Below are 72,089 nucleotides of genomic sequence, written 5' to 3' on the forward strand. Positions count from 1 at the left end.
CCTGCAAATAATTTCACAACTCGTGATTCTTGTTCCCAGTCTGTGCACGATCTCGTATCTCAACCTGGTATTTTTGCAATGCTTTTGAATCTCAAAACAAAAGCAACTCCTGGGCCTGACGAAATACCTAATTCATTTTTACATCGTTATGCTGAGATGGTTTCGCACTTTCTTGCTATCATTTTTCGTGCTTCTCTTTTGTCTTCAAGTCTACCACCCGATTAGAGGGTGGCCCGTGTCGTTCCCATACACAAAGCAGGTGATGCCGCATTGTTTAACAATTACCGTCCCATATCGCTGACCTCTTCATGCTGCAAACTTCTTGAACATATCGTAGCCAATTACATTAAAACATTTCTTGATGACAACAACAAATTATCAGCTTTCCAGCATGGTTTTCGCAAAGGCTTTTCTACGGTCAGCCAACTTACATCCGTAATTCACAATTTCGCTCAAGTTAATGGACCTTTTTCACGTTGGGAGAGCGCCCCTAGCGGCGGCCGCCGAAGCACAACTGGTGGCTCGGTCGGGTCGCTCGCGTCGCGCAGTATCCGCAGTCAGTTTGTTGTTCCGTCCGTGCTTGTTGATGCAGTTTTCGTGCTCATCCGACCATCGGCTTTTGCCATTATATATTGCTGTGAACATTTTCTTTCTGTTGAGCTGAGAATGTTTTCGGCGATGGATTTTGCGCAGTTTTTTGACGCGAGCGAGCAGTGGACCAACGATTTGACATCTGTGCCTCCGATCAGTGATAGTGTGATTGACAGGCACTTTTGCGCATCGAACCGGCAACTGCTGAGAGGATGGGCGTTCAAAGAAGAAAAATACATCCACCGCATTGAATGTTGCGTTCATCAGCACTCGCCCGACGGCGAGCTGCTGATACTGAGAAGCATCTGCCTTTGCTCAATGAAACCCGGACATTATAGACAAGTCGCAGCACTACGTGATGACGGACAAACAAAGGTAGCGCAAGCATACTGCGACTGCGTTGCTGGGTTAGTACACATTCCTTTGAATATTGAAAGGTGCGCTCATATGTACTGCCCTGCCATTCGCTTAGTCTTGAATAAATCTGTCGACACGGCGATATAACCAGTGGTGTGATGTATACTGTTCTCGCAATCCCGGGCGTTTATTTATGACGCCTTCTTAAGTCGTGGATACTTTAAGGGTAGGAAGGCCTGTTTCATAGACTTACTTAACGCTGGAGTTTTTTAAGTACACGGCTCCAGAGATCGGTTATGTACATGTGTTACTTTGGTTCCCGTATGATCGTCTTGACCGCCCTGTTAATAAACAGAATAGACTTTTAACTGTGTAACTGCTGGGTTTTAAACATGCACTAAGAATGGTAATAGGTGCCTGCCAAAGCAGCATGCAGAAGTGCGTATATAGAAGTCGTTTGCATGCATTCCAACAAAGGATGTTTTTGCAACTCTTTTCAATGCGTTCTTTTGCAGACTGAGCCAGAGGTGCCAGCACATCGCTGCCCTCCTTTTTGCTGTCCGCAGCATTCAGACACCTTCATGTACCGATATGCCATGCCGATGGATGGCACCAACACAAGGCAAGGCTATTTTACATTTCACTCAACATTTTAAGTGCATTGACTTATGTGTTATGACACCTGCTTTTACATGGATTAAAAGCATTTTGGGCATGGTAGCTGATATACATGCAATGTTGTTGTGCAGTCACACAACAGAAAAAGGACACACACAGCATGGAGATAAATATTTATTATTTTTGTCTTTGGTTGGTTCCTTGCATGTTTCTTGCCCATCATTTGGTTGTGCTGCTTAAAAAGTCAGACTTAAGGGTATCCAGCAGATTGTTACTGCTGTATTCAAAGAGCATCTTCAATCCAGCTTTGCATTTTGCCTCGAACAGCTGTACTTTATTTGTTGAACTCATTGCTTATGCAGCTTTGAAATGATCGAACCTCGTGTGTGGAGTTGCAGAGAAAGATCATAAGGGACAAAGATACATTTTTTCATTAAGTGGACTGCCTTGACCAGATTAATGCCAAGCAGTTCAAATGCACGTAACGGTAGTGTTTTCTACAAGTGGTCATTTTTTCACTTGCAGGTCACAACCGTCTGCTGACAAAGCCACTGGTGGATATAACCTTCAAGAAACATGTCATCAACAAAACAGTGCCAGCAAAGCGGAAGCGACGACTGCCACCAGATTATTCGTCGGCCAACCAATCTAACTACGCAGCCTTTGCGAAGAAAATTGCTGATGATGCACCGCACTTAGTGTGGAACAGGTACTCGACCAGCAAGCCAGCACCACCCTGCCACGCGAGTGACATTTCAGACACTGAAGATTTGCATTCTGAGAAGTGTTTAGCAAAAAAAAGGGACCACTTTGAGCAGCTTGTCCCGCTAACAACAGCTGAGCGAGAGGAGATCTGCGTGAAAACAGTAGGTCAAGATGAAAATGCATTATGGGCTGCTGAAAGGACTGGTCGGCTAACGGCATCGAATTTCAGAAGAATTCTCTGCTGCAGAAAGCCTGAAGGAGTTGTTAAAGATATTCTGTATCCAAGAAGAAAAACACTCAGACATGATGACCCAAGAATGTATGGACTGCAAAATGAAGAAGCAGCCGTACTGCAATACATTCAAATAATGCAGCTGTACGACAAAGACATCGAAGTGAGCAAGACGGGCCTCCATGTCCATGAAAAATATTCTTTCATCGCTGCATCTCCAGACCGTCTTGTGATGGATGGAGGCATAGGTGGACTTCTCGAGGTGAAATGCCCTTCATCAAAAGCCGGGCAAAAAGTGCTCGATGCATGCACTGACAAAGCATTCTGTGCTCAAGTTGTTGAGGGGGAAATGCACCTAAAGCGTTCACATGCATACTTTTATCAAATACAGGGACAACTTGGTGTCACCAGCAAACCTTGGTGCGACTTTGCGCTGTGGACTGGCCACCCTGAACTGGAGCACTCCATATCAGTTCAGAGGATTTATTTCGATCGCCAAGTGTGGGATGAAATTCTGCAAGGGCTACTTTATTTTTACAGGGCTGCAGTGATACCAGAGCTAATCACACGCCGTGTGAAACGCCTGGGATTTTTGTACACAACAGGCGCTGGATATGTACCATTTCAAAAGTTCAGGGAGGGGTTTTACGTTGTTGATGAACAGAACGAGCCACTGAAGCTGAAACTTCGAAAGCTTAAATAAATATTTTTGCTGCCTTCATCGTGCGGTGCTAAATGCAACATTTCCAAGTGTACTGAATTTTATTCGCCACCTATACTTTCAAATATTACATTTGCAATAGACATGACATTACAAAAAGTGCACAATCATATTTTACTTATAAAGTGCATTTAAACTGCTTCTTGATAGCAAATCTTCACACACAAATGACTCGCTTCATTGAACAAGGCCAACATAGGGAAGTGATATCAGAGGTTGCATATTTCATGCGCTGTCTTAAAACCATCAACATGAACACAAGCATTATGTAACCATCAAAATGAAAAGTTAAATTGATGAAGAGCCTATAGGGTACTGGTGATCTACTCAGAGTCTGACTGTTCATCCCTTTTGTTATTCAACAATGGTCCTCGGAAGTTTGACAGCCGAGCACAGGTGGCAAAAATTTGGTCTGCTATATCCAGCATGTTGATGGGGAATGGTTTGTCTAGTACGTGATACTCCTTTATTCTCCGTATTACTCTCTCAATGTGCACTCTTGCACTTGCCACTTGTTTTGTTTCTCGAACATCACTGGCACTCATCTGAGGCTTCCCAGGGATGCGAAATGGGGGCATATAGAGGTCAACATGAGGAGGAAGCAGGTCAGTAATTTTAAACCCTTTGTCAGCCATTACCCCATCACCTGGCTCTAACAGATCTAGGACGCCACTCTCCTCAACGATAGATCTGTCACTCGTACCTCCACCAAATAGGGGTGACACAAAGCTGATATAACAGTCTGGTGTGGCCCCCACCAAACACTTCATAGTGTTCGCAAATTTCTAGTTCGAAAAGGTATATCTTTGTGCATTTAAACCCGACGGCTTCTGGATGCACACTTCAATTGTATCCAGAATAATCCGTGTGTTCGGATACTGCCTGAAATGGGGTGGCATATGTCGCTGCACCTCGGCAAGTGATGGAAAGGTTGTTATAGCAGCCAGATCTTTGTCCAGCACGAGTATCAATTCTGTGAAAATGCGACTAAAGGTAGGCATGGAAACCGCAAAATTTCGTGAAATTTCCTTTGTTGCCATGCCTGTTCGCAGACGTACTAGAACCATAAACATTTGTTCTTCCAGAGAACGCAAATTTTGGTTTTCACTTCTGGCAAGCTTTGGGCTTCTTTCTACCACAAAATTGAGAATATGATTAAAAACAGATACAGATGGCAGCCCAGTATAATAGAGCATGTCCTGTGGTGTTTTCATGTTCTCAAGGCACAACATTCTTGACTTCAGTTCATAATAACATGTCTGCCACTGACCAATACTTTCTTCTGCTGTTTTCAGCTGTGAATGAAGTTTACCGTTTTTCTCTTTTTCTTTAGCTAAAAGCGATTCAAGTTCTTCAATTTGTTGAAGCAGATGTTCATTCTGGCCCTTCTCTGCTGAGGAATCATCAGTCATGAGAGCGTCTGTTGTGTTATCTCCAGTGACGCCGTCTTGAGCCATAGCTTGCGTCTGGTCGCTGTCGTGCAGTGGAGTGCTCAGTGAATGAGCCCCATCACTCAGCCCACAACTCGCGGTTGTGGTGTTTCTTTTCTTCGACCTTTCGAAGCGGGCGACAGCACCGACGCGGCTACCATTCTTGTGTTTGAAGAGTGATGGCACGTAATCGGGATGGCCCACGAAACGAGAAGGCACCCCTGCAAAAAATATTAAACGTAAGGGAAATAAATGCACGTCAACCTGACCTTTTTCTGAACTGTGCACTCTCGTTGCTCAAATCTCTGCCTGCAGTTTCGGGAATAACAAATGGGAAGCAAATCGATTGAAAGCCCGATCGGGGTACCTAGTCAAGCGTGCTCGTTATTTGATAACAAGCTGTGCCAGGGCTGTTGATCTCGCAACGTGACACAGCGCTGGGGAAGCGCTTACTATTCGGCTGGCTCGCGAGCGCACGAGAGTTCCGCTGAGGAAGCCTTCGCGCAGTCAACTCCATATTGCGATGGTCTGAAAGGGGCACAATCCACTGCAGAAAAAGATGTCGAGGCGCCTGCTTTCGCAGAGGAGTTGCTCCAAAGCGGAAGGTATCCGGCGTTCTGGAGCCATCGTCGTCGTTGCGGCGAACGCTCTCGCCGCGGCCGCGCCCTACCGTCGAGACAGGCTATGCCACGGCGCGCACACATTCCCGCTGGCGCACTACATTCTTTTTACTTTCACTCTATCTTTTAGGCTCACTTCTTTTCAAATGCGGCACTGATATTACAGTTTCAAAGAAAGATCTGCGCGAACGAGTCACGGACGGCGAACAGGCAAAGACGCACACAAACGCGGCTCAGTCTCTGCCTCTTCGCCGTCCGTTCTTCGTTCGCGCAGTTCTTTGCGTCTATACTATCCAACTAGAACGATAGAACGACAAATAAGTTATCCCCGGTGTGCTAGCAGACAGGCTCGCGCAGTTTCCGCTTATTTTTTTCATACGGCTACTTCTGCTACACTAGCATATAAACAACAGAGACGTCGCACCCTGTGTTTCGCGCTCAGCTTCTTAGAAAACTGAGTGCAAGAAACAAGAAAGGGAGCTTTTACCTGTCAAAAAGTGGTCGCTGCAGACACGCGAGTTGGCTGTTGGCTGCCACGGCGATCCATCGACGTTCACACGGCACATTGCCTGCACCCACTTTGCCCATTTGCCTGCATGCAGTGATGCCGCAGGGAACCTAAAGAATCGTACATTTCCCGGCTTTTTGCTTGAATTAAAACATCCCACGGCGGCGCATCGCTGAGGCATCTCGCCAGCGGTTTCGGCAGGCACGCAAAGCGCAGAGTTCGCGACAGCTACGCAGCAGCGAAGACGCGACCGCCCGCACCGCTCAGCTAGCTCAACTGGCCGACGAACCACCAAAAAACATGGCAGACGCACACTTCCCGCAATGCATTGCGCGCGCATGCGCAGAGTGCCACCATGAAAAAGGTCCATTCCGGCCAAATAGACGTCATATTTCTAGGTTTTAAGAAAGCTTTTGATTTAGTTCCGCACAATAAACTTATCCATAAACTTGAAACTATAGGTCTTCCTTCTTTTATTGTTAATTGGGTTGCGGCTTATTTATCTAACCGATTTCAATATGTTAGTATCGATGGTCATTGTTCTAACAAACTTCCAGTCACTTCTGGTGTCCCGCAAGGCAGTGTCCTTGGGCCATTACTGTTTCTTATCTATATTAATGACATTACCGACATCATCTCTCATCCTGTTCAAATTAGGTTGTTTGCCGACGATTGTATTTTGTTTAATGAAGTTAAAGCTCAAGGCGACCAAATTTTACTTAATCATAACCTACAGAATGTTAGTGAATGGTGCGTTAAATGGGGGATGGAACTAAACGCTGACAAGACAGTATTTATGCGGATCACTAATAAAAGAAACAGTCATTCCTTTTCATATAATCTTCCCACTCGACACCTTTCAGAAGTCAAAGAATACAAGTACCTAGGAGTAACACTAACGAATAATCTTAGTTCCCCCTTTGTTCCCCTCCCCAAGTGTAGGGTAGCCAACTGGGCATCGCCTGGTTAACCTCCCCGCCTTTCCGGTCTTTTCTTTCTCTCCCTCTCTCTAGTTGGAATGAACATATTGAAACCGTATGCTATTCTTCGTTTCGCAATCTCTGTTTTCTTAGGCACTAGTTAAAACAAGCTCCCCCTAACGTTAAGCAATTGGCATATTACACCATGATTAGACCAAAACTTGAGTATGCATGCGCTGTTTGGGATCCTCACACAAAGACTAACATTAATGCCCTTGAAAGAATTCAGCGCAAAGCAGTTCGGTTTATATTTTCTAAATATCGTACCACTGACTGACCATCTGATCTGTTGCTTCAACATAATATACAGTCCCTTGAAACTCGGCGTAGAATACTAAGGTTAAGATTTCTCTTTCTATTGAAAAATAACAAACTGTCAATGGCTCCCGATTTGTATCTCCAACCGATAACGTCCAGGTCAACAAGAAACAGGCACACTGAATCGTTAAAACCTTACTTTGCCAGAACTAACATATTCAAATTTTCTTTTTTTCCCCGCACCATTACCGAGTGGAATCAGTTACCACCATCATCAACAGTTGATATTGATGCCATTGAACAGGCCGTTCATTGACTTTTTGACTTGCCTTGTACTTTTGTTTTGTGCTTTTTGTATTGTGTTTATTGTGCCCCTCCTGCCAGGGCCCTTCACTGGGCCTGCAGTATGCCAAAAATAAATATATAAATAAATAAATAAAATCTAAAACAATTCCAAGTTTTCCGTGCTACGCCTGGACTAGCCGACACCGAGAATGCACGCGTACAGCGCAGTGTTTCTGCGGCTTTTGATTATCACCCTGCTTGCGGCTCGTCGATGCTGTCGCCGCTAGCTTGCGCAGGCGATCGCGTTCAAGCTGATCGGCCGTTTTAGTGGAAGCTTCCGGGCATTAGCTCGCCCATGCGAAGCGTACTTTCTCCAGCCCACTCAATTACTTCGCAGAGAGAGCGGCCCAGCTTAACCTTCGGCGTCGAGTCTCGGTCCTTCCTCGAGCGCCGGGAGAAGTCAGCCCCAAACCATTGTGTTCGCCTTTACACAGCCATAGATACAGCCAGGCGATTTTCTGATCTTCTCGACAGGGCGGCGCAGGGGAAGCTCCGCCTGTTGATAGCGCCGACGCCAGCGTTCTGGCCTCTCACCTCGCCCTTGAAGCAGCCGTCATACATCACAGAGGCCACAAAGGGCTTCGAAATAGGTAAGTAGAAGACAAGGAAGATGAAGCAGGGTGAAGCAATTCTTAACAAGAAGAAGAAGAAGTATTAATGTGCCATGTTTACTGAGGTAAACAACAACAACAGTTGATGTAGCTCTGCTAGGAGCAGGGGCACAAAAAGAAAAGAAAATTCGGCAGATGGACTATACTGCTTGCGCCGAAAGCGTTACTGTCGCTCGGTGCATTGGTTACGCGTTATGTTTGTACATGCATTAAAGTTCTTTTCTACGAGTTTATGTGTATCATACCACCCCGAATGCTGTACGGTAGATGGTTGCATCAATTTTGATATGAAAGTCAGGAAAGGCATACTATTGAAAGTGCTTATGTCGCTGGTTCTAATCCCTGTCGCAAGTTACCCTGCAACTTAACTAGCACTAGCACATGTAAGCTATATGCGATGAGCAATCGTATGACGCGACTCGGAACGCTGTACAACAAACGGTTTCGTCAAAGTTTTGGCACGAATGTCATCACATGAATGGTATGAGCACATGGAGGTCGGCCAGTCGGGTGTATACCGGGTGTTTCTTTTACAAGGTCGAAAATTTAAAAAGAAAGGTAAATTGGTTTAGGTTTATTTTAGCACTGGGCTATACTGGAAGCTACGGCGGGCGCCAGGCAAGGGAAAAACTGCTTTAATTAGTTCGTTGATGAACTAAATATGTTAATAAACTTTTCTCATTTTTATTTTAGGGGGTAAGTTGTATTCGCATATTGGAGATCGTCCTCCAAATAGTCCAACCGAGAAAAAACAATTTTAATTAAAAAATTTTCACGTACGTTACGAGGCGCGACAAAGTCACCCTGGTAGGCATCTTCACACCGTAAATCAGCGGCGGTGAGCGCCTCTGAAGTAGTTCGCTCCGCCCTGCGCTTCGCGTCACACGGCTGACGTCACCTGAAGCCCGGACGGGCGGCCTGCGCTATCGCTGCTTGTTTCGCTTTGCTCCGCGGCCTCACGGAATGCCGCGTTGGAACAAAAACGCACTGTCATTGCGCTTGCGATCCGACCTCAGGGTGATTGCGTGAACGTTGTCGCTGGTGGAACCGGCCAAAATAAAGGCTTGAGACACTTGCAACTGCTGAGTGCGCGAAGCGAACAGCTGCGGCAAAGCTTTTTTTCGCTAACTCTCCCGAAGCGCCTTAGATGTATTATCTGCCCTGATTGTAAACACCTTCCGCGTGAAGCCCCCTTTGCGAAGAACTGTTGCAAACCGTGGTTGGCCACATTTCCGGGCGGATTTAATTTCATTTTCTCTTCAAGGCACTTGTTCCGATCGAAGCAGAATACGAAGTCTCTCGATAATTGAGCTGTCACTCAATCTTAACGTTCTAGATGGTGCTCAAAGTGACGCTTTGGTGCCTCACAATTAACTTGCTGACAGCACATGCAGCGTGCAGTTCCTGATAAATTTCACTACTGAAATAAGTATTGCTAATCGGTCTCCACAGTGAACTTGCCTGTTTGTAAAACCTACTTAACCCAAGCGAACGTTCATATCCTGGTTGATCGGCAGCAATCTTCTGGCATTGAAAACAGAACTCTGAAGTTGAACAGACAGAACAAGATATTGAATGGTTACTGTCCAGCAGTTAAGCAACATGTCCAGATTTAACGAAAACACTTTACTGAAGTATTGCATTAGTGGAAAAATTAGTCTGTGGACTCGCGTGTAAACTGGGAAGCGGTTCTAGAAGCGCACAGAACCTTTACAAGAAATGCTCGAAATGATGTCCCTCGGCAGCAACACGCATCATGTATCGCTCGCGTACAGAATCAAGTACCCGCATCAGCATTGCAGGCTCAACTGCAGCGCATGCTGTGATGATCGTCGTCTTAAGCTCTTCTACACTGGCAGGCTCATCTATGAAAACTTGGTTTTTTATGTACCCCCCAGAGGAAGAAGTCTAAGGGGGTCAAGTCTGGAGACCTTGGGGGCCACGGAATGGGGCCGTTACATCCTATCCATTGCAGTGCAAACCTTGCATCGAGAATCTTCACAGCACGTCCAGAAGAATGCGCCGGAGCTCCATCGTGCTGATACCAAGCTTCCTTGAGCACTTTGAGAGGCAGGTCTTCAATGAAATCTTCCATCTCTCCTTCGAGAATTTCTGCGCAGTACTTTTTCCCAGTCAGTGAATCTTCATAAAGGTATGGGCCGATGATTTATCCATTGAAAATGCCGCACCAAACGTTCAGTGCCCACCTCTGTTGGTGTTTGTGGGCTCGAAGCCAGTGAGGGTTCACATCAGCCCAGTAATGGGCATTGTGCAGGTTCACAGACGAATTGCGACAGAAATATGCTTCATCCAACCAGATCACCTTGTGTAAAAAGCAAGGATCTCTGTTTAACTGAATCAGGGCCCAGTTGCAGTAATCCTGGCTTCGTTCAAAGTGTGTCGTACTCAGCTGCTGGTGAAGACTCACATGAAAAGGATGCATACAGTGCTTGACAAGGACTCTCCATTCTGACGTCATGCTTGAACCTGCGCACTGGGCTATCTGTCGAATGCTGACTTCTGGCTTCGCTCTTACGAACGCAAGCACACCGATTTCAAACTCTTCATCCACAACATACGTTTTAGACCTCCTTGCTGATGACACACAGAACCTGTTCAAGCAAATTTGTTGAAAATCCTCTTAAATGGTGTCTCTGCTGGAATGCGGCGCCCCGGGTGCTTGGAAGCATAGAACTTCGCCGCCAGACGATTGTTCTTGGCCGTTGTTAAAGATGCGACAACCATGTCTACTTTCTCTTCCGTGGATAACCTTCCCTCACTCCGCGATGGCATTTCGAGGCCGATGCTGTCACACGCCACAAGCGTAAATGACTCGAGTCTTTATTTTTGCCGCTTCCGCATACGGAACGGCCCGCTGCCCCTCTGAGGTCGGATCGCAAGCGCAATGACATTGCGTTTTGTGTTCCCACGCCGCATTCCGTAAGGCCGCTGAGCGAAGCGAAACGAGCAGCGATACCGCCAGCCGCCCATCTGTGGTTCAGGCGACGTCAACCGTGTGACACAAAGCGCAGGCCGGAGCGAACTACGCCACAGGCGCCTGCAGACGCTGTGTTACAGTGTGAAGCTGCCTACCAGGGTGACTTTTTCTCGCTTCGTAACGCGCGCAAAGTTTTTCTTCATGATTTTTTTTCTTTGCTGGACTGTTTGGAAGACGATCTCCAATTCTGCTAATACAACATATCCCCTAAAATAAAAATTCTAAAAGTTAATTTACGTATTCAGTTAATCAGCGAACTAATTAAAGTAGTTTGCCTCTTACCTGGCGTCCGCCGTAGCCCCCAGTATAGCCCCAGGGTTAAAATAAATCTAAAGGAATTTACCTTTCTTTAAAAATTTTGGACCTTCTAAAAAAACACCACGTATATAGACTAATGACGAGTATAGGCTTCTCTTAAGTGGCGGTGCTCGGCTTGCTGTGTGCGTCATACAGCTGCTAGATGACGTCTCCCTATTTTTCTTTCCATCGCTGAGTCTTTCTGTACTTTCTGCGAGTACACACACACTTGCCGCCGGCTTTTCTCGCAGATGGACTAGAAATTATTTAACATTAAGACAATTTTTGAATTGTGGCAGATGTTTACCGTGTAGAAATGAAGGCAGATGAAAATTGGTTTTTGATGAAAGCAAAGGCGCAGTAACTGTTTCACCTCTCGGCGCATCCCTCAACCAAGCCGTGAGAGAAAGGAGGAAGGTGGGCGTGAAATACAAATATCACAAGTTTGTGTATTGGACGGCTTAGGAATAAATTTCACTCGGCAGCGTTAAGGCTTCAGTTCAGCGAAAAACCCGGCGTCGACCGGGCGGCGTTGTGTCGAGGAACGAACGTCATGCGTGTATGTCTGAAAGGAAAATGTAATGAATTGAAAAGACGACTTGTAATGTGAATTAAAGGTCGGCGCCTGTCTCAAACGAGTTAGTTGTATAAAGTAATTCATTGTACTTAAGTAAACATTTCCACAGCTTTTAGCAGGGATTCGAAACCAGGAGCCTTGGGCTGCCAGCTTTTCACGTTTACGGCTAGCTTTTGCGGGAATGTATCCTTCAGCAGATATGCTGCATTCCTAGCAGCTGACGATTTCATCTCGCTTTGACAAAAAACTTAGACCGTGCCTGTAATTTTGTTAGCAACTGATGTAACTCTGTGAGTAGAAATGTAAATTTGAAGAACACATCACGAGCTAGTTGGTTTTCCATCACACGAAAAAACAACGCCCTTTATGTGTCCTTCGTGAAGTTTGCGCTGTTTTCATGAAATGTAAATTATACACATTTTTCGCAATGTGTATGAAAAGTGATGCGACAGCCGTGGTAGGGACAGCGTTTCAAGTATGGCGTCTCGCATCCGGTGTATTTGCATTCTCAGGCAGTGCTTTGCTTCTGAAGTTGGTGATTTTACTCCGGCTCGACATACGAAACGAAAACCCCGAACAACGACTAGGAAGCCTGCTTTGTTTCGGCTTGGGTGTAGCTATGGGAAACTGGGGCGTCCTGTTTTCCAAACAGGGCGTCCCGTGTTCTGCCCGCACAGAACCCGAGGAGGAGGTAAACTTTGTTGAAGAAGAGGTTTTACGCATGGTTTCGGGGGGCGTTCCTCACCCCGCGGTGGGTTCCTCTTATGGCCGGACGCCAAGTGATCGCCCGACGATGACGTTCGGCGACCTCTTCGACCCGCTTCGTGATTCGGAGTCTCGGAGTTGAACCCCCGGGTGCAAGCTGAGCAGTGTAGCCCGCACTGCGATTGGGTAGAGAGCTGCAGACTCATTGATGACTTGCCTTGATTATATCGGTATAGGATGTGTGGTGTGTCTGCCTTCTGGCACCCGCAGAGAGAACAGATGCGGGTGAACTGCTCTGGGAACCATTTGGAGTACATGTGCGGATTAGCAAGGTGACCGTTCGGAGCTGCCGCCAACTGACTTGTTGCGCGGTGACGCCTGAGATCTGAGAAGTTGCTTTCAATTTTGCCGGCATCACCCACTTCATTGTTTTCGCCGCGTCTCATTCGTGGCACGATCGTATTCGGGTACGTACACGAATTCTGTGTTTGAGAGCTCCGCTGTCGCTGCGGGGAAGCGCATTTTCAGGAGGGATTTTTTTCAGATTTCACGTGTACTTTTTAACCCCCCAAAAAGCTAATGTACGTATATGACAAATAGAGATAAAAACGGATGAATTGGACGCACCTTGGCATGCTCTAGAATTTGGCACAAGAAATTTCGCCAGAAGCTAAATAGGTAAGAAGATTTTTTCAATTGATTTAATTACTTACTCCAAATAAATATATACAGCTGTCCACAACGTGGTTCAAGTCGCCTCACCTACCTTCCCTAACGTTAGCTGGGCAACTGGTATGCTTATTCTTTCGCCTGACAACGCTGTTATTTTCCACAGCCTTCGCAAACCAGCTATACTATGTTTCATACATAGCAGGCAACGCTGTAGAAGCTGTGGAAGTATTCAGTCCGCGAAACCATATTACTCCGCCACGTGTAATTTGTTCTTCTCAAAACCTCGGCGAGTGCTCGAACAAAAACAAAGAGCGGTATAAAAAGAAGTGGCAGCACTGAACACCACTGTCAAAGTTGTGAGGCGCTCAGTGTTCGGGTCCAAGTATGCACTACTTTTTAGGCGCGGATGGGGTGAGAGCGATACTCCATTCGAACCGCGTATCATACCTCCACATTTCATTTTTACGTCCAGAAGTCTCGATGAGTCGCAGAACGAAAATATGGCAAGAGGTAAAACGAAGTTCAGGAGGTTGTCATTCACGGTACTGAGACTTGCCGCACGAAATATGTCTGTGGTCACCGTGGTTGTACGGTGAAATACTTTCTGGCGCGGACTCAACCTGCGCGAACAGGCGCGCCAGCTTTGGCACTGTTGCCTGCTGTGTATGAAAAGGAGTATAGTTTTAGTAAAGCGCACCAAACAAGCGCCGCGAATTCCCCGCCGCTAAAATTGCGAGTCAAGAATTTTTCCCTCTCTCGTCGATGTTGTTGTTATCCAGACGTTGACGTGCAGTAGTAGAGGGCGGGTCTCATGAGTGACCTTGGGGACGTACTTCGCGACTGGTGAGTTCAGATAGGTGTGCAGGTCTTCTGATGGTGAGGCATTTGGAAGGCTTTCCTCAAGAAGGTATTTATTACAGTATGTATACAAGCGGTTTACATATGCCGAAAGATTTCGGCCTTTCCGCTTTAACTAAAAATAAAACCTCAAACTTCCACGACTCCGGACCACCACCGGCCACCACACGGCCAACCCGTCCGGCCACCGCTCAAGAAACTCGAGTCTCCAAATCTACGCTCGGCCCCGGGACCACCACCGGCCGCACACGACCGATCTGTCCGGCTGCCACACACCAACCTCCGGCGCTCTCCTTCGCGCACACCTATCTCGTTGCATTCCCGCTAAAATTCCATCCTCAGCCAATAGATAATCCTGCCGCCAAAACTTACTCTTCAGCCATAAGCAACCGTGGCTAACTAGAAGATACTACAACGAGAAGAGACAAACACAATTTAAAGCACATGCGTCACTGTTAGCCGCTCTGGCTAGCTAGAAAGAACGAAAACAAGCACAGCGCCAGTCCACCCGAGCCGTTCTGTCGTCGTCTCGTGTTTCGAACCGACTTCGGGAAAGAAACCATTCCTCGCTCGCTCAGGCCGAGAAACCCGAAACTTGCACCAGCCGCGACCACCTTATCCCCGCAAAGTTCTTAATATCAACCGCCCAACTAACTTTCATTCATCATCTGCTACACTTCCCTTCTTTTGGAAACCAGTCTGTTGCTCTTAACGACCATCGGTTATCTTGCCTTCGTGTCACAAGACCTGTAAAAATCCATCTCTTTTTTTGTGGGCACATGACTATTTGCATGCTCTGTCGTGGGCATTCAAGCACGGAACGCAATGTATTGATTTCAGCCAGGCAGTTCCACTCTGCGATAAGCGTGCTGAATACGATATTGGCTATGCCACCATACAATATAGGGATATTTTAGGGAATCAGCCCACAATTAACGACAGTGAAGCAGCAGTTTTGAATCACGCCTTAAGACGGAGTATCTGTGAGGGGATTTTTTTAGGCGGCTTAAGGAAAATACTAGGTGTCGGAGAGCGCTTTCATATCGTTGCCATAAGTTTCGCTTCAGCGAAATCGGCCTCCGGGATTATGTAGTTGACATGCCCCACATACGGCGTAACTGGAGTTTGGCTTTATGGTGGTTTAACGTCCCAAAGTGACTTAGACTATGAGGGCGCCGTAGTGAATGGCTCCGGAAATATCGAGTGAGAGGCTTGTTGAACCACGAAGAATGGCACAGGGATGCGAATAGCAGAAAGAGAATCACTTTCATTTCACGCGAAATTTAACGCCAAACAAGGCTTCGGCCTGTCGCACCAGGGCTACTTGGTCAACTAACTGATCTCACCCCAGCCAGACACGCTAGGTTGAAAGTAAGGGATGAGAGAAGTACGGGGAGTACTGACCAACGAGCCACTGGAGCAGGCAATGCTCTAAGTTATGATGACAGTAGGGGCATGTGGATGGGACTGACCAGAGTCTAGTCCGAGCACTGGTGTCCAAGCGCTCTTCTACAAGAAAGCGATCATGCAGCAACTCTCTTATGTGGGTGCATCCCTGCAGACACTTATCTCGCTTAATCCGAATCTCTCAATTGCTAACACTCATATCCTTCAAAGAATTAAGTTCAATAAACTCTACTGTCAGAAGGATAAAGCAGAAGCAGCAGTGTTTGCAGTAAAGAGAAAGAAGCTTGTTTTCTGCTTTATGCTTCTGCAGGTATAATAATCATGTTTATTTTCGTCACTTTGTACTAATGAGCGAAAAGAGGGGAGTGGAGAAAAAGCCCGTCTTCTGAGTTTGGCAACGCTCTAGGCACCTTTCCATCAGCAGCAACGACAATGGCAAGAAAGCATACACCAGTGTCCTATTTTTTTTCTCCCAAAGAGGCCCTTTGCAAAAGCCCATCAGGATTTAACAACATGAGGAAAGCAATCAAGGTTACATCACAATAGAATGCACGTACGGAACACTCAGGAAACCACAGTAAAAAAACTGAAAGGAATATAAAAAATGGCGGGTTATTCACCATTGTTAAGCATGAAATGTGCGAAAGCATAGTAGTAGTAGTAGTAGTAGCACTGTAGTGTGCGCCGAAATGTTGACGATCGGTTCGTTTATTCCGAACTGTTCGCAGCTCGAGTAAGGCAATCGACGTATCTACATAAAAGGTATACCGGGGGAGAGCATGCGTTCTGCCACGTCATTTAGCAGTGGAAAATCGGCAGGTATCGGCGGATACTTGTAGCCGTTGCTCACGCTATACAGCGGCATCTTTTCTTCACGTAGCTAACCTTGACATGTTTTCCACACCTCCACGTTGGCTACGTCTATCTCTGGGAAAGTAAGCAGCAATGTCGGAGGCATGGCTTCGCTTACCGTGTCCAGATCTCTCAGGTGCCGGAATTGATCACACAAGTGGCACAGATAGCCGAACGGTTTTTGCATAAACTCTCGCTGAAACTGGGTGGTAGCAAATGCGGCAATGGTCAACTGCATTTAAGAGTTTAGCTGGCGTTTGTTCAATTCCGCGGCACGGCGTTGGTGCTGCTGTTCACGCAGTAACTCTTGTCTTGCTCGTTTTCGATTTCGCTGTCGTCTTTCGGCCGCTATTGCGGTCTGATGCACTGCCACTTATTCGCAATTTCGTCTTTGCGCTTAGTCACGCCCTCGGGACCTGTAGACTCCCACTGACGCCACCTTCTTTGTAGCGGGGCATCCATGCGCCGCAGTCGATGTAACTCCGCGTCCGATCAGTTATACGGCCCGGCTCGCTTTCAACAACGGGGGTGCTTTGCTTTCCTTGATCTATTTTGACAAGGTAAGTTGCTGGGCGAGTTGGCTCCGATATTCCATGACTACAGAGCGACGAACGGGACAAGAAGAAGGACACAGGCAGGATGTGTCCCTGCCTGTGTCCTTCTACTTGTCCCGTTAGTTACGCTGTAGTCATGATCTATTTTGTTCGTAGTGCGGTGCGAAGCGTGAGAGGGGTCAAGCTTCACACAAACTCGATGAGCCAGTTGGACCTCGTGAAGTAGTGTTTTCGCATCAAAATTAAAGGAATATGGTTGTCACACAAAAAATGTTCGATATGTGCCTATGCGATATTGTACATCCATGTGTTTGAGGCCTAGATCATTCAAAATGGACTGGTAACAAATGCTCAATCTTTTTCAGCTCTATAGAAAAAGGAAAAATCCATGGCGGCTGGTACAGCAAAGTGTACGTTTTTGTACTTATTAAAGGTTGGCTAAACTTGAAACACTTTCTGATCTTCTTTGTACTCTTTTCCTGTAGGCACACATCAGTTTGTAAGTGTAAACATTATCCGCTGTTATAAGCTTGCGTCTTCGGAAAAATTGTGTATGTTGCACGGAACAACTTTTAATGGCACGGACGGCTATGGCACGAGCGGCTTTCTGTGGTAGCAATACAAGTTGTTAATGCTGGTTGCAGAATTGGTTGACCATATTAAGGTGCAGTAGTAAATTTGTGAAGTAAACAGGGGGCGGTACAAAAGTTTCTTATCATTAACATGAATTATTCGGCGGCTACGGTTCAACGTGCCTACATCTCTGCTTAGTTTGGATGAAAGTATTTTTTTATGTTCATTCCTTGACATGTTTTTAGTAAAAAAAAACTCGCAGTATTTTGGCATGTTTTACTGCTTTTATGGAACAGCGACCTGGGTGAATCTTACCAGGAAGTGCAACTGGAGTTCCCGGTTGCCGTATGAAGACACAGCGTTTTACTTTCATTCAGGATGACTCTATTTATTCGGCACAATTCCTAAGAACCATGGCAGCAAATGCATTGTATTTCTTTTATCTGTGATAGGCCCTCACCAGAAACCAGAACTGTGCAGTCACCCGCATAGTATAAACACCAGCAGGTTCCAGAAATTTTTCAATACCATATATACAGAAAAGGAAAAGGATGAAGCCAAGAATACAGTGCTGTGGAACAGCGTATTTGATTGCTTTTACGCTCAATTTAAGCTGATATAATCCACAGTTTTTGTGACGTCCCTGAAGCTGGGATTAAATTACTAGTTTTGAAATTCCGCCGAAACCACAGCGTTGCAATTTATTGAGAAGTATAGAAGGATTAACGGGATGAAATCCTTTACTCAAAATCTATATCTATATTCCTAGTGTAGCCGATTTATTTTAACTTTTCTAAAACTGCTTCTTTATGGAGCAAGAGAGTGTCTTCTGTAGAGCTAAACTTCCTAAGTCCACATTTACGTTCGGTTATCAAATTGTACTTCTCTGCGAAATGGAGAAAACAAATTATAGACCTATTCTAGTACTTTTGAGAACACTGGCACTAGAGACAAGGGACGATAATGGTGAATACCTTTTTATGCCTTGATTTGTGCATTATTATTATTTTTATTCTAGCAATATGCATCTTAAGTGGAAATTGTCCGATTGAGAGTGAAACCTTGTAAACATGCGTTAAAACGAACGCTAGTTCATGTATTACATGCTTGATCAGATTAATTTTTATATCATCGGCATCATGAGCCCTACTCTTTTTACGATCTTGAAGGAGCCTTGCTACCTCAGCTACACAAGTGGGGCGGGAAAATAGCGCTTTTGCATGTCCGCATTATTTCCGGCGGTTTCAGAGTAGAGTGTACTTTTGCCAAGCTCTACAAAAAGTCATTGGATTTATTAGCCATATCCATTCCTCTTATTCTTATACCATGAATAACAAGGCTACCGATCATCGTCACTCGTTTATTTTTATCTGCAATGTCATTTAACTTTTCCCATACTACCTCGCATTTTCGTGGCCAGTTGCCCTGAAAAATGCTCAAATAGTAGTCGTCCTTTGCCTCCTTTAAACTCTTATTTATTGCGTTTATGAACGATTTGAGTTCATCTCATTTTGTCGCGTCGCGAGACTGAACAAGGAAGTGATGGCATTTGTTTTCTGTTTAATAAGGATGACATTATAACGCCTGACCCAAGCTTTACGTGACTATTTATGTTGCCGACCTGGCTTGATTTGGAACGAGGTATAGTAAGGGTATTGAAAATTTCCATAAATTTTTCATAAGCCGCGTTTTGCGTCATTAAGCGCGAAAATGTCGCTCCAGTCAGTCTGAATGATTGCGATTGATAACTGAATGATTGTGTCCGGTGCTCTTTTATGATATGTTGCTACGTTTGAATTAACGGATTCGGAAGCATCAGCGCTCATGATAATGAAAAAAATTAATTGGCAAATGGTCCCTAATGTCACTGCCCGGCCTTCTAGATATAACGTCTTCAGCAGTGTGGTTTGGAATAAACAAGTAAATAATAGCCATTTATCACACACAACTGCTGAAATACTTTGCCCGGGTTCAATCCTTTGGTTACAAAATGCTCAAAAGAAAAGGAAAAGAAACTTATATAGCTCAGTTGGTTTAGAATTCTGTGGATTCTTTGGACGCTGTAAGGGATGCGGCCTAAACACTGAATGGGAGTCTTACAGCCACTCGCGCGCATTTACCGGCTTTGGCTGCGTGAACCTGGGTGCGGCATCTGGCGGCTACTGTCAGTACAGCGTTCACATGGACGTGCTGAAATTGCGTGCTGCTCTGGTGGACATTTCAAGCTCTGCAGGCTATGCTCAAAACAAGAACAACTGTTCGCAAGAATGCATGCATTGCAAAACTTTCGACATTTCTGTGCTTTTTCTTTTTACCGTCTACAGGTTATTAGACCTCCTTGTCTATATCCTCTTCCGCAAAACTAGGTCAATTTTGTTCAGTTCATCATTTGTGAAGTTACGCTGAAATAAACTGCCACAGACAAGTGCCAACAATGCTATTTCGCTTGCATTCCAAAACCGTGTGCAACCTTGGACGATTATGAGCTGGACACCCCACTACAACTGTAGTGTACATGGTGTCGTGCGCGCGTGCTCTTATTCCACTTTGATTATGGACATCACACGCGCCCGACCTGTGCATATCTTACAGTGTAAACGGACTACTTGTATACTGTACCTCTCCCCCTCCCCCCATCTTTTCGGGCTGTCCCCTCACCTCGTCCACTTCATTTCTAAAGATGGTTTGGTTTGGTTCATGGGGTTTAACGTCCCAAAGCGTCCTGCTATCCCTTTATTTGCGCTGACCCAGCTCAGGTGCTTCCCGTAGCGATGGGAGACGCCGGGACTAGCAAAAATCTTTTCCTTCCGTTTATTATTATTTTTAAATAAACCACTACTGCTTGTAATTCCGAAAACATGAACCAGTTTTAATGGAACCCCTACGTCTTGTTAAACATTATGCATTATTATGACAGTGAAATACTCACGTTCTGTCACCGGAACTTCATAGTAGTTGGGATCCGGCAATCCATCTTGAGCTATGAAAAGATAAAAATATCTCTCAACTAGCGAAACACTGTCTGTGATGGATTGAGCGCTATTTTACACTACTCTCATATCTCATCTCAAAAATTTGCTGACGTATTAAGATAGAATATCAACTAATAATCTGCATCAAGTGCGTGAGCAGGAGATTGTATCGAGTGAAGTGTATATAGAACTCTACGCAAGGACAAATGGTTATGGCGTGCAGAACTCGCACAGCACTAATCTCAATCTGCGCTGCGCCGCCTTCATGTTTTTGAGTGTAGCGCAGAAGCACACCTGTATTTTTTTAAAAGGCATGGAATTTACTGTCTTTCTCGCGATCTTCTGATCACATTAAAAGTGCTGCAAACGAAAACAACTTAGGTTTCCTTTGATACTAAGCGATGGAGCCTCAGAAAGTTACTCCAGCGCGGTTCGCGGAGAGTTGTAAGAAGTAACCGGTGTGGGATCGTCATCACCCGAGTGACGGTGTGTTAATTAGGTGGCACTTCGCATACATATCACGGGTTCGGGCCAAAGCAAGCTGAGGGCACTGCCAGTGTTTGGTGCGCGCCTGCGCTCTCGCTCCGAAGGAAGGAAGGCGCAGTTATTTGAGAGCACAAATGTTTATTACACAGAAAGCTGCATTACATAACACTGCACTAATCCACAGACATCGGTGCAACCAATGGCCCCGCAGCAGCACCCAAAAGCGGGCCCGCGGAGCCACGCGCGCAAAGCGAAGACTACATACGCGCGTGACGGCACAGCTAAGGGCGATCGCATCCCGCGCGGCCAACCAAAGGGTTAATAGAACGTTAAGTTGGGCGAGTTGGTATAGGTTCATGGTTGAAAAACAGCGCACAAAAGACTAGACACAAGAGTAAAGGCGACGACACCTTTCGTCGCCTTTACTCTTGTGTCTAGTCTTTTGTGCGCTGTTTTTCAACCATGAACAAAGAGTTAAATCGCGCGCAACGCAACACGAGGGAGGATGGGGTATACGCGGAGCGCATCTTGACGACGCAGGTCGCACATTGATAGCTCATCGCGCGTCGTCACCGGCAATGGTCCGGCGATGACGGAGAACCAGCCAAATCAGACCTCCCCCCCCCCCCCCCCCCCCTCCCCGAATCCGGAGCGCGTCGGCGCCGCACAGGGCCGCACAGGCGGACTACACGACTCCGGAGGTTCGGTCCTAGACTCGAGCATACCTACTAGATGCGCACGTTAAAGCACCCGCGCTCTTGGGCCCCCGGCAAAGGCCGAGGCACCCGGGAGCCAAACTCTACGCACCTTTCTGCTGCCAGAGTCGGTGGCGATCTGTCCGTTCATTTCCCGCTCGGGGCCTCTCGCCGAAGCAACACCCCCAACTGTCACTCGGGGTGACCCAATGGGGACTCGAGGTCGAAGCGGGAAGAACGGAAGGGAGGGTGATTTACTGCGGTTCTCGAAAGAGCTTCCCTTGCAAGGGAGCAACAAGCAGCGTGGCTGCCCACATTCCGCTCGCGGACACCCCACGGGGAGTCTCTCTAACGAACGAAACGGCGGAAGCAGGCGCACACTCGGGTAGCCCAAGAAGCTCAATCCCCACACCGGATAGCGTTGCCCGAGCTCGAAGTGAGATGAAAAAGCTCCAAGGAAGCTCTCGAGCTGGTCGCTGCAGCGGCTTTTTCTTTAGCGGGTGGGAATGCCTTGTACTGTCTCGGTGCCTGGCTCAGGCCTTAACGCGAAGTTTGTAGACCGCACCCGGGTTACAGCGTTCGAGTCACCAAATCGTGTCAAAGCTGAAGGCAAGATGAACTAGCCCTGCGTAGCATACTGCACATAAAGTTTAAAATTTTCCCTTATTAAGTAACTGGAGAGTCCACAATGACCCAGTAAAAAACTGGGTTATTTGTAAACATAAATACCTCCGAAAGCAGAAGGTTTGACAGCCGTCGCCGTAGCTCAGCGGTAGAGCACCGGACGCGTAATTCAAAGGTCGTGGGTTCGGATCCCACCGGTGGCATGTGGTTGTTTTTTCTTCTGCTTTTCTAATCAATTAGCTTTAAGCGATAGCATATTCAGTAATATAAATATATCAACACCAAAAAATAAATAAATAAATTAAAGATCCCCTGTGCCCCTTGGTTTCTGTGGCTGTTGGCTTCTCTCATAGCCATTTAAATGTTAGTTGAACTGCACTCGCAATAATCTGCCTACGGCTTGATTATGCTGATCATTGGTGTTCAAGGTACAAAGTTAAAGCATTGCTTATAGAATATAGTACTGGATTGCTGAATTATTGCTGCAAGGCGCAAAAAAAAATCGTCGCAGACAAGCAGGAGTTCATTAATTGGAAGTAATCACTTCAAAGGATTGCATTGGCCCTTCCTTTCTATCGTTCGCATAATAGAGTCACTTCAAGTGACAGAACTTTGAAGTTTATCTACTTCGTTAGTACCACTATCAGAGTGTGTACATGGTGCCAAAATTGCTGTAAAAACTGTAATTAATAACAACTTACCACCAAGACTTGTGTCAGCTTTCATAGCCACTATGCAAGCATAAGCACTGATTTCGGGTTCGGATCAGGTTGGAGTATCAGTATAACATGTGTTTGTGCTGAATTGCAATACCGTCTTCACAACCATGTTCTTACTGGCTCCTTCCAGAGTGCTGATAGAGGCCCCTTGCGCGAATCTTTGGCACGCGTCGTAAGAAAATGTTATTCCAAGGTTTTCACCAGAACATGTACACATGTTGTTTGCTTCGGGGATGTTTAGCGGGGCATTCTTTTAGATTTATTCCTTACGTTTCAGAAATCTTTAAAAAAAAGACATGGAGGCCACTTCATTGTCTTTAACCAAACAAATAACTTAACGTTCTGGAAAAAGGCTGCTGAGTTCGGCAAATAAACTTCTAAAACTCGTGATAAAGCTGAAAACGAAATGCGACGGCTAATTTGTATGGAAACTGGTTACAAGTAGTCATTAGACAATCAATTTGTTCTCATGTAATGATGTACTGAGCAAACTTGGTAGGAAACCTGGAGTGACCAGGCGGCGTTTAAGTTATTCCCCTGCACATATAAAAGCTGTCGTCGTCAGCCGCTTCGGCCGCGAGAAACGCGAAGCCACATTCTGGACGGTTACAGCGGCGCATTTAGCTTGCAACATTCCTTGACTAGGTATTCCCGATGCACTCCAGTCAGTTCACAAACGCCCGACGTGTTTTCGACGCAGCGCGGCAGCACAGCTCATGGCTCTATAAGCGCAAGCAAGTGGCGTGGGAATGAACCACAGGGGCGTCTAAGAAATCGGTGCTCCCTTGCTGCACACTATGTTACGCGCTGTGATCGGCGCGTCAAATTTTATCGCATGTTGTCTGTATAGCCTTTCAGGTAAAACACGAAATTCAATTTTGGGGGGTAGCGACGGCATCGTGTTTCGAACTGCGTCTTTTTGCGCATGAGCTGCTTTCAGTTGCCTCTCTCGGCAGTGTATAAGCCCAACAGTATGCCCAAACCCAGGCGAAGTTGGCACCAAAGCTGGAGCTGAAAGTAACGACAAATACGACACGAATTCTTGTCACATGATGACAAAAAGAACAGCTGTAGCATGGCGAGCTAGCTATAACCGAACTCACACCTACGGGTAGCTCGTGCTGGTATACCAGTCGGCAAGCAATGCATTTTTATTTCAGAATGCGGCCATCACAGCTAGCCTGCAGACGGTGCTCATAATCAGTATCTGTAAGCATGAACCACACTACATGGGATTGGTGGTTCGTACCAGGACAATACTACTAACGCATACAGTGTAACTGTTCTGCGCCGCTCACTACAAAGCCACAGACAGATAGATGGTTCAACCAAAATTTTTACGCACGCACACAGTAGAAACTGGCCGAATGCACAGACAGCAGAAGGAGTCCTTTCTGCTCCTTCAATCTGGAGTCCCGACAACGCTCCTGCTGTATGCACGGGCACTGACTTTGTGTCATGTGGCGTGCCGAACTCGTCGAGTTTTATAACATTGTGGCCTGCGCCAAAAACGTGGGTCGGTAGTGTTATTGCTCGGCGGCGAAGCAGTCTGAGCTATGTGTACCGAAATACCTGCTAAAACCGAAGCTTGTATTTTTAAGGCTAAAGACTTTAATGCCTCAACGTTGTCGACAGAAGGTTGTCAGCGGAGGTGTCACGATTTTTCTACACTCTAAGAAAAAAAGGTGTGATCTTAGTCTTTTTGAGGGGTAAAACACTTGTCGCTGAGCTGACACCTTTTTGGGGGTAAGGTTACGCTGTTTCTTGGAGACTAAGTATTTATGCTCTCGCACATAGAGTAATGTTACGCTCTAATAGCCTAAACTTGCACTGACATAAGAAGAGTAACTTTAAACCAGTTAGGTATAACATTAAGCCTTTCTAAAAGGGGTAAATGTTAGCCTGAGGAAAGCATAAACATATCCTAGCATGCAAGGTGCAAATTTGCACCTTTAGCAGGTAAATTTATGCTACGTATAGAAGTGCAAAGTTACTTTGTCAAAGACTAAACTTATACCGTCATAAACAGAGCAAAGTTTGCACCCCTGTGGTGCAAGCTTATACCCTTACATGATGGATAAAGTTACCCTTCTAGTGGTACAAAGTAATGCCCTACTGCAAGGGGTATCTATGCACTACTCGGTGGTGTATTTATACTGTCCACACGAGAGCATTATTACCCTTCTTTAGAGTAAACCTGCCCACTGAATGCAGAACTAAAGTTGACCCATATGGTAGAAGCCCGAGTCTTTCTGGAAGTGCAGGCAGTGTCAAAATGTTGCGACGAATCTTTCATGTGAGATGGTCTGTGTCATTGTGTGTTCAGGTGCAGGTACTACTGCAGAATGTACACAAAGAATTCATAAACGAGTGGGAGAAAGAAACATACCGTCATATTTATTTTGCCACATGCTACACCATATTACAGCAATGACCCTGGCAGTCTTCTTCATACAGGTGGAGGCAGTATGTACCATGTATTTGACCTGCACAGAGAAGAAAACATATAATGAATTTTGCAACCACAAAGCTCAGACGACGTGACCATGGGCTTAGTTAATTCAGGTCTAAAAGTGTAAACCACACAAAAGGCAGGGATAAATGGAAATGCATGAAAACAATGCCACAAGTGCAGGCTTCTGTTTATTATTGAGAACCAAAATCATAAAAGATATGAAGGAAAAACAAAACATGTCCTAAATGGCAGCTACTTAATCACTCACATATGCTGACATTATCACAAGCACACTGGCTTCTCAGAAAAAATCCAGACTATTGTGCCCAGCTGCACGGTCAGGCTGTAGGCATCCCGGATGCCAGACTAAGAAGAGGGTCATATCGAGAAACAGAAAAACATGTGCATGAAATCGAAGCTACTAAAAGGTGATACTAAAATGAAATGCCGTTTAACAAACCCTTCCCTCCATTCTCGTGTTTTTATTTCTCCGTATCTAGAGTGGTTAAGGTTTCATGCAGCCCTTGCTAACAATATGTCTCTGGTCTCTGATGCCATTATATGTTTTGTTGCCCATACAGTGAATTTTCTTCCTAAAAGGGAAGTGCAGGTGATTATCTGAGCATCAATGAGTGATACTTCCAACTGTAATTTTCCCTGCATATATTACCTGTGAATTCATTTCCAATTAGCAAACAGCAGGAAGCTTGTCCCTGTGATGGCATTTTTGGGTGCATTCCATTGTCACAGCCTTTCGATACAGTTTAAATACCTGGTGAAAGGCCTATGCACAAAGGCTATGCACTATAAATCTTAGTGTACCACTCCTGGAAAACAAAGAAAAGCTTTCGGCTAAATGTGAAATAATAGCAAGGGCAACTTACACATCTAAAGAATTGTCTCCATGCATGAGGTAACGTCATACCCAAAAAATTATTTGGACCACATTATAATACAGATACTTTTTATTCACGTTCATAGACTGTTTCATACTACACCTCTACATTATGCCTGTGCAAAAAGCTTTGGTTATGGACTGGCCTTCACTGACAGACTACATTAACTACACAAGCAGCATAGAACAGTCTCTTTCTAAAGCACTATTTTTGCTTGAGGAAATTACAAATCTCGTCTTTTTATTTAGACAGTGCTGCTTCATCCAATGCTTGCAACATATGCAGCAGCAGTAATTCTCATGAATTACATTTTGCTGGCACAATAGAATGTTACCTTTACACATCTTTTCAGATGCTTAGCATAATGAAATTGTAAACACTGACTGACAGCATTCAAGAATGGCTATTAAAACAGTTGCCTTCCATATCTGCTGTCACATGCAGGGAACATGAGTTTAATTAAATTTTAAGTTCACTCCGATGTGAAATAAAACTAATATGGATTCATGTGAGTTGTTGGAAATTATTCACATCAGTGAACAGCACCTTCCTACTCAAAAAGAAAGTGTGAACAGTGCAAAGAAGATTAACAGCTTCATGTAGCTGCATATCACATTAAGCTTCACATGCATAAACGGTGCTAGTCATATTAGCTTGGTAGCATGCCACCCTGCCAAGCATTACCATAATTGTGTCATTTTTTTCTGACGTCAGCAACATGGATTGTAGGCAGCGCCTCTCAAACTAATGCAATATGAAATCTTTGCTGAAGTCCAGCCTACTTTTGCAGAAAAAAAACTGCATTTATACTTCATGCCATAAAAAGTGGTCACAATTAATCAAACCATTATTCAGAAATTCTTCCAGAACTAAGTCCTCAAAAACATTAAAAAGCTCTAAAATCTCTGTAATAGAATGGCTGCAGCTGTGCAACATAGCATACTATGTTCACGGATGGACATCAAGTGATGATGAACTTGCAACAATGTCCCAATTACATAAAAACATACATACCACACACATCTAGTCCCGGCCACTTGTACGGTTTTGAAGAATCCAGGCTGAACTTCGGTGCTAGGAGTGACAATGGTTGTGCACCTTTGCATCCCTCCTCCTCCCAGGTGCACTGCAGTAGAGGCGTCATTTATAGCGTTAGTGTAATGGTTAGTGATAACTTATATGTTCATTAAACCACGTAATGGCAGCACACATGCTCAAAAAACTACAGGAATATTTTGAAAATAACAAACAACTTTTTATTCCAAATTTTATCCATTACAGCACTTGCCACATATTTATAAGAGGCATAATTGACGCAATGCACTGGCACAGTAAGCCTACACAAACTTCCACAGCACAATGGCCTATTACCAGTGAATTGCCACTAAGTGCCTAACATAATTAACATATTTTCTAACAGCCACTGCAGAAAAAAGAAAGAACTATACTGCTACTGCTTACGAGATTGACAGTATTCATTACAGAATTTTTTTTTCGTTGACAGATTACAGCAGTGCAACCAAAATCCTTATTGTTCTAAACAGAAAAGCTTAGATACTAGCGTATTCTTCTATTCAACCTCTTAGAGCGACATCAAACCTAAAGTCTCCCTCTTTCACAAGAGAATAGAAGAGCACAAAAAGAGGCGACATAGACTGTACGCTTTTGTGAGCTAATGTTTGGCCACCAACTAGCCCCGACCTTTTCACTAGTAAAAAGAACTAAACAAGTTCACTTTTCTCTATTAGTTCACAGCCTGAGTGAAGAGCCAGTTACATATCAACTTAACACCATTAGCAAGCGCATCTTGCCATTCGAATGCAGTAAAACTGCTGGCATGATAAGTCACATTCTGGGTTAGCAAAAATATTGCAAGGTGTAAGCAAAAACGGCCGCATGCCAGGAAGCGCAGAGCACAAATGAGCTGCTAATTTCGTGCCTATGCATAAATAAATTTCACGTTTACTGTTTTATCGTTTGCTTGATAGTCCGTGATAAAGAAAAAAAAATTGACGCCGTCCATTCGCAAAAAAAAAAAAAGCGGCCTGGCAGAAGGAGTTGCCTTGCAGCGCTAAAATTACAAAGGGATTATGGTCCAATAAGAATCACATATACAGTGCTGCAGTAGATGTGAGCACTGCGCGCAGTACGTGCCACAGAAGCGCGCACCCTAATTTACTCGCCCCTTTCTGAACGGAGACTGCGGCTTGGACTTACCTTACTGAATGGTCGTGAGCAGGGACAAATACTTGGCGTTTAAGAGACGACCGGCAATGTTCTTTCGCACGGCAGACGAAGGATCAGGGCCTGCAGCGAAAGAAAGCATGAGAAAGACGCCGGCAGATTGCGCCGCTGCGATCGTGTGTTGTACACGATAGGCTCCCTCCGGCCGCACGCGACCGGCTCAAAACAAGAAAATAGCAACAAGCAGCGGCTCGCGCACACAATCCATGATAAAAAAAATCTGTACTGAACACACCATAACTTGATGGCAGGAAACAACCCGTATGACCAAACGAAAATGTCACTTACTTGTACGGTTGAAATTGGGCGCAAAGAATCCGTACGATGAGGGCGCCGCGACGATCTGGCGTGGGCTGTTTCTTTCAGACGTTGACTCTTTCGCGAAGATGTCGCCCACTGCAGCGTCACACATCGATGAAGCTTGCACGATGAAGTAATCGCTGAACAGAACCTAAACGCACACAGGCCCGTACTACAAGATGAAAAGAGGAATGCGCGTCGCGACTTGCACGACGGCACCCAGGCGCGGTACACAGCGGCTTCGTCTTCGACTCTACGCGAGCGGCCAATCCAAATAGACAGGCACGTGACCTGAAGAGAGAGAAGGGAGAAACCACGAGAAACTACAACCCATCGCCAGCCATCGCTTCCAAAGCTTGCTTCGCACCATAGAGGAATTACAGAGGAGGTTTTCCTTCCTCCATGCTTCGTGCCTTTCTTTCGTTCCGCCGGACCCCGCGCTTCCCCTCTTTTCCTTTTCTCCGCTGACTGAAAGAACGTCTGTGTTCCCAGTAGTGTCCCAAGGTCAAGCCGCCCGCGTGCGGGCGACAACCTTTGGTCGTTGCAATGTGCTGGTAGCTTATTATTTTTGCATGCGCCTCTCTGCCCTTGTGGCACGTATTTTTCCGCGCTTTCGGCGTGCGCACAACTCTTCCGTTATCGGAGACAACGAGCGCGGCGAGACTCGTCTTGTCAGTCCTTGCAGTATCCCTTTGAAGCTTTTAATGCAGCCAGCTATTACGCAGTATGAATTACGCAGATGCTGCCGTAAATGTGTGGCGTATGCAACAGAATAGTTTTCAGAGCAGCTGCAGCTTAAAGTTACGAGCATCATTCGGAAGTTCTCGTCAGCTCTCATTTACTACCGCGTACAGAAGGCACTGCGAAATATATATCAATAAACTGCCCTTCCTGTACTTCTAAATCAGTCATAGAACCGGCTAAAAAAGCGATGTAAATGCTGCAGCATTATTGATTCAATGTCAGGCACAGTAACAGTTTTAAATACTGATATTGCCGCGTGATATTGCTGCGCGAAATTTCAACTTTATTTTGTGCTTATGGGGCCGCACGTGTGAGGAGAATCCGAAGAAAGAAAAACCGCTCTGTTCAAAAATAGTTTAACTCAATCGAAATAGATACAGCTGTAGAAATATTGATTTAATAAAGCCGCATCGAGTGATCAGAAGCGTCAGGCAAACAAAGGGGATTCACAACATTTGAACATTTGAGGAAGATGGCGCAGAAGAGGGCTTCAAACGACAGTCGACAACTGCTGATGCAGCAGTTCTCACCTCTCATCGTTCCAGTGTTCGCGAAGTTCTCAAAATATGTTCAAAATGGGTCAACAGAGCAGAAATGGAGCACTGCCAGCGCTATGCCAGCAAGCATCCGTTAAGACGCTTCAACCGGCTGGTTATTCGGGCGATTCCGTCTATTATACGCGCTTTCATTTTATTCAATATAGGCAGCTGCCACCGCTGAATTTATGCTTTTGTTAAAGATTGGTTCGTCAGTGCGATACAATGTGTCCTTTAGCTCAGTTTTATTCGTGCATACAAGACAAAAGTCTCAGTCATCCGAAGCAACTTACGATGATGAAGGAAAACCTGCCAGTTTATACGCCGTAGTTTCATTTATTTTCGAGCTTGGGTCTTCGGACAGCGTCTATCTAGTGCAATGTACTGTTTAGTGCTTATCATTAGCCTCTAAAAGAAAGAGTTATTTCCTGGCGCATGAACCATTCCATAAGAATTCACAATGCACTGCCTCAATATAAGCGCCTTGATTACTGTTTCCTCTGACACCCGGTTTGTTGCGGAATTCGATGCTTCCATAGCGCTACAGTTCGAAAGAAAAAAAATTGGAGGCAGTCAACTTCATTTCTGAATATCAGTACTATACTTGACTGCATTAAAGCTGCGCGGAACAACCTAAAAGCTAAAAGTTGCGCACACGTACACTGAGTTTAAGCTAATTTCTGCTCTTGTAGGCGTGCAGCACAATTTCATACGCAAGAGAAGTTCGAATAGACTTAAATCGCGTTGGTCACCTCGCTCCCTGTTTATCAATTTAAAATAAGCTGAAATGGAATTGCTCCTATGTGAAACACTTGTACGCGCCAAAACATGATCAGGAAATGCAGCTATCTCGAAAACTGATTACTATGGGCTTCGCTATCTTGTGCCGAGAGAAAGGATCCGTACACTTGTTGGAAAGGAAACGCAGAAATGTCTTTTACACTGCGTTGAGGAGTTTCCGAGCAGATGTACAAATGCTGGTGATCTCATAGTAGACCAGCAAAAGTGCGACTCTGAGGCCTGGCTCGTGTCTTGGTAAAAGTGCTCTAAACAAAAATGTACCTATATATATGGAATGGTCAGGCCACGTTCACAACTCAGTTCAGATGCAGAATTATTCCTTCCCTAGTTTCTTGCATTTTTGTTTTTCAGCGTTGTCAGTATTAGTGGTGAAGATCACGCGTTTATCAGCGAGTAGGGCTCTTTTTTGCTGTTGAAATGGAGCAGAAATATGAGAGTGCAATTTATTCGGGATTTGCGTTACATTGCATCTTCAGCTAACATAAAATTACAGCGTCAACAATCTCGCTCGTTCGTCTGATTTTGATTTATTAACTTGTATGCATGTTAACCTGAACCCTTTCTGTTATTCGTCTGTTATTTGCTCAGGAACATGTGCCACAACGAGGGGTTATTCGAAAAGCAGTGCACGTTATTCGAAATTGTACGGAGGGAATTAACCGACCTGGTACTTATCGCACGCTATTAGAAAATGAAGAACAGCGCGGACTAATAGAGCTTACGCTGGCTGTGAAGCAAAACTGTTCCTTTTAAAGCTTTTATTACCTCTTTAATAAAAGCTTGACCACAAGCCGAAATTATAAGCGCAATAATTTTCATGCCTCTGGTGTGTTGAAGCGCTAAACTGTTGATTTCGTTCAGAGCTGCGATTGGTCAGAGGTGTAACACAGCACCGATCATGCCGTCTGTCTTTGCTGACTTACTTCTTTTTTAAAATGATATCCAATCATGAGTATGAAAGCACATGCACCGAATATTAGTGATTATTTTGGTCGTTAGCAACCAAGAGCATGTTTGCATGCGTGATGGCTGTCGTGGCCGATCGCGGCCAATGCACCTTTTTTCAGTAACGTTCTGTGCATCCGCCAAGCCGCCTCCAGGCGGAGATGGGCAGAAGATCGCTGTACGTGTTCTTCGAAGAAATAGCTTCTGGTCCCTTGAAGAAGCGAGGAGGCGCGGTCAGTGTCGCCAGCGCGGATGAAAGGATCAATGCAGTGGGGGAGCGTGAGCCAGCGTAGCTTTTAACTATTGTCCTCAAAATAACCCCGCCACCCCGCTTTCGGGAGAGGGCCATCTTCGAGAGGGAGGGGAGGCGGTGAGGGCTGCATACTTTGCTGTACATGTCTTCGCGCAGAGGGAACACAGCTGGTTTGAAGAGTAAAAAAAGGGGTAAGATTCTCAAAGAGACTAACGGCCTCCACCACCTCCACGCGGGTGTAACGATGCACTCCGCAAAGTGCATCGTTAGTCCATGCGCCTTCAGATAGCATAAGTCGTGAAGATGCACCCTTCTTACACCCTTTTTTCTTAGAGTGTAGACAGACCAGAAAAAATTATTTGTGCACAATGGGATTCGAACCACCATCCTTCCGTTCCGCAGCCGAGCGTGCTAAATGATTACGCTACTTCCTGCCAACGCATATGTCGTTCTCCTTGCTTAGGACGCTGGAGAGTGTTTGCAGAAAGGCGTCGAATCAGACGGATGCCTCCCAAACGCCCTCCAGTGTCTCCAGCATTTAAGATTCACAAAGAATTGTGTACTTAATTAGCATCTTAACCACACATCAAAGACACAAGCAGCAACGCCGCGCTAAAGGCTTTCGCCTCACCGTTTTAGCTCAACAAAGTGCCCCCCTGAATTTTTTTGGACCAGTTGACTGTTCATTTCGGGAGTGCATAATACACATCCCAAAACAGAGGACTTCAAAAGAAACACTATAGCCTTACTGCGCTGGTATATCTTTTGTTTCAACTGAGTACATTATGTCTGATGCGTAACCTTTGTGTCCCGTCTCTTGGGCTGTGTGTACCGCATCTATTATGATAAGACTGAATGCTTTGGGACTCACCTGTCATATCAGGACAGATAAGTTCTTGGCAGCAAAGGGGAAGGGCGCCACGGTTTGGCTGCAAGTCAGATTTGATTTTGCATCTAGCCCAGTTTACCTCTTCCGCACTTAGGCACCTGGGACAAGAGAGGAAAAGCTGTTACAGCTTTGCGTGGCGGATGCAATGCTCACGTGAACCAGCATCTACCCTTAAAAATATGCCATATATTGCCGCGAATCTTTGTAGCATTTGTTTGTTGTGTTTATTTGTTCATGCTTCAAGGCTGCCGGCACGCCGCTTTATCGCTCGTTTATCACGTAAGACGCGCCTAGAATTATCTCGTTTGATCGCATCCGGAAGGAGCCGATTCTAGTTTGTGCCAGAATGTTCTAGTAACTTCTAAAGCTTTATCTCGAAGGTTCGCTATCAGCTTTAAAAAGAGCACGGCCGACAGCGGCGGTCATTCTGTTCGACGACCGCCGAGCACGCTCGTTGCTACGCCGCCGCCAAGTGATTCAGTTCTTTGCGGGCGCAAGTCAGCCCGAATAAAGAGTTCCGTTTCGAAAGCATTCTCGCTGTGCTCCTGTTCGTCGGACTGCAGTCACCACTACGTGACATCTGGTGGAGGTGCTAACGGATGTCCCTGTCGCCCTCACCCCCCGGGGAGCCGTCAGAGCAGCCCGAGCTGTCTCGAAGATCACGCGACAGCCGCAGAAGCCGACCCCGACCCCCCCCCCCCCCCCCCCCCCCCCCCGCAGGCGAAGGGCGAAGCAGCCGTCGTCTCCAGAGGTGTCCACCATAATTCGGACTGCTACCGGACCGCACGCGAACGAAGAAGGACCCCTCGATTTCGACTTCAGGCATGGCTACGACACCAGCCCCCATTATTTTACACCAGCCCCGACTGCCGCCCACGTTCAACGCTTCACCGGGCGGGGATCCCGAGGAATGGTTGGAACAGTTTGAGCGTGTCGCCGTGTTCAACAGTTGGGACGACCAGACTAAAATGACGCGCCTTTTAAATTAAGGCACGTCAGTTACAGAGTACCATTTGTAAGGACTAACTATGGAACCGAAATGCTTTCATATTTAATTCCCAGTCTTCTAAATAAACATACACAGGCCATAGAAATTATTCAGAAATCTGTTTCCCAAAAGTCATTCAATAGAAATGCTAAAGCTTACCTCCTTTCTCGCCCGAATGATTAAAATTCTTGATGTCCCTGTTTTTCCGTCAACTCTTTGAATTCTCGTGTTTTTCTTGTTGTGATGTGTCTTGTAAATATTTACTTTAATTATGTCATTGCAAAAGTATGCACCTTCCTCCTACTTTTACCTTGTATAATTATGTGTTGTTTTTTTCTAATGAGAGTGTATGAAGCTCTTGCTTCTTTTGCCGCTTGTCGTGAGCATTTTGTCGGGTGCTTGGGCCCCGTCAGGCAGAGTGCATCTGCCTTTTGCCCCTGTATCCGAGACCTTGTTGTCTAAATAGAGATCTATCTATCTAAAAAAAAAAAAAATGAGCCAAGTTTTTTTCGCCTTGGAAGGACCAGCGAGAATCTGGTTCGAAAACAACGAAGCTTCTCTAGCGACTTGGTAATTATTCAAACGGGAGTTCCTGAAAGCCTTCACGAGCATCATCAGGAAAGAAAGAGCTCAGCTGCTCCTACAGTCACGCATCCAACACCCGAATGAGTCCGTGACCGCATATGTAGAAGATGTGAAGCGCCTTTTTCGACGAGTCGATCCTGACATGGCGGAGGAGAAGAAGGTGGAACTTTTGATGCGTGACGCTAAAGAGCCACTTTTCGACGGTCTGACCCGCAATTCACCGAAGATGGTCGCGGAATTCACCACTGAAGCAGCCGCCATTCAGAGAACCTTGGAAGCACGAGCTCGTCATTTTCCTCGACAGCCCCAAGTGACCTCGACTGCCCTCTCGGATGGCACAGCATTCGGAGGCAACCTGCGGGATGTTATCCGCGAAATTGTACGAGAAGAACTGCATCGCCTGCTACCATCTTCCAACCAGCCTCAAGTAGCGACCCTTGAGGAAATTGTACGCGAAGAAGTGCAGCATGCGCTTGGCACTCCGTCATCTTCGCCTCCAGCTGAAGCTCCAGCCTTAACCTACGCCGCTGCACTACGCAGTCCTCAGCACCAACGCGAGAGCCGAATTCCGCCTCTTCGACGTGAACCAGCTCTTCCCGAATGCCGTCACCCTGCCCCCGCCCGCCAAGCCAACGACCGACGCCCAAGCCCCAGGAAGTGCGACGCCTGGAGGACTTCCAACAACCGCCCGCTGTGCTTCCATTGCGGCGAAGCCGGTCATGTAATTCGCCACTGCCCGTACAGACGCATCGGCCTGCGTGGTTTCGCCGTCGACGCCCCACGACCATTCCCCGGCCAGCGACCACGGGAAATCGACGACTACCTGGGCAGAGAGGAGTACGTGTCGTCAAACCGTCTTTCCCGCTCCCCATCGCCGTCCACCACGCGTTTTGCATCACCAGGCCGCAGCTACGCCGCGGCTGTCCGAGGAAGGTCCCCTAGCCCCCGTAGGGGAAACTAAACAAAGCAACCTGTGGAGGTCAGGTTGCTTCCCGAGGAAACGACGAAGATCCTCCAGCGACCACGCCGTATGAAGACGCCGCACCCACTACGCCGACGCCGCATACAAAGACAACCTCGACCACGACGCCAACCATCTTCAAAACGACGCCGCCATCAAAAAAAGCTTCGACCACACGCCCTACCCACATTCGTACACCCGACGAAGCCGTGACCCGACGCCGAGGACGACGTTCAACTGCAGAGCCAGGACATCCGACTTATAAGTGGTTATCGACGGCCGGAAAGTCACCGCTCTAGTCGACACGGGAGCCGATTATTCGGTGATGAATGGACAATTCGCTGCGCAGCTGAGGAAAGTAACGACCGCTTGGGACGGCCCACAAATTCGTACCGCAGGGGGCCACCTCATTACGCCATCAGGACGATGCACAGCGCGAGTGACTCTCAAGGGACATACCTATCCCGCGACCTTCGTAGTGCTACGGCAATGTTCCCGCGAAGTGATCTTGGGCAAGGATTTCCTTAATGAGCATCAAGCGATCATCGACCTGCGATCCAAGATGATCACACTTTCCACGGACGAGGCCATCCCGTCGACGAGAACTCCGGAACATCACGTTGCGCTTAGTGTCGTGGAGGAACAAGTCAGTGTCCCACCCCGCTCAAGCGTTATCGTCACCGTAGGCGCCACGGAAGCGAGTGACACTGAAGCCATTATCGAGGGGAACATGCAGTTGCTTCTCGACCGAGGAATCGGCATCGCAAGAGGCATCGCACATTTCCGCAAAGGACAAGCCGAAGTACTGCTGCCTAACTTCAGCGAAGAATACCGGCACGTTAACAGAGGAACGAAGATTGCATTCCTCGACGAAATGTCCGACGTACGAGATTTATTCGCGCTCTCCGACACATCCGTAGAAGATTCGCCTGACCAAGAGAACTCGCCCACTTTCGACATAAACCCAGAGCTGCCCCGGAACAGACAAGACCAGATCGGCAATCTCCTTCGAAGCTACAGCGAGTGCTTTTCTTCATCGCCGAAGGTCCGACAAACGCCGATTGCCAAGCATCGCATTATAACCGACCAGCACGCCCGACCTCTCCGCCAGAGCCCCTACCGAGTGTCACCGCGAGAACGACAAGCCATCCGGGACCAAGTGGAAGAAATGCTGCGCGACGACGTTATTCAGCCTTCAAAGAGCCCCTGGGCGGCACCTGTTGTTCTAGTGAGAAAGAAAGACGCGGTGCACTCCGATTCTGCGTTGATTACCGGCGCTTGAACAACATCACACAGAAGGACGTCTACCCCTTCCCTCGCATCGACGACACACTGGACCGGCTTTTCAACGCCAGATATTTCTCATTGATGGACCTGAAGAGCGGCTACTGGCAAATTGAGGTCGATGAAAGAGATCGCGAGAAGAAAGCATTCATCACTCCAGATGGCCTCTTCGTGTTCAAGGTGATGCCATTCGGTCTCTGTTCTGCACCAGCCACATTTCAAAGAGTAATAGATACAGTGCTGGCAAGCCTGAAGTGGCAGATTTGTCTGGTATATTTAGATGACGTCGTTGACTTCGCCTCGAACTTTGAAGAACACCTAAAACGGCTTCGAACAGTACTAGACGCAATCAAATCGTCCGGCCTAACTTTGAAAGCAGAGAAGTGCCACTTTGCCTATGAAGAGCTGCTGTTTCTAGGCCACATCGTTAGCAAGGAGGGAGCACGGCCAGACCCGCAGAAAACCGCTGCTATCGCAATGTTTCCACCACCGGCCGATACGAAAGCTGTGCGCAGATTCCTCGGACTGTGCGCGTACTACCGACGATTGGTGAAGACCTTTTCGCGCATCGCCGAGCCACTGACCCACTTGACAAAGGCAGACGTGCCATTTAAATGGGAAGCGCCGCAAGTGGAAGCCTTCACGGACCTTCAGCGTCGTTTACAGTCCCCACCGATCCTTGCGCACTTTGATAAAAACGCCGAAACTGAAATTCATACCGACGCAAGTAGTGTGGGCCTAGACGCTATCATCGTTCAGAAAATTGACGGAGGGGAGAAGGTCATCGCGTACGCTAGCCGTTCCCTGTCCAAAGCCGAAGCTAATTATTCGACAACTGAGAAGGAGTGCCTTGCCATCATCTGGGCTACGTCGAAATTCCGCCCCTACCTGTACGGCCGACCGTTCAAGGTGGTCAGCGATCACCACGCACTGTGCTGGCTCGCCAGTTTGAAGGATCCCTCCGGCCGCCTCGCTCGATGGAGCCTACGGCTCCAGGAGTTTAATGTAACCGTCGTTTCCAAGTCCGGACGCAAGCACTCTGACGCCGACTGCCTGTCACGAGCCCCTGTGGATGCACCGCCGCCGGACGACGATGAGGACGTCTTCCTGGGACCCATCGGCTCCAGCTCTTTTGTACAACAGCAACGCGCGGACCCCGACATAAAATGCGTCATCGAATACTTGGAAGGCAAGGTTTCTTCACCCCCCGCCTCGTTCAAGCGAGGATTGTCTTCATTCTGTTTAAAGAACGATGTCCTCGTGAAGAAGAACTTTGCAGCGAACAAAACAGCCTACCTCCTTGTTGTACCTGTCAGTCTGCGCGGAGACGTTCTTCAGGCCTCACACGACGAGCCGACAGCTGGACATCTCGGGATTTCTCGCAGCCTCCGCCGCATTCAAGACAAGTATTACTGGCCCCGACTGTCTGCCGATGTCGCACATTATGTGAAAACCTGCCGAGACTGTCAGCGACGAAAGACCCCTCCAACCCGACCAGCAGGATTTCTGAACCCCAATGAACCCCCTCAAGGCCTTTTCAGCAGATCGGCATGGACTTGCTTGGCCCGTCCCCGAAATCAACATCTGGAAATAAGTGGATCATTATAGCGACCGACTACCTGGCACGCTACGCCGAGGCAAAGGCCCTACCGAACGGAACAGCAGCAGAAATCGCCAAATATTTCGTGGAGAACATTCTTCTGCGACATTGCGCCCCCGATGTGCTCCTCACTGTCAGAGGAACAGCATTCACGGCGGAACTGACGCAAGCCATCCTCCATTACAGCCAAACCAGCCACCGGAGAACAACTGCATACCACCCGCAGACCAACGGACTGACCGAGCGCCTCAACAAAGCCATCGCCGATATGCTCGCCATGTATGTCGATGCCGAACACAAGACCTGGGACGTCATCTTGCCTTACGTTGTCTTCGCCTACAACACCGCAGTGCAGGAGACCACCCAGATGACGCCTTTTAGGCTCGTCCATGGCAGAGAGGGAGCACGCTGGACGCCATGCTGCCAAACGTTACCGAGGAAGATAACGTCGACGTCGCCGCCTACCTACAACGCGCAGAAGAAGCCCGAAGACTTGCCCGATTAAGGATCAAAGACCAGCAGCGGACCGACGCCACACGCTACAACCTACGAAGACGCAACGCGGAATACAAGCCAGGAGACCGAGTCTGGGTTTGGACGCCCATTCGCCGCCGAGGATTGAGCGAAAAGCTTTTGCGACGCTATTTCGGTCCGTTCAAGGTTCTTCGTCGGCTAGGTGAATTGGATTATGAAGTCGTTCCTGACCAAATGAGTGCATCCCAGCGACGCTGCGTACGACCAGAAGGAGTCCATGTCGTACGCCTAAAGCCCTATCAGGCACGCTAAAGGACGCCTTGTTTCCACATTCGGTGTTATTTTTGCACAATCCGTTTTTGATTGTTTATAGCCGCATTATTTTCTAAAGCATCGAGTCGACGCTTCTTTGAGAGGGGAGTAATGCCGCGAATCTTTGTAGCGTTTGTTTGTTGTGTTTATTTGTTCATGCTTCAAGGCTGCCGGCACGCCGCTTTATCGCTTCGTTTGTGACGCAAGACGCGCCTAGAATTGTCTCGGTTGATCGCATCCGGACGGAGCCGATTCTAGTTTGTGCCAGAATGTTCTAGTAACTTCTAAAGCTTTATCTCTAATGCTCGCTATCAGCTTTAAAAAGAGCACGGCCGACAGCGGCGGTCATCCTGTTCGACGACCGCCGAGCACGCTTGTTGCTACGCCGCCGCCAAGTGATTCAGTTCTTTGCGGGCGCAAGTCAGCCCGAATAAAGAGTTCCGTTTCGAAAGCATTCTCGCTGTGTTCCTGTTCGTCGGACTGCAGTCACCACTACGTGACAGTATGCAGGGAGCCAGGAGCAGTGGCTTTAAACGCCTACTGTATTGAAATCATACCTAATATGCAAGTTGAAGCTTGTGAATTTGCGCAATGCAGAATGTTAGGCTCGAAACACTAGGGAATGCACAGGAAAAGGCCACGAAAATCGCTGTTCCTTGTGCCACAAGAGGAAAAAAAACGCGAACCATTAGCTGTCGCAGAGAGGAGGCGTAAGCCGGCGCCACTCAAACCTGGTCAGGCGCATGCTCTCGTTGCTCGGTGTTTTACGCATTGGAGGCCATTATGAACCGAACCATGCCAGAAAATATTTGTGGATTTTAAGAACATGCAACAAAAATATCTTCGATTTTCGTTCGTTATGAAATACTGAAAGCTTCCTGAAAATTATTAAGGACATCGCATGCTTTCGCGCCTTTTAGTAGAACCGGAACAGTCCAGCTTTTGAAACCAAGTAGAGCGCTGGCACCCCCGATTAATTTGGAGCTTGTAGTCAATAGTGTTTAAAAAAAAAAAACGCTGTGTCGTAAGCAAAATTGGTAACTTCTCCAAACTCCGCACATTCTTTAACAGCATTATGACAAAGGAAGAAAGATTTATGGCACGTTTTATTCAGTGCTCGTGCGCTAAGTTTACGCTCTTCTTCCCTCGTGTGAGGCGTCTGATTTCGTCCCTCCTGTGACGTTGTTTAGAAACTTTTTTTTTTACCTTTGGCTGTAGAGGCGGAAAATATTCATAAAACTGCTTGGGCCGCGTATTTTTACATGCTGTCCGTCGTCAACCACCCCTATCGCGGGCTTCGATGACGAAAGAAGGAACGCCGGTCAAAAATGTTCCACCTTTTGTCTTCGGCAAGGAAGACTCCAAAAGTAAGCAAGAAACTCCACCAACCAAACTCTACCGTCCAGAAGCCTCGATAGAAAAGGATGACCAAGCAGCAGCGGAATGAAAAAGTCAGGGCGAAATCCGAAAACACCCAACACCCATCCTCAGGAACCTCCGCCCACCTCTACCCTCCCACCTGCCCACTTACCCACCTCTACCTTTCAGAAGGCCTCCGCCCACCAGACGCCCGTGCAGCAGCGCGACCAAAAAGCGACGGCGACATCAGTTCAAAGACGCAATGAGCGATACCTTTAAGGTGGATTTGTCGCACCGCTTGGTATGATTGCCCGTCGTATTTTACTTTTTTCTATACGACTTCATTTTTCATAAACGAGAGAAAATATGGTATAAAAAAAATGACTGAACTGTGCGTATTTCGTATAAAACAATAATTCTAGCTTCGCCGAGCTAATACAACTGGGGAATAAATTTAAACAAGCATGCATGAGCTATGTAGCGTAGTTGCTGATGAAACGGATCTTAAATATGTCTCGAAATACAAGGGAAGTAGAGAAACTATACCGTGTCCGTAAACGTGCTTAAGAAGAAGATCTGTACGTGTTTTAAAGCGAAAGCGTCAAGGAGCTCGTGAAGCGCAAAAGCCGGCGTCGCCTTCGCCGCCACAGTAAAAGGCTGCCAGGGTTCCATTGCGTCGTTTGAGCCTCAAAAAATCCCAGGAGTATCAGCAGGGAAGGCCTTTCGCAACTGCTGCGTCAGAACGCGGAATTGCTACCCCCGCTTTCCCCCCTCTCCCTTTCCGCACGCGCCTGCCTATAACAGCTGCCGATAAGCGGCGGCCCGAAAGCGCTATCGCGTTCTACTGGTTTATGGTATATGGGGATTTAACGAAACGACTCAGGCTAAGAGAGACGCTGTAGTGGAGGGCTCCGGATAATTTCGACCGCCTGGGGTTCTTTAACGGGCACTGACATCGCACAGTACACGGGCCTCCAGAATTTCGCCCCCCCTCGAAATTCGGCCGGAATCGAACCCGCGTCTTGCGGGTCAGCACTCTATGTCCAGCCTTGTAGGCTGCTGGGACAAACCGTCTCTGAGTCCCAGGTATGAGAGCAAGGCGGGATAGACGACCTAGCCTTCTCTGACAATTTCGTCGCGCAGCTCCCCGGCGCAATACGCGAACCGGGAGAGCCACGCTGGCAGAGGCATGGCTAGCTGTGTGTAAATATGCCGACAAAAGCGGAGGAATCTAGCTTCCATTTTTCTCATGATTTTCGAGGCGGTTCGTAGAAAGCTGCTGCCGAAGCCGCTACGCCAGCTGGTAAACTGAGCAGCCCTTCGAGATGTACACGTACCGTCTGTGCGTAATTTGTAGACCGTGATCTCCAGAAGTACTCCCTAATAGTGCATTCGGTGGTCGGCGCCTCGTTAAAATGCCCCCTCGGCGCTGGAACCGATCTAGCGCACCACACATGCTTGCGTTCGACATGGAAAACGTATTATAGAGGGTGTGTGTCGTACAGTAAGTGGCTTGTGGAATTTCTCCGCCCGTTTTTCAATGAGAAACATCAGGAACTTACTCATGTCCAGTCACAGATCGCGTTTTTGCGTTGCAAGTAAATTGGTGACACGGGTGACTGGAAGACAGGTACCCAGAAAATGAATTTCCTTTGTAGAGGCAGTTGCCTGAAACAAGAAGCAAGTTTTAAATCGGGTGCACTGTATTTACTTGAAACGTCAGTATAGGATGTGCTGAAACATATATACCAATTTTTTTTAATGTGGCGAATCAAAACTACGGTGAGTGGTTGCCTAACCTATGCATCGAAGTCATGGTTAGAGCCACGGAAGGATTGCATGATTTATAACCCAAGAACAATAGGGAGACTGAGGCAAACGCGCACTTTGCTATTTCGGGACCGCGACCTTTTAAATCAGCAGTCAGATGGACTTAATAATTATATGCTATGACACGGCTTATGTAAATTGTTAAGGGAGCCTTGATTTGTTTAACAAGAAAGTGGTCAGAAAAGCGCGAAATTCTGCACGCCAGATTTTTAAAAACTGCGCGGTTCAATGAACCTGGCACCCTAGATTAACGAAATTATTTACTTATTACAATTGGTTATCGGTCTTGTCTTATGTAAACTTTAGGTGTTTTAGCGAATTCGGGTAATTACGGTCGAAGTATTTCAGCCGTGTGTTTCACGAGGGGAAGATGCGACTTTGTGACACTCTGGTGGAGAACTATAATGAATTTATTGCCTTTATTGCCTACCCTAAAGCCCTACCCATGTTTCCCTGCATTCTAAGATAGTCTGACGGCAAAAAAATACAACAATGAAAGCCAACTAGCGCACAGAGAACATGAAGAAAGCTCTGGACAGGCGCAAGCATCGCCGGTGCCATCAAGCGTTTTGGTGTTGTCAAAGGCGCCCACCACACAACATTAAAGAACATGAAATAACATGAAAAGCAGAAACTGTGTGTAAAGTCCTGCGAACCTCAGCGCCGCCCTTTGTCCGGAGGGTAGGAACAGGTAGTTATAAAACAAACTCTGACAATGGAGCAAGCTCTGCTCGGTCTGATCTACAATCACATTAAAAAAACCTCGTGATCAGGCCCTACGGACCGAATCTAATCTCATGTCTACTCAGCACGGCTGACCGAAATAGCAACGACTGTGACACTAAAACCGAAAATAGGTGCAGTGAAGCAGGAATTTGAAAAATTGCTTAGCCAGGCTAAGTGCCTCAAGATAAATGCAAATAAAACAAAGATAGTATTATATTTGCCGAAGGGAAGAAGTATTTCTCAGCCACAGAATATATGCCGCTATCTTGGAAATAGTTGACTCGGTAAAAATCCCTGGTGTCTTCTCAATGCACTTAACATGGAATAAACACATAAAGTATCTTTGTTCCAGAGTAGCATCAGCTGTTGGTGTCATATCTAGATTAAAATGTATTATAGCGGAAAAACTTCAAAAAATGCTGCGTAATTAATTGTTGTCTTCGTTACTCCAATACTGCGTCCTCGTTTGGGGCACAACAGGTGTCACATGTTTGACAAATCTGCCCATGATCCAGAAGAGAGCCTTACGATGCGTAGCCAATGTTCCGTACCGTTATCGTTCTCATAGCTTATTTTGGCGCTATGACGTTTCTCCTATTTTTGAAATGTATGATCAAAGATTATTCCAGTGCTACAAGTCTTTTGGGAAATCTAGTAATAACTACCTTGTGCAACTCGCCAAGCTGAAAAAGAATGAGTCCATTCGTCATACTCGACGAGGTGTAATATGGAACGTGCCCACCCCATGAGAGAACTGCTGTAAGCAACCATTATCCTACACCCTACCTTCTTTACTAAATCGGTTTGACGAAGCACCCTTTACTCCGTGATGTAAATCCAATTCTGAAGTTAAATTTTTTTATCACATTTGCATACATGATTTTGCGTATTAATTAAGGCCCAACTCCAATCCCACTTCCGAGGCGTCGCGCCACGCGCTGGCGCGCTGAGCGCCGCGCCGCGTCGGGCGTCGAGAGAGGCACGCATCTCCATTCTCCGGCCACTGGCTCGCATCGCTCGCGACTCGGTTGATGTTGCTGAAAGCAGTTCGACTGCCAAGAGTGGTGAGAGGTAGTAATTCGCGTAAATAAATGATTTTAAAACGTGTGGAATGTATTTGGTACACAAATAATTAAGCACGCCTTTTCACTGTGATGCTGTATCGCAAAACCCGCAGCGCCATCGACACTCGCTCACTCTGTGCTCGCGTGCGGCGCGCGCGAAATCTCTGGCAGGGACAGATCGGAGCGTCGACGCTCGCGCTGCTCGCGTGTGCCGCCGCGCGCATGCGCAGACTGGTTCTGGCTGACGCGCGTGACGCCTGGCGCGCGGTGACGCGCGGCGCAAGTGTGTTTGGAGTTGAGGCTTTATGCCTTGATGTGCACGTTTTGTTCAATGTATGGAATTTTTGTTATTTTGTTTTTTTCGCGGAAACGCAAAAATGATATCTTGTTCTCTGCGCCTACTGAGCCGTAGTTCACTGGTTTGAACCCGGCCGCGGCGGGAGCGCTTCGATGGAAGGCGAAGCGCAAAAGGCGCCCGTGCGCTGTGTGGTGTCAGTGCGCGTTGAAGGTTCCCGGGTGGCCGAAATTATTGAGGAGCCCTCCACTACGAAACCTCTGTCTCTCTTTCACTCCCTCCTCTATCCCTTCCCTTACAGAGCGGTTCAGGTGTCCACCGAGATATGCGAGACAGATACTGCGCCATTCCCTTTCCTCAAAAACCAATTTACCAATCCGCATCCCACAGGTTTTTGTCCATGACTGTACATATGCGTGCAACTATAGCCCTTTTCTGCCAGCAAGGATCAACGGCAGTGAATCAAGCACACAGACGCGAACACAAACCACGAAAGACGAACACAGCGTTACCTTTTTCGGTGACGTTGACGTGCGCAGATATTTTCATTGTTCTCTGCTCGCCTGAATGATTCAAGGGAAAAAAAAGATACGAAACCCGGTTTCAGTAGAGAAACATACAAAGAAAAGGAATCCCGAACAGGAAAGCAAGAAAAGACACGTGTGTTTGACATTCGGTATTTCCACATGGTGTCGCACAATTTTAAGCCTATCGCCTACGTAGAATCAGAGGTTGGACTTTTCGGATTTTAGTTTGTAAAGGTTGTAGGGTCTGCTCGCGGGCAGGTCAAATCTCGCGCCGCTCACCGCGGGTAGCCTCGGACCCCTTCTTCCCGAGTGGTGGGGCGGGGGGAGCGAGGCTAGGAGAAAGCCTTCATAAGGCACGACCGGTAAGGCCCGCGCTCTCTCGCTCTTGGACCAGCCCTGCCAAAGGACGACCTGACCCAGCTGCCACGACGACGACCGGCCCCCCTGATGTGAGAATAAATCGTTTGTACAAAGTCCTGCCTCGAGTGACTGCCTGTGCGTCCCCGCGCAGAGGAATTGCCCACAAATAATGGCGCCCAGCGTGCGGCTTTAATTAACACCTTGTGGACGATTTCTCTGCCGATTTTGGGACGTGCAGCCAGACTCGTGGCAGGCCCTCTTTGTTCAGGGCCACGCCGGACCGATAGGGTTAAGAAGCGGGTCAGGCGGAATGTTCGCGGGGTAGCGACTTGTGTAGTGTTGTAAATTTGTTAGGGGTTTTGTGTTATTTATGTAGTTTTCGGGCGTTTTCTGTTGTGTATTTCCGCGTGTTTGTAGATAGATTGTTGTGTATGTGAATGTTCTTGTTGCCATGAGCAGTTAGCCGGTGCGGCCGGACAGTTAGCGCGAACTATGCCTCCCAGAAAGGATGTTTCAGCCACGGCTTTGGATGGCGGGGCAGCCGGTAGTGAGACGGCCGACGCGGCGGCCGTAATAGAGCAGGTGACTGAGATGTTTGCCGCATTAGCCCGTCAGCTCGGTTCGGTGGCTGGCGCCAACCAGGCCGCAGCATCGGTAGCATCGGCGACAGCATCGCGCCCGAGGATAAATATGGAGGTCCCCTCCTTTTCCGGGTACACGGACGCGAAATCAGTCCACGAATTTCTACAACAACTCGAGGACTACCAGACGGCTCTGGGCGCCCCAGATGACGTAATGCTAGGGCAGGTCCTGCCTGTAGCACTCGTCGAGAGCGCGGCGCGATGGAGGCGCTGCCAGCCGACTTTCCAGTCGATGGCGGACTTCAAAGACCGTTTCCGCGCCGAGTTCTTGCCGCCTGATTATGAGCGCCGGATGCTGGAGGAGCTCGCGTTGCGCACCCAACACCCAGAGGAAAGCCTCCTCGAGTACGTACGCGCAATGCAAGAGCTGTACAAGAGGGCAGATCCGACGGCAACAGACCGAGATCAGGTTGCTCGTGTGATCAGGCAGTGCCATCCACGCTTCAAGCCGTATCTGCGGGGCCGCAGTTTTACAAACCTCGAGGCCCTAGCGCAGGAGGCCAAGACCGTGCAAGCGGATTTGCTGGCCAAGCTGCGCTACCAGCCGCCCCCCAGGCCGGCCGAATCGCTGGAACCGGGATGCGCATGGGATGGAGGCCGAGAATGCGCGATGAGGGCTCGGCGCGCCGAGGTAATGGCCGTGGAAAGGCAGGCGGAACCCCCTGTTGTCCCTCGCGCGCTGGACCCGTACGCATTCGAGCAGCGGCGTCGTGCCGGCCTCACAGGCCGCGCGCCGAGCGAGCGTCAGGAAGGCGCGGAGAAAGGGGAGAGTCGTCCCCAACCGCTTCGTGGAACGAGGGGTCCTCCGTCCACGCGGCGGGTGAACGACCGGCTTTGCTGGAATTGCAACCAGCCGGGCCACATGGCACGCGAGTGCCAAGCTAGGCGTATGCAGGGAAACGCCAGGCGCTGGCGGTGATGTCTGGTGGCACCGGCCTTTCACCGTCAGCGGGAGAATTTCATGGTTGTCAAGGCGCTAGTCAGGAAAAGAACTCCCGCGCCGGCGACGGGGAGGCCTTTGTCCCGCTCGCCTGTAGAGCTCAGGGAGTCGTTCCGCGCTCAAGCCCTTTTATGCTAGTGCAGTTAGCGGGTCGATGCTACTCTGCACTCGTAGACACGGGCTCAACGCTGTCACTGGTTGGCGACGAGGTGTACGAAGCCTGCGGGATAGGTAACGTCCGTGTCAGACCGGCCGAAACCCCGTTAAGCTTAGCAGCTGGGGCGGCAAAGGCAAAGGGAGCAGTGCGTCTTACGATGCGCTTTGACGGCAGAAAGCGGAGACATCGCTTCGTCTATCTGCCTGGCTTGTCGATACCAGTAATTCTGGGAAGGGATTTTCTCTCGAGCGAAGGCATTGTGCTCGACATGGGGGAGAATGGCTATCGTTACAGCCAGCTCGCCCCCCTCATTCCCTTCAAAAGCGCATCCTTGCCCGGCTGTCCTGCACAAAAGGTGGGTGTCCACACCTGTGCGACAGAAAGGCAGGTGAGCTCCCTCGAGATGCTGAGAGACGGTGGCCCGTTAGAAGCGATTATTGCGTCTTTCTCAGGACCCAGTAGTCAGCGCCGAAGGCTCGCGGAAACTTTACTCCCGTTTTCGGATTGCTTCACGGAGAAACCGGGCAGAACCGACCTGCTTCAGCACGAGATTCAGACGGGTGATACGCGCCCTTTCAGGTGTAACCCGAGGCCGTTAAGTGCGCATAAGAGGCAGCTTCTCGACTGTGCCCTTGACGAGATGATTGACACCGGTGCGGTGAGACCCTCACAAAGTCCCTGGGCGTCACCAGTGGTTCTAGCACCGAAGAAAGATGGATCGGTCAGGCTGTGTGTTGATTATCGTAAGCTCAACTCACTGACGCCTACGGTTGCGTACCCTTTTCAGTCGATCCAGGCTGTGATGTACGCGTTAGGGAACGCGAGGTTCTTCACAGTCCTAGATGCAAGCAGAGGGTACCTGCAGTTTGAGGTGGCCGAAGGTGACATTGAGAAAACCGCATTCACCTGCCACCGCGGGCTCTTCGAATTTACTCGACTCCTGTTTGGTTTGTCTAACGCCCCGAGCACGTTCATGCGACTGATGGACATCGTGCTGGGCGATGCAAGGTTCAACTACGCCATGGCGTACCTCGACGACGTTGTGATATTCTCACAGTCGTTCGAGGAGCACCTCATTCACCTGAATTCCGTTCTCGATAGAATGAGACGTGCCGGTCTAACCATTAATCCAAAGAAAGTGTAGTTGGCATCGAAGAGAGTGAACCTCTTGGGCTTTGTCGTGGATGATGGCACACTGAGACCGAATGATGACAAACTGCAGGCAATTCTGAACTACCCCTGCCCCATGGATGTGAAAAGCTTGCAGAGGTTTTTGGGGATGGTTGCGTTCTACAGGCAATTCATCCCGCGCTGTTCGGAGCTTGCAAGGCCGCTGAACCTGCTGTTGCGTAAAGGCTCGAAGTGGGTCTGGGGCAAGGAACAGAGTGACGCATTTGTTGCCTTGGCTCGCGCGATAGCGAATACCGCTAGTCTGCGCCTCCCCGACCTGAACAAGCAGTTTGTCTTGCAGACAGACGCTAGTAACTACGGTGTTGGAGCTGTTTTGTTGCAGGAACACGAGGGCAAACTGCGCCCTGTCGCGTTCGCTAGTCGCACGCTCACATCGGCGGAGCGGAATTACTCCGTGACCGAAAAGGAATGCCTGGCGATCATGTTCGCATTGTCGAAGCTCGACATGTACCTAGACGGAGCGGTCTTCACCGTGCAGACAGATCGTCAGGCATTGTCTTGGTTAAAGAGGCTCAAGAACCCCGCAGGCAGACTCGCGAGATGGGCGCTGACGTTGCAACGTTACGCGTACGCCATCGAGTACCGCCGGGGCAGCTTGAACAAGGTGGCCGATGCTTTATCGCGCGCACCGTGGAATGCTGGCGGAAGCGCTTCAGAGGAGCAGCCCAGTTTTGTAAAAAGCGGCGTCACCGCTGTTGGAGAGGAGGAGAGGGCGGACGGGAGTGTCGCGCCCGGTTTGGAGAAAGAGGAGACGGACAAAGGTCCCGCACGGTGCTGTGACGGAAGGGAAACACAGCAGCTCGTGGCGCCGACCGCTCGCCTGCCTAGGAGCGAGGCAGAAAGAAATATGTCTTGGGGAGTAGCGGTCAGTAGAGAAGAGCTGATCGAGGCCCAGAAAGCAGACGGTCTTTGCCAGCGGGTGCTGAAGGAGCTTGCGAGCAGCGCAGCTTGCACCGGGAACGCTGAGGGCAAGTACGACGCGTATCTGCTGGGCGATGATGGCTTGCTGCTCTGCTATATATTCCCCAACTTGACGAGGAAGAGGCGATAGCATCCCCTTTCCGAGTCGTGGTCCCGAGAAGGTTGCGGAAACGGTTCCTGCAGTACTTCCATGACTCAGCGCTGGCAGGCCATGGCAGCGGCAGTAAGACTTACGACAAGTTATGCCGTGTCGCGACCTGGCCAGGCATGAGAAAGGATGTGCTGGGATACGCCCGTACCTGCCCGGTATGCCAGGTAGCCAAGCCTCGGGCGGGCAAGCCCGCTGGCATGATGAAGGCGGTAGTTAGCAACTACCCGTGGCAGTATCTGTGCAGCTGAACTCACAGATACTGCAAACAATGCACTGAAGCAAATAGAAAACTGGAGTAGCAGAAATGCGTTGCTGATTAACACAGCAAAGACTAAAGTCGTTGTTTTCAGAGGTAGAAACAAGAAGGTCTGTCTCACTGAGAATATATTCCTTCAGTCCGTACCCTTAGAAGTTGTGCCTTCATTTAAAACATTAGGTATAATATTTAATGAAAGAATGTCATGGGATGATCATGTTAGCTTTGTAATAAATAAATGTTCACGTATTATTGGTCTTCTTTACAAGAACCGTGAGATACTGCCGCGAAATGTAATGCTAATGCTATATAATTCATTGATACAATCTCATTTCAGCTATTGCCATTTAACCTGGGGTGCAACAACAGCAGGCAATCTTCAGAAACTACACTTGTTACAGAAAAAATTTCTAAGAATTGTTGAAAATGTTTCGCATACCTACCATACGGCCGCACTTTTCTTAAAGTATAACTTACTTCCAATTACTAAGCTTTATGACTATCGTCTGAGCAAGTGTGTGAAAAACGAGGTGTTGAAGAATATATCTTTTCTATCCAAATTAGCTGGTTTAGAAAAACGAGATGCAATGTACAACACAAGAAATATAGCACAATGGAACGTAAAAACATATAGAACTTTCTATGGTAATCAAACATTAGAAAATAAACTACCACGACTTCTTAACAAACTCGCACAAAACGATATTGATCTCCAAAACACAACACGCCACAAGCTGTTCGAGTATTTTTTACACTACACCTAACCTTTTTTTTCTGTGATTTGTTTACCTAATTCTTCTTTCTTTCACCATCATTGTAAGTTTTCTTTCCAGCCAGGACAATGCTGCTGATTTTATGCTGACCACTGTAACCTGATAACAGCTCTGCTATATGTATTTTTTCCTTTGTTATCTGTATTTCCTGTATTTTCTTTTTTTTTTTCGTGTGTGTGGAAAAAAAAACCAAACCACTGCATTCCTGTCAAAGTGGGGGCCCGTGGCCTTGTCAAGCTGTCAAACGGCAGCTTTTACTACGGGTCCCCGCCATCTTCTGTACCATGGCGGCAAAATAAAATTTGAATTTGAAAAGTGGTCGCGTGCGATATCATGGGACCCCTCCCTCGGTCCGCGCGCGGAAACCAATTCATCCTGGTAATAACGGACCACTATTCCAAGTGGGTTGAGGTTTTTCCCCTTAGGAAGCTTGTGTCGGAACGAATTTGGGAAAAACTGTTGGAGACTTTCACTCGTTTCGGTTTCCCTTCCGACCTGATTACAGACAATGCTTCGTATTTCACAAGCAAAGTCTTTGTAGACTCTTGTCGGGCGCTTCAAATCCGCCACAGGAGAACGAGTCCCTACCACGCTCAGAGCAACATAACCGAGCGGGTGAATCGAAATCTGAAGAGCATGCTGGTCGCGACGACCGAGCAGCACAGAGATCGGGACGCGCGGCTGTCCGAACTGGCGTTCGCTACAAGGACAACCGTGAACAGGTCAGTGGGTATTACACCCGCTTACTTGAATTTTGGGAGAGAGATCGCTTTTCCGCTAGAGAATGCCCTACTCGACGCGGCGGGGCCTGCGCCCCCTCCGCTTTCGCAGTACGCGGCAAGGCTCCGGGAGCGCTTGGAGGCAGCGCAGCACGCAGCCCGAGAAAACCTCGATGTCTCGCGCATGGAGCAGGCGGATCAGTACAACAAAGGTCGCCGTCACGTCGTTTTCAACACGGGCGACTTAGTACTCAAGAGAACGCACCCACTTAGTAACGCAGCGCGCGGTTTCGCCGCGTCGCTAGCGCGCAAGTGGGCTGGGCCGTACGAAGTTACGGCACGGACTACGCCGCTCACCTACCAGCTGCGGTTGTTGACAAACGGCGAAACCGCCGGTCCGGTGCATGTCGCTGATTTGAAGGCTTTCCACCTTCGCAAGGACGATGGCTGCGAAGCGGTGGAAAATCAGCGCGATGCGGCGATCTCACCCCCGGGAGGACGAGCAGGTAGCGGTGCGGTTCGCAACCGACGCTACAACCTGAGCACCAGGTAGAACCCGTGTCTCTCGATTAATAATCACTCGCAGTGCTCTCGCCCTCTCAGTATGTCTTCTAGGAAGCTCCGGCGGACCGACGCCCGTGGCTCGGACTCCAGAAGGCAAGGCAGACCACCGTCGAACGGTGGCCGCCATCAAGGCGCGCCACCCGGCTGGCGGCAGGAGCCGCGCGAGTGGCGCAGGTTTCACGGCCGCGGTGGCCCCCACCGCCAGCCAAACCACGTGCCTAACCGCTGGAGAGCACTTCCCAGTGGTGCAGGCCAACGCAAGGGCGCCAGGGATCATCAAGCGCAGGGCACCCCTCAGCACCCAGCCGGCGCTTCGGCCGCCGAGCAGCCGCAACCCAGGCGGTCCAGGAGCCATCGGCCGCTTGTAAAACGACGAGGAGCGGGCCGGCCTGAGCTCGCTCTGCGGCACACTTGTCGTGCACCGGCATAACGGCGACTGCAGCACCTTTCCCCGCTGCGCCACTGCAGAGGGGCAGCCCGGAGGAGGCGGCCCTCCGCATCCTCCAGTCCAGCCGCCCAGACCTGCTGTCCCCGGCGGCCGAGGAGCTTTGGAGGGCGCTGCCGGCAGGGCCCCCAGTGGAGCCAGGCGCCTCGCAGGCGGCTCGTGAGGAGCCCATCCAGCTAGCGGTGAGCGGCCCCCCGGCGAGCACCCCTCCCCCTTGCGACGACTCTATGGACCCGGACCCGGAGGTCATCGAACGCCTACTGGCGGACCCCGGGACGGACGTTTGAGGGGGGGGGGGGGAGATGTAGGGTCTGCTCGCGGGCAGGTCAAATCTCGCGCCGCTCACCGCGGGTAGCCTCGGACCCCTTCTTCCCGAGTGGTGGGGCGGGGGGAGCGAGGCTAGGAGAAAGCCTTCATAAGGCACGACCGGGAAGGCCCGCGCTCTCTCGCTCTTGGACCAGCCCTGCCAAAGGACCACCTGACCCAGGTGCCACGACGACGACCGGCCCCCCTGATGTGAGAATAAACCGTTTGTACAAAGTCCTGCCTCGAGTGACTGCCTGTGCGTCCCCGCGCAGAGGAATTGCCCACAAGGTTCAGCTGACATTTTCTAAATATTTAGTTTAGAACGAAGTTTTCTGTTATTTTCTGCGAATATGTTTTCCCGAGAAAGAATTACCTAGTTTTTATAGTCATATATTGCAGCACTCTTGCACTTAAAAATAGCGATTAGTTTACCTTGGCTTGTCTGTTAGCAAAACTGGTTTATGTAAAATTAAATTTACCACAAATGCCCGTGCTTGCAGCAGCGGTTTATACATGAAATACTGTCGCCGTAAAATAAAATAACGGCTCGAAGCTGAGCAATCGCGCAGCTGGACAAGAACATAACGATAGGGTTATGTATAAAATCCCGGTTACCCAAAAATTATGATAACCGTAAAAAAAACAAGCGAAAGATACAGTGGCAACATATACGGGGTGTTTCATCTAAGACGTGACATAGTTTTCAAAAATAGGCTTTTTGTGTTACAATAGCTATTTTTTTGCTGTAGCATTGTCAGCAGTGTAATAGATCGAAATACAACTAAGACATGCCAACTAGGTGGATGTTAATTAATATTAAATAGTTAACTTTATAACTATTAGTGTTAGTGTCCTTAATTATTGACAGGCGTGTGTCACACGGTACGTAATATCCACATCAGTTTTTAGAATTCGGAAAACGCGGTTACCCTCAGCGCTGTGGCTCAACAAATTGGGAAAAATACATGCGCTTTCGAGAAGCCTGCAGGCTAAGCAACCTCTTCAGTGCACGCAACTTGTGAAAACATTCAAAAAGTGTTAGCCCACAGCGCCGAGGGTAAGCGCGTTTTGGAAATTCTAAAGACTGAAATGAATATTACTTACAGTGGGCTACAGACTCTCAATAGTTAAGGAGCCTAACAGTAATAGTTAAAAAGTTAACTATTGAATTTTAGTTAACGTGCCTGCTAGTTAATACGTCTTCGCTGTACTCTGGTGCACTAGACCGCTGACAATGCTATGCCGAAAAAGCGCTATTCTAAGTCAAAAAGCCTATTTTTAATACATGTATAAAGCTTTGGCTGAAACACTCTGTATATACACTTGCTACACTTAGGCAAGTGTAAGCCTTTTTTCTTAGTCGCCTCTATATCGGAATACGTTTATTTTACTGTGATAAATGCGCGTGTATTTGTTGCTTGCGACACACTGCTCAGTCCTTCAGTCCCGGCACTAACTGTGCAAGCAGCAAACGCTTCATAGGAACAAAGTTTCCGATTGGAAAGAAAGAAAAATGAAACGCGGCCGCAATCCAGAAGAAACGATGGGGCTTAATAAGGTATTGGTTTGGGCTAGTTGGTTATTCGTTCTTTCTTTACACGAAGCGCGCAGAAACAGAAAACGACGAGGATGGAGACGAGAAAATACAGACAAGCACATGTTTACTGAGGTAAACAACAACAACAGACAAGCGCTTTGTTTGCTGATGTCTCAAACAGACAAGCAGTTGTGTGTGTCTTGCATAGTCTTCGTCCTCGCCGTGATCTGCGCGCTTTGTGTCACGAAACCGTGGGGCCTCCGATCACGTAGTCCTCATGATGGCGGCGGTGGACGTTCAGCTGAACCGCCTGACCATGGTTTCGAGTTCATTGTGGTTTTTTACGGTTACAAACGCTACCTGCCGTGTGAGAACTTCTTAACCAAGTAAACGTTCTGATTAGGTGATGACAGCTGTGAACAGCTGTGTCCTTGTTTGTCGTGGCCAATTGTCTGCTGATTTGTTGTGTTTGTTCTTCTGGGCTCAGTGCAGCGCGTCATGCAAAAGTCCTATTTGATTGAAAAATGTCTTTGTTCGGTTGTTCCTTCGATCTGGGATATTTTTGCAGCTTTTGATCTTCGTGACAGATTATCTTTGTGCACGACGGGACGAATGTGCCTTTACATATTTGGTTCCATGGCTAAATAAATGAACTGGCAGTCAGCGCCCGTCCTTTCCTAATGTGTGCTTTTCCGTAGTCTTTCTTTTCTTACCGCACTGTTTATACATGGCCCTACTGATATTGTCATGTGTGTTATTTGTGATTTTCCACTCAACGTGACCCTCAGCCAGCGGGGTGCCGATCGGCGGCAAAGGGGAAGAAGCGCAGAGGGAATCGCTCGTGCGACAGGCCGCGACCGCTTGGACTGTCTCTGGCGCCTGCCCTCGTGTGGTCCTGGTCCTCCAGTGTCCCCACGACCCGCTTGGGTAGGACGACCCGTGACAATGTCTTATGCTGGTACAGAGTGACACATAGGACTTCGAAATGCATTGATCTCCAATGTCTGAAGTGAGACTTGAGGATCAACATTAGTATGCAACAACACAAGTTAAAAAAGCAAAGCTCACGGCCATGAGGAGGACACATGTACAGGGGGCAGCATCCTGGATAAGGCAGAGACGGGTCACCATCGTTCAATTTAGCGCAGTTCTTGTGTACGCTCTCCAGAAACATCGGGCACCTGAGAATGAAAAATGGGCACTATTGTTGCGCTGTTATCAGTTACACTGCGGAGGCCTTTTCAAGGCTGCCGCTATTAAAAATTGCATCTCTTTTCAAACCGAATGCAATAACAAAAACGTTGCAAATGCTTACTTCCAATAATTTCTTCGAGGCGATAACATACTCTATACTCAGATCAAAGGACACATTCTTTCGAGAATGAAAACAAGCATATCCTGACATTTTAAATGGCAATCACTGTCCTCTTCGCTTGCCGCGATACAGTAGTGGTGCGGCGAGGTTCTCTAATAACCGCAAATAGAGTATCTGACCTCGCTTCGGCGAGCGCGGCTTCGGCCGCTTATCTGAGTTTTTCAGCAGCTTCCGCTCCGGTGGACGCAGTTGTTGCTGCGACGCGCGTCTTTTCTTGCCTTTTTCTCTTTCCTCTGATCTCTTACCTCTCCTCTATCTGCACGTTGGCAGCGGTGGTGGCTTGGCTAGAGCCAGTAGCAGGCCCGTGCAATTTCCTTTTCATCCTTCTCTCAGTCACAACAACAACTAATAACCGCAATCTACTGTCTGTCCTCTTCGCAAATTGTGTGAGACACATTTTGTCACCTGTCTGCGTTTTATATTAGATCAACAAAAACAATTTGTTTGTCTTAGATAAAAGCCCTGCAAAGCAAGTAAAATAAAAATACACCACCAGGGGCGCTCTGGCATGGAAACAACGCTGCCAGTCTCACAGAGAGCAAGCAACCATGGAGTACAAACTTCCGCGACGTGCTCTGGCTGGCTGTTTTGATTGGTTGCGCCAGGTGCCGTCATTGGGAGAGCGAAATAGGAGTGGGAAGCCCCGCCAAAATCGAGTTGAGGGCAGCGTTTTGTTTGCTTGTATTTTGAAATTTCTTCACTGAATAACTCCCGTTCCTGTGCATCGATTCCTGTAATTCTTTTTAAGTCAGCATCTGTGTGACATAAAGAACCCACCTGAAGTATAGCCGGTATTCCCCCAGGCAGTGTTTCGCAGCCCCTTTAATACTTCGTGAAAAGTATTTACTCCTTAACCACAGGATGCGTTTGAGGACGATGAAGTACATGGCGTTCCAAAAGCCGCAAAAAAAAAAGAAAGCAATAATTTCAAAAAAGAGAAACCAGCGCGATATGGTTTTATCAAAAAATCACAGGGTGACGTGGCATATCTCTATAACAAAAAATGAAATGCAAGAGTATATACATTTCTCACAGTGGGCAGATAAAATCAAGGAGTTCATGGAAAGACAAGCGAAGACGTAGGGACTACATGGGTTGCTTATTCATTTGAAGCTCAGCATCACTGAGCAAAATATTATTACGTGGTGATGACAACGAGGAGAATAGACGGGAAGATTAAGGTGTGCCTGGAACGTACACCTCATTGGGCAGTCTTGTGCCCACAAAGAACCGAGCAACTCGGCAGCGGCGATAGCGTCAAAAGTGCTCGACCATCGTCGTAGAAGAGAATCATCTCCGCTCTCGGTCGCGTTGAATTAAAAGCAGGCAAAGAAACTTCGAGACAATGACGCAAATACAGCTGCGAAAACTCGGAACCGTGTAGAAGAAGTTGCGTTTTGCAGCAATCATTCTAGATAAACCTCGCCGCATCGCGCATCGCAAAGTGATAAAGCTGCGTGCGGGCAGCTTTCAGCATAAACGAACAAAGATACAAAGTTATATGAGCATCGACCCGGTGCTTTATAACAAGATAAAGAAAACAATAATAGTGGTTTAGTTTACGGTTTATGCGGGTTTAACATCCCAGCCTATGAGGGCGCCGTAGTGAAGCGCTCCGGAAATGTCGACCACCTGATATTTTTTTAAAGTGCACTCACATCACACATTACACGGGCTTCTAGCATTTCGCCTCCAACGAAATTCGACCCCCGCGGCCAGGATTGAACCCGCGTCTTTCGGGTCAGAAGCCGAGCGCCGTAACCACTGAGCCACCGAAACACTAAGAATATAAACACAAAGCGTCCATTAGCGCTCATAATAAGGCGCACAACATAGACCACATCTGGGCGTGACGGCGCCGCTCAGATGTTGTAACGCCATGAGGAATGACCTTGTAGTGAATTTCTCCGATTCGACGAATAATTTTATACAGGCCGAAGTAGTGGCGCAAGAGCTTTTCAGTGAGTCAACGGCGGCGAATGAACGTCAGCAAACACAGGTCCTCACTGAGTCTGTATTCTGAGTAGCGATAGCGTAGATTAGAGTCGGGCAGCGGTGTGCTGCTGTTCCTTGATCTGCTCTGATAGGAATGGCGTGGCAGGTTTGTTTGTTGGTTGGTTGGTTTATGGGGTTTAACGTCCCAAAGCGACTAAGGCTATGAGAGACGCCGTAGTGGAGGGCTCCGGAAATTTCGACCACCTGGGGCAGGGATAGACGTGGACGAAAGAAAGGAAACACACAACCAACCACCGCAAACTGATAACCAAGTGGCGACATGGGTGCTTTACAAATGGTCACTAGTCGTAATTCAAGCAGACAAGAACAGTCTGTTCTGTAAAGAGATGAAAGAAACTAGCATACACTAAACACCGACCTTTCTCTATAATGCCCAGATGGGCATAAAGTCGCTTGTATTCCCTTTTGGGAATTCACTTCGTTCCTTCAAACAGGCATAAATAATTTATGCCCGCCAAGGGAGGTGTTTTCCGGGCGCAATGTAAATACCTACTAATTGCTTAAAGCAATTCGTACGGAGTGCTGAGGGACTGTTTTTCATGCCCACAGGGAGGTTTTTAAAGGTAGCCTCTGCCAATTAATTTCACAACCATTTAGGGCTTATTGAAGAAATCCGAGTTTTTTCTGCTTAGGAACGTATAAGTTTGGGTCCTAAGCTCTCGTTGGTTATTTTCTGGTAGCCTGGGAGCCTTTGAGCAGAACCGAAGTGATACTATTAAAATATTTTATTGCAGTGCACATATGCATTATACAGTAACAGTACACTAACACATTTTAGACGCTCAGGGAATGAAGGAAGAATAAACTCATGGTGGAGATTTCACCTGAGCCACCAGGCGGCGGCATAGTCCAGGAAGGTAAGTCCGCACAGGATGGGGACACTGCAAACTATGGCAATATCAACCGCCTGTTTACAGGAGGTATTCAGAGGCTTGAACGGCGAACAGTTCGGGATAATAGTTCAGAACACATTATAGAAACATCAACTGCAACTTTGCGAAAGTGGTGAAGTGGCTAAGGCCTCAGCGTAGCACCCGAGCCACGGGCTCGAATCTCACTGCAACCTAAATTTCTTATGTGTATTTTATTGTCGCATGTTTTCCAGCGTTGTGGACGCATTTAAAACGGATAGCAAGAATTAGCTGACAAGCAAGGTGAAAATGGAGCCGTGAAATGCATTCCCGCATTAATAGGGCACACAAAACAAATCGAAGTTGACCTGCACCGTGGAGTGAGCGGTGGAGAGTCAGATCGGTGGATGAGATTAGCAAGATTGCGGTGATAGGGTAACTGGCGCAGGACAGGCTACTTGATCATCAATGGGGGAGTCCTTTGTCCTGCAGTAGACGTAGTCGGGCTGACGGTGATGAAATAGACATAGTACCATGTTGTAATCACAAAGCGGCTTCTTTGACTCGAAACCATATTTTGAAAAGCTGAAGGAACTAGTATATGAAATACAGGTATCGCCGTCAAATGCAGTTTTAAGACGATAACTGCAGCGTAAAGTGCATTTTTCCGCGCCGATCTTTAAGGTCAGGCCATACCGACGGCCAGTTCCGATGAGTAACCACAGAGCCCCAGATGAATTAGATGTCAAACCTGCCGCGGTAAGGCGCTCGGCTATTGACCAGAAGTCCCGAAGTTCTCAGGTTCGAATGGTGGTGGTGGTGGTGAAAACATTTATTAAGAATGAACAGGAGGTATGTGTGGATCAGCACGTAAGAGACCGATCCTTACAAACACTAGGTGGAGGTCCCTAGTTTGGGACCCCAGTGGCGGTGGCCGCCGCTCGGGCGCGCCCGACTAAGGCTTGTTGGGCCTGCAAGTCGTGGCAGCCGAGCAGGGTCGCCTCCCAGTCCTCCCGAGTTGGGTTGGATCGAACGCGGTCGCGGCGCCCGCGTTTCGACGGAGGCGAAACGCAAAGTCGCCTTTGTGCTGTGCGATATCAGTGGACGTTAAAAATCTTCAGTTGGTCGAAATTATTCCGGAGCCCTCCACGCTGGCATCTCTCTCTCTTTTTCTTCTTCCACTCCTACCTACCTCCCTTTCTTTAAGGCCCGGTTCGGCGTCCAGCGAAATGTGAGACAATTACTGCGCCATATCATTTCCTCAAAAACCATTTTTTTTCCTATGTCAACTAGAAAGTGATGAGTTTGAATCGAATGTAGAGACAAACAGTTTCATTTTCAAGAAGAAATCTCTCACCAATATAGATATACATGTTTTCCTGCCCGAAAACGCCAAGAGGTTTATGGTTTGGTTTATGGAGTTTAACGTTCCTAAGCGACTAAGGCTATGGAAGACGCCGTAGTGGAGGGCTCCGGAAATTTCGACCACCTGGGGTTCTTTAACCTGCACTGGCATGACACAGTACACGGGCCTCTGGAATTTCTCCTCCAAAGAAGTATAACCGCCGCGGCCGGGATCGAACCCGCCTCTTTCGGGTCAGAAGCCGTGCACCATAGCCACTGAGCCACCGCGGCTGCCGAAAACGCCAGGAAAGCCACGACAATTCAAACAATCGAATTGCATTATAACCAAAATTTGGCTGCAATGAATGATTATCAGTGTCTTTTTCAGGAACCATTTTCCCATTCGCAGATTTTGTACTACACCCTGACTGCACAGCCCCCGCCAAAAGCATGCTGACCAAGGGGTTTGCTTCCAGGCTGTTTAGCGGGGTTCCATAGCACATCTAGCAGTCCTAAGCTTAGGAGGATTGAGGACGCGAAGTCATTCCTCTTTCGAGAGGTTACGGCCGCTGAGGATGCATAAGAACGCTTACAGCACGCTTCCCAAGCAAACGCCTTGGGTCGTCTACTTTTGACAGAGGTGTACCTCCATGGGGTCACAGGTTCTTTGGGGCTGCGTTCTCCTCGCCCCTCGGTTCGCAGGCCTGTTTGTAGCGCCACCCGCCGCGTTAGGTGGGATGTTTTTCCTCGGAACAGTGGAGTGCCTCGATGCTAGCGCCAGCGGTGAACTGGGCAGTACGCACTGTTCGATTTTCAATCAAAATTTTCACGGCAAGAAATTTGTTAATGGAATTGAGGTTTTCTAAACCGCTACCTAAAACAAGAATTCAGTGCCTGGCAACCGTTTTGGAACTTCTCGTGGACCAAAGAGCCAGAAACGTTGTCTTTCAGAACGACACCGCGGCAGGGAAACATTGAGTCTTTGCATCAAATAGCCCAGGTGTCTCCGCCCTGAGCGTTGAGGCTTGGCATGTGGTACCAAAAATAACGCAAAATCACTGCAGGTACACAGTGAGCCGTAGAGGGAGCAGAGACAGTAAGGACGAACTGCCCTTCAGAACTGCACGTCTATGGGCGCAAGGTATTGCATACATAGCTGAGCATGCTGGATTCGAGCGACGTAGCTATTCGAAATCAGGAACACCGATAATGAACGAAAGCACAAACGCTAAAAGATACTTTAATTTTCTGGAAAACCTCGTGTTACAAAACAATATCCCGAGCTACACTCTGCGAAAATATTGTACAATGGATTTCGTTAATTTTCTGTTCCTGTACTTACTTTGTGACCCTGACGTAGGTATTTTTTTCGTGGTTTTCAGCAAGTTCACATTTTCCAATGGGTGGTTTAGTCTTGCTTGACTTTCGGACAACTGGATACGAACAAACTCCTGAAAATAAAAGGACGTTGCAATAACAAAACTGACAATAAGCAGCTGGTGTCTCGTGGGGCAAAAACAGGAGCAAGTCCAAGACATCACTTGGGATTTTCCAAGTAATGCTCTCACTTTTTCCGCAGACCAAACATTGTTAACGACGCTGATTGGGTACTCAGCCTGGTGTGGTTTCTTTACACATTTAAATATAGAGCACCATAATATTTCATAAACAAATCAATTTTACGCTCAGCATTGCTCAGCACTTATTGACAATAAGTTTGGTTATTAATTACACAGTTTGAGCGCCCAGAGGAATTCCTGGTGGATAAGAAGCTTAATTCTAAATTTTCCCGGCGTACGGGCTCCCAGCTAATAGCCATATTATGTACCATGGAAATCAGTTCATTTTTATATATTGACGCATCCGATAGGGCCATGAAGCACGCGCCAACAAACCGCTAATATTGTCCAACTGCACGTATATAAGTGTGTTAAAGTATGGTGCAGTACGTTGGATTCAAGGCTTCAAAACGGAACTTCAGCGATGAGACACGTCATTGTGGAGAATGTAGGGACACATATGAATCCCCTGTCCCATAGCAACAGCCGCGCGTCATTGTCACGCGATGTTATGAATATTTTCAGGCGAAAGTCTTTAATGGCTCATTCTCCCGTTCGTCTGTCCGGCCAGCGCCTCCTGTGAGGCGCTGGTCCGGCGTTACATCCAGCGCCTGGAGCGACTCATCGACGAGCACAGCTGCGAAAAGGTGAAGTCATCTTCGTCGACAGGTGGAGCTGTCGGCGCGGTGGCGGCGAGCGCTGCCCCGTCGTCAGTCGGTGTGCAGCAGCCAGTGGAGGAGGATGGCCCCCAAGCGGTGCAGCGATTCCGCGGCAGCTGGTTCGGCTCCGCAGAGGAAGGGCGACGTCTCAGTAGTAGGAAACATAGGCAGTCATTGGCAGTCGAAGTATCGCGACAGATTTTCGCCTAGCGCACTTTAGGCTACCACAGTGCCCCCATAGTTTTTAAGGCGAAACTTTGGAATTTTTTTTAGGTTTTGATGGAACTTTTACACCAAAGAGGCTGTAGTTTAGTAGCGCCCTTACTTTAAAAACTGCTGCTCGTTTGATTGTGGTATCTTTTGTTTCGGATTTATGTTTCTGTAGATTTTTCTGCAACTTCCCCGCAAGGGACCCTCTCCTCTTTAACACACTGAACAGGCGCAACGTACTCGTCCCCAGTGTCAGGATTCCATCCTTTTGGTTTTTGTCCCGCACAGCTCACAGATTGATTCGCTGATTCCTGATTGGCCTGAGGACTGCAGCGCCGAAGCCAGTGCAGAGCTGACGATGTTGGAAGCAGCTTGCGCGAACTCGACGACCATGTGACAGGGGACGTGCCCTTGCGAATACTTGTTACCATGTCCTTGTTTCGTTTTCCTCAGCTTCAGTGCACTTTCTTTTTATTTATTTCCGTCGTAGGAGCGAGGTCCACTGCCCGGAGAATTGAGCGCGCCTCATCGTTGTCTCATCGTTGTAAGCAGCAGTTGTCGACAGAAATGTCACGCTTTTCAGTTGGTCGAAACGGTCGTGACTTCACAGTGCGCCAGTTGAAGGGATCATATAGTGATGCTCCAAGTAAGTGGGACTGAGCTTAGTTAATTGCTTAATTACCCAATTAGCCTAATTGACTTTTCTAGTCAGGCCATATAAATAAATAAAACTGAGTAGGAAATTAGTCGCGCTCGGGAATGGAACCCCGGTCTTCGGAGTGCGAGACGAGCATGCTATCCACTCCGCCATGCCAACTCGGTGGTTTGGAATGAACAAAGGCGCGTCTAGTGAATACGGTGTCTCAGATACACACTCACTACCATCGATGTTTGTCGCCAATATATACCACCCACCATCTCACCCGATGGCTTCATTGGAAACGCTACTGCGAGATCTCCACCGTCTTGCAGGCAAGCATCCATTGATTATCGGAGGAGACTTCAACAGTCAGCATACTGACTGGGGCTACCGCACCACCACTGGACGAGGCCGGCGTCTCTGGTCCTTGGTACAAGAGCTCCGCCTCACAATACACAACAACTTTAACACCCCCACGAGGATTGGTAACAGTGTCAGCGCGGACACCAGCCCGGATTTAACACTGAGCCGCAACCTTGTTGGTATTACGTGGGCCACAACGCGTCATACATTAGGAAGCGATCATTACATCATCTCCGTTACAGTACCGTACAAGCAAAGACAGGCCCGTCACCTAACACACAAAATCACCAACTGGGATGCTGTACGCTCCGCACGGGCGGCCCTCCCTGACGCTTCCATTATAGACATCGACCAGTGGGTGGCATCACTCATGAACGATGTCTCCACATACACGCGAACCCTTGTCACAACATCAGATACGCCCACCCTCGACAATCGCCTGGCCCACCTTTGGGAGGCCCACCATAGCATCCTAGAGCGCTGGAAGGGGCAAAAGCTCAATCGGACCCTTAAAAAGCGGCTGGCCGCGCTGCAAACACAAATTACTGAGCACGCTGAGGAGCTCTGCCGATCAAACTGGGGTCAGATTTGCGACAGTTTGGCTGGCAATCTGTCCTCCAAACGTAGCTGGCAACTCCTCCGTCACCTAATTGACCCCACGCAATCCAAAACAGCCACACAACACCACGTCACACGCCTTATACACAAGACCGGCCTTTCTCCTGGCGCACTCATTAATATACTTAGAAACACACATACAACTCCCGGTACCTCAAACCCCCTGCCCCCCTATACAGGCGCCCCGAATGCCAACCTCGACGCAGAGATCACGGAGACAGAAGTCAGAGCGGCCCTCCTGACTCTCCGTTCTAACTCCACCCCAGGAGTTGACCGGATCTCTAATGCCATGCTCCGCAATTTGGACGATCAATCGATCGCCCAGCTCACGGAGTACTTCAACAAATGCTGGCAGGAGGGCACTCTTCCCCAATCATGGCGTCACGCCAAAATCATATTCATACCAAAGCCCCACAAACCACTTACACCCTCAAATCTCCGTCCCATTTCACTAACCTCATGCCTAGGAAAGCTTTTCGAACACGTCGCACTCGCTCGACTCACCCAACACATGGCGGAGCAAGACCTCTACCCGCACAGCATGGTGGGCTTCCGTCCCCATCTGTCAGCACAGGACGCCATGCTCCAACTCACGCAGGACATTTTCGACCCCCCTCATTCCGGGTCACACAAAAGCTGTCTTAGCCTTGGATCTCTCCAAGGCCTTTGATCGCCTGGACCATCAAGCGATCATGGCGGCTCTCTCCCCCTTGAACATAGATGAACGTATGTACACCTATATTCAAACATTCCTTACTAACCGCACGGCCGAAATTCACTTCGGTCCCCACATCTCCCCCCCCATACACCCTTAGTGGGGTCGGAACCCCCCAGGGGTCCGTCCTCTCCCCTTTCCTCTTCAATGTCACTCTCATTCCCCTTGCCCACAAGCTACAAACCATCCCTCACCTTCGGCATACACTCTATGCCGATGATATCACGCTATGGACCACCCATGGCAGTGATGGAGACATAGAGAACACCCTACAGTCCGCGGCTATCCTCACCCAAACGCATGCGCGGAGTATCGGACTCTCCTGCTCACCGGAGAAGTCGGAGCTCCTCATAATCCGCCCCACAACACGAAACTGTCCCACAGCCCCCATCACCGTGACACTGGAAAACCGGCCCATCTCGGAGGTAAACACTCTCCGGGTACTTGGCCTCCACATCCAGAACAACGGGAAAAACACACTCACCATACGGAAACTCAAGCAGACAACTGTGTCGATATCCCACCTAATACGCCGCGTTTCTGCACACCACCGGGGCATGAAGAAGCATGACCTATGTCGTCTCATTCATGCCTTCGTCCTCAGCCGCTTTATCTTCACGCTCCCCTACCTGAAACTCCAGGCTAGGGAAATCTCCACCCTGGATGCCATGATTCGAACAGCATTTAAGACAGCATTACACCTACCCCAAAATACCTCAACCGAAAAACTCTTTCAACTAGGCCTGCACAATACGATAGGGGAGCTTATTGAGGCCCACCGACAGACACAATACATACGTCTCGCGAGAACCACCACCGGGAGACACATCCTACACACCCTCGGTATACGCCTACCAGTTACCGATCCCACACAGCTCCAGGTCCCCCGCCTCATTCACCGCGATTTATTTATTAAACCTCCCCCCCAAAACATGCATCCCACCTACCACGAACCCCGCCGCAGAGCTCGCGCACGGGCACTCCACAAATACTATGGCACGGAACCGTATGCCGTTTGGGTGGATGCCGCATGCACGGGCGAGGACGCGGTTGTCGCCATCACGAACCCCTCCCTCCAGCCCATTGCCACACTTCACATAACCCCTACTGCCACTTCGGAGGAGGCCGAAGAGGCCGCCATTGCCCTGGCCATCACCCGCACGGAGGCGCGATATATACTTTTATTGTAAACTCTCAAGAAATGAAATAAAATAAAATAAAAAAATTGGAGAGGAAGGCCGCACCCAACCAGAGGTTATCGCAGGCGATCCAATTAAAACTGCCATACTAAATTTTGCTCGCGGGAGAGTTCACGTCCCTGCATTTCGCATACTGAACTCCCTCGCCGCGCACCCGCCCCGCCATGTGGAGCTGATATGGGTGCCTGCCCACTCCGGGAATCCCGGAAACGAGGCCGCCAACGCTTTAGCCCGAGCTTCTCTCAACCGGGCACCGGCGGCCTCCGACCTGGGGTTCTCGCGGGAGCGCATGCACTCATTCAGTGAAATGACGCAGGCCTACAAAGCCGAGCGTCGGCTCTACCCCCCACGTCATCCTTCCCTCGACAATTGCCATCAGACACTTTGGAGGCGGCTCCAAACACGCACTTTGCCCTCCCCTTATATACGCTCGCGATATCACCCAGTCCACACGAACCCTTCCTGTACCCTCTGCCACCACCCCAAAGCCACCCTCGACCATATTCTTTTCCTCTGCCCGGCGGATCCTCCCCCGCCGGGCCTGGAGCACCTTACCTCATGGGAGGCTTGGGAGACCCTACTGCGCTCCGAGGACCCGGCCAAGCAAGCCATCGCCACCGGCCGGGCTGCCAGCGTCATGAGCCTCCGGGACATGAACGTTTGAGTGCAGTGGGGCCGTGCGGGGGCCCAAGGACCGACGTGTCCAAAACTCCCTTGTTACAAATAAAGTTTTCATCATCATCATCATCATCGCTCACTGCCATTCTCCTCCATTCCCTTTCGGCGAGGTTTAGGTGTCCACCGAGATATGAGAGACAGATACATTTCCTTTCCTCAAAAACCAATTTACCGACGAGTGAGGCGTAGAACCGAATGGGCGGTGGCGTTCTATGGACTCCCTGGCAGCGCTGCAAGACGCTGTCGCGTTCCGCTCTTAGAGGCGAAGCTTAACATCTTAACCACACATCAGTGACCGCACTTTAGGTAAAAAAAAGTGCCCCCCCCCTGAATTTTGACGGGTTTCCACGGAAATATGTGAGATAGTTACTGCGTAATTTCCTTTCCTCAAATACAATTTTCATTTTCTTCATTACGGGCCATCTTTGTGTTTCTTCTTTCACTCCCAATTCCTCCCTTCCTCTACGGTGCGGTTCAGGCGTCCACCGAGATGACAGAGAATTACTGCGCCATTTCCTTTCCTCAAAAAGCGTTGGGTTCAAACGGCAAAGCATCGCGCCGAACGGGTGGTGGCGTTCCGTGGACTCCCTGGCAGCGCTTCAACACGCTGTCGCGTTCCACTCCTAAAGGCGAAGCTTAAGCGTCATTAATCAGCAGTTAATTAGTATCCAGACGCTAATCAGTAATTAACCATTAATTAATGATTTGTCATCACTTAGTAATTAGTACTCAATTAGATGTGACGCCACCAGTGCCACAGAAGCAGGCAAAGTGATGCGGAAAACGCTTTCGCCTCTACCCACTTTAGATAGTCAAAGTGCCCCCTGAATTTTTGAATCGTTGTCAGGAAATGCAAAACGCGGTAACTGCCTTACTTTCCGATGGACACTTCGACCGCGCCACGAGGGGAGAAAGGAAGATGGGCGCTTGAACAACATCACAAAGGAGGACGTCTACCCCCTCCATCGCATCGACGACACACTGGACCGGCTCTGCAACGCCAGATATTTCTCATCGATGGACCTCAAGAGCAGCTACTGGCAAATTGAGGTCGATGAAAGCGATCGCGAGAAGACCGCATTCATCACTGCAGATGTCCTCTTCGAGTTCAAGGTGATGCCATTTGGTCTCTGTTCCGCACCAGCCACATTTCAGAGAGTAATGGATACAGTGCTGGCAGGCCTGAAGTGGCAGATTTGTCTGGTATATTTAGATGACGTCGTTATCTTCGCCTCGAACTTTGAGGAACACCTAAAAAGGCTTCGAACAGTACTAGACGCAATAAAATCCTCCGGACTAACTTTGAAAACAGAGAAGTGCCACTTTGCCTATGAAGAGCTGCTGTTTCTAGGCACTGAAATTCGCACCGACGCAAGTAGTGTGGGCCTAGGCGCTGTCCTCGTTCAGGAAATTGACGGAGTGGAGAAGGTCATCACGTACGCTAGCCGTTCCCTGTCGAAAGGCGAAGCTAATTATTCGAAAACTGCCTTGCCATCATCTGGGCTGCGTCGAAATTCCGCCCCTACCTGTACGGACGACCGTTAAAGGTGGTCAGCGATCACCACGCACTGTGCTGGCTCGCCAGTTTGAAGGACCCCTCCGGCCGTCCCGCTCGATGGAGCCTGCGGCTCCAGGAGTTTGATGTAACCGTCGTTTACAAGTCCGGGCGCAAGCACTCTGACTGCCTGTCACGAGCCCCTGTAGATGCACCGCCGCCGGACGACGATGAGGACGCCTTCCTGGGACCCATCAGCTCCAGCTCTTTTGCACAACAGCAACGCTCAGACCCCGACATAATATGCCTCATCGAATATTTGGAAGGCAAGGTTTTTTCACCCCCCGCCTCGTTCAAGCGAGGATTGTCTTCGTTCTGTTTACAGAACGATGTCCTCGTGAAGAAGAACTTTGCAGCGAACAAGACAGCCTACCTCCTTATTGTACCTGTAAGTCTGCGTGGAGAAGTTCTTCAGGCCTCACACGACGAGCCGTTAGCTGGACGTCTCGGGTTTTCTCGCACCCTCCGCCGCATTCAAGACAAGTATTACTGGCCCCGACTGTCTGCCGATGTCGCACATTACGTGAAAACCTGCCGAGATTGTCAGCGACGAAAGACCCCTCCAACCCGACCAGCAGGATTTCTGAACCCCATTGAACCCCCCTCAAGGCCCTTTCAGCAGATCGGCATGGACTTGCTTGGCCCTTTCCCGAAATCAACATCTGGAAATAAGTGGATCATTGTAGCGACCGACTACCTGACCCGCTACGCCGAGGCAAAAGCCCTACCGAACAGAACAGCAGCAGAAGTCGCCACGGAGACGCAGCCAGTACTTCTCCAATCCGAATATGGCCAGAACTCTATCAAAGAATGATTCGACTGTGTGGCAGTGGAACTGCCGAGGGTTCCCGCGTAAGCGAGCGCTCGTGCAACAGTACCTCGAACAGGAAAATGAGAAACCTTTAGCCGTAGCGCTGCAAGAAACGGGCAAGGGTGCGGTTAAACTTACCGGATATCAAGCGTTTGCTAGCGACCGCGGGGAAAAATCTCGGGTTACTGCATTCGTCAAAAGGAACGTAGCGGCAATCGCGCACGAAATCAGTTCTCGTGACATTGAGGCGGTTCTCATTTGAATTCTCATGGGTAGGAAGGTGGAGCCCAGTATTTTCATCTTAAACATTTACAGCACCCCCAAGCAGCGTAAAGTTAAGTTCAGGGCGCTCTTTCGCAAAGACATCAAGGCGGCAGGAACAAATCCGCTGATAATTGTAGGGGACTTTAACGCGGCCCATCAAGAGTGGGGATACAATAGGCACGACCCGAAGGGAAAGCAGCTGTGGGAAGACTTTCACGAATTGGGCCTCACACTGCAAACGGACCCGGGCTGTCCGACCAGGGTGGGAAACAGCGTGAGCGTCGACACTACCCCAGAAACGTTGCAGAGGTTAAGTGGAGAAACACCGACATCAACTTTGGGAGCGATCACTACGTCCTCGCAGTAACCCTTAAACGGGGAGCCAAAGTAAGAAGCAGTAGAAAACCCAGTGTAACTCAATGGGATAAATTCAGACAACTCAAGAGAAAACTCCGACGTAGAGCAGAACATCCAGGGTATCGACGAATGGGTGGAAGCCCTCATGCGCCAAGTTAAGGCCGCTACCACGACCCTACAGGAGGAAGACGCACCGGCAACCGCCGACAGCAAACTCTTCCACATGTGGGAAGCTAAACGAGGCATGGAAAAGCGTATCCGCACACAGAGATGGAACAGAAATTTGAGGCGAAGAATAGCCAGGCATAATAAGGAAATTGCGGAGTACGCAATTAAACTTTCTGAGCAAAACTGGTGTAGTAGATGTGATGAAATGGAAGGCAATATGAGCCTTTCCAAGACGTGCAGCCTGCTGCGACATCTCCTGGACCCTGATAGCTCAAAATCACAATCGGGCACTAGATTGACGAAGGCCAGGCACGCGTTCGAGGGGACGGACGCCGAGCTCGTGGCAAAATTAGTGAAGACCTACATCGGCGACACAGAATCCCTCCCCCTCCCGCAGTACAAGGGCCCTCCTAACGAGACTCTCGATGCGCCCATAACAGAGGCGGAGGTTAGGGCCGAAATTTTGACTTTTGAATTTTGAATTTTGACTGAAGACGCGATCGGCCGCCGGCCCAGACAGGGTTACGAACAAATTATTAAGGAATCTGGACGACATGTCCATAACGGCGCTCACGAAATACATGCAGGAGGTATGGAATGGCGGCCGTCTCCCTCAGCAATGGAAAACTGCAAACGTAGTGCTAATCCCTAAGCCGAGTAAACCGCCCGGATTAGAAAATCTCAGACCAATTTCCCCAACCTCGTGCGTAGGAAAGCTTATGGAACGCGTCATCGAGGCTAGACTGACACGCTTCATGGGGCAGACGACCTGTGGCCGCACGAGATGGTCGGGTTCCGGCGGGGCTTGTGTACGCAGGACGTGATGCTTCGCTTGCAACATGACATCATAAATTCGAGATCCAAAGACGCGGAGGTGATTTTAGATTTAGATCTAACCAAAGCCTTCGACAATGTTAAGCATGCGGCCGTCCTTGCGTGGCTTCAGGACATAGGTGTTGGCGAAAGGACGTATAATTACATCAAGGATTTCCTGTCACACAGGACGATAAAACTAAAATTTCAAGACTTAGAATTCCCCACGGTTTACCTGGGAAGTAAGGGAATGCCGCAGGGATCGGTGCTCTCCCCCTTCCTTTTTAACGTGGCAATTAGGGGCCTTCCCGCCGCACTCAGGAATATAGACGGCATAAAATTTAGCTTGTACGCAGATGACATCAACATATGGTTGAACAGTGGTAATGACGGCAGCATAGAAGAGCGGCTGCAGGCAGCGGCAGACACTGTAGTGTCCTACGCGGCTGAAAGGGGCCTTGTGTGTTCGCCGCAGAAATCGGAACTTTTTGTTTACAATCCGAAAGCGCTCCGGTGCAAGCGCGACTGGAATTTTGAAATTAAGGTAGAGGGGCAAAGCTGTACCGAAAGTTAATCACATCAGGATCCTCGGACTTTTTATCCAAGAGGACGGTTATAATGAAGGAACTATCAAGAAGCTCAGCAACTACGCTGCGCAAGCAACAGGGATCTTTAGGATGGTCGCGCTGAAGGGCAGGGGCCTCAAAGAAAGTAGCCTCTTGAAACTGACGCAGGCGTATATTATTAGCCGAATATGCTATGCCACGCCATTCCTCGATATTAGGGTAAACGGAAGAGATAAGATCGACGCAATTATTCGGCGTTGCGTCAAGAGGGCGCTGGGCGTACCTATCACCACCTCTACAGACCGCCTGTTGGAAATGGGGGTGCATAATATTTGGATTGAACTCGCCGAGACGGTGCGAATCGCCCAGCTCGAAACACTGAGTACAACGAATACGGGCCGGACCATCTTAGAGTGGGTCGGCCGAAAAGCAGATAGGGGCATATGCGACAAGGTCGCCCTACCGCCACAATGTCGCGAGAATATCATCGTTCCCCCACTCCCCCGCAACATGCACCCAGAACATCACAGGGAAAGACGGGAGAAGAGGGCGGAGGCGCTGGTTAAAATGGCCGGGAATTTCACAGCAAATGAGGTTGCCTACGTGGACGCAGCGAGTGGCAGGTCGGGGCCGGCGGTCGCCTCAGTAGTCGACGGCCGAGGTGCACCAGTCGCCGCCGCCTCCATTAGGAGTAGAAACATAGATACGGCCGAGGAGGTCGCAATAGCGCTTGCTTGCGCCGGAACCAAGGTGAGTTTAATTCTTAATGACAGCAAAACATCAATCTGCAACATCGGAAAGGGCAGGGTCTCGCCAGAAACGGCTCGAATTCTGTCCGCAGCCAAAATTGGTCGCAAAATCACCTTAATTTGGGTCCCAGCACACACATCTGTCCCCGGTAACGAGGCGGCCCACATGTTAGCCCGAGATCTCTACTTCCGGGTAACTGTAGAGCCACCCGACCCCCAGGGGATGGACGAACGTTTGCAAACGTACGCGGAAATCGGCATGCACTACAGTTTAGGCAGGCGTCTAATGCCACCACCAGATCCAAACTTAACCAATACAGAGGCCATCGCCTGGAGACGATTACAGGACAGAAATTTCGTTAACCCCGTCTGGTTATTTCAAACCACGTTAGACGATAAAAAAGATCACAAATGTAAGATCTGTGGAGCCAGGGGGACCCTCGATCATATAATTTGGCAATGCCCTGGATCCCCGGGTGCTGAGGACAATATTAAGAGTAGAGCAGCCTGGGAGGCCCTTCTGCGAAGCGAGGTCCCCGCCGACCAGAAACGAGCTGTCCGCCTGGCGGCTGAAGCCGCGAAGAG

The 72,089-nt window shown here is 48.5% G+C and overlaps 1 protein-coding gene, 2 long non-coding RNA genes and 1 pseudogene across 3 annotated transcripts; 1 reads left to right on the forward strand and 3 right to left on the reverse strand.

Annotated features, from left to right (window-relative positions):
• The first annotated feature begins 666 nt into the window (after positions 1–666).
• Positions 667–3,206, forward strand: LOC149360971 (uncharacterized). Its single transcript, XM_089567965.1, has 3 exons — positions 667–998; positions 1,464–1,570; positions 2,092–3,206. The coding sequence occupies exons 1-3, from the start codon at positions 667–669 to the stop codon at positions 3,204–3,206; spliced, it is 1,554 nt and encodes a 517-aa protein (XP_089424091.1).
• A 329-nt stretch (positions 3,207–3,535) lies between these two features.
• LOC149360972 (uncharacterized) lies at positions 3,536–4,521 on the reverse strand (annotated as a pseudogene).
• A 20,815-nt stretch (positions 4,522–25,336) lies between these two features.
• Positions 25,337–27,920, reverse strand: LOC149360973 (uncharacterized). The gene is made up of 2 exons (XR_016288360.1): positions 27,331–27,920; positions 25,337–25,451 (listed from the first exon to the last, which is right to left on the reverse strand). It is a non-coding gene; the product is annotated as an uncharacterized LOC149360973 (long non-coding RNA).
• A 455-nt stretch (positions 27,921–28,375) lies between these two features.
• LOC149360974 (uncharacterized) lies at positions 28,376–29,075 on the reverse strand. The gene is made up of 2 exons (XR_016288361.1): positions 28,849–29,075; positions 28,376–28,623 (listed from the first exon to the last, which is right to left on the reverse strand). It is a non-coding gene; the product is annotated as an uncharacterized LOC149360974 (long non-coding RNA).
• Positions 29,076–72,089: the final 43,014 nt, after the last annotated feature.

This window comes from Amblyomma mixtum, chromosome 2, assembly GCF_055824585.1.
Source record: "Amblyomma mixtum isolate Tamu chromosome 2, ASM5582458v1, whole genome shotgun sequence".
Classification (NCBI taxonomy): domain Eukaryota; kingdom Metazoa; phylum Arthropoda; class Arachnida; order Ixodida; family Ixodidae; genus Amblyomma; species Amblyomma mixtum.

Excerpts from the sequence above, each read along its gene's own strand:
- LOC149360971 (XM_089567965.1), top strand. The coding sequence starts at position 667 with ATGTTTTCGGCGATGGATTTTGCGCAGTTTTTTGACGCGAGCGAGCAG. Across the intron at positions 999-1,463 it reads TACTGCGACTGCGTTGCTGG|ACTGAGCCAGAGGTGCCAGC; the intron begins GTTAGTACACAT and ends GTTCTTTTGCAG. Across the intron at positions 1,571-2,091 it reads ATGGATGGCACCAACACAAG|GTCACAACCGTCTGCTGACA; the intron begins GCAAGGCTATTT and ends TTTCACTTGCAG.